The sequence below is a fragment of the Durio zibethinus genome, chromosome 28 (assembly GCF_047325235.1).
Source record: "Durio zibethinus cultivar Kanyao isolate XHJ-2024 chromosome 28, ASM4732523v1, whole genome shotgun sequence".
Taxonomy (NCBI): domain Eukaryota; kingdom Viridiplantae; phylum Streptophyta; class Magnoliopsida; order Malvales; family Malvaceae; genus Durio; species Durio zibethinus.
The window spans coordinates 7950957-8023045 of record NC_143189.1 but is presented as its reverse complement, the minus strand read 5'-3'; the positions used below and the strand labels follow the sequence as shown (position 1 = coordinate 8023045).

Genomic DNA, 72089 nt, shown 5'->3' with positions numbered 1-72089 from the left:
ATGCCCATAATTGATCAGAAACAAAATTTTGATATTTTAAGTGCCGGAATCCTTCAAAACTTACACTTCACACTGTGAAAAATTAAAACCAATGCAAGTTATAATGTTTCTGCATTTGAGCAAGTTTAAAGCATTGGATTCAAGATATTCATTTCCATTTGAAAACTTGCTAAAACAATATTTCATACTTTTAAAGCTTGGCTCCAGCAGAAATGGCTTTCAAAGCAAAACATGAAAGCTTCAAAAACATTGACCTTTGAGTTTGTGCATAATATATAAAAACAAGTTAGCACACAGTTAATCACAACAAGCTCCAACAATGATTTCACAAATGACATCCACATATCAACACCATCCCATGAATTCCCTGGTGCATTCATGAATCCTCCTGAAAATGCATCTAAAGCAAATAAGCATGAAAAATTAAAATCGTACAAATGGTTTTTATATCACAATTTAAAATTGTGCATATGGTTTTGATGCCCATAATTGTTCAGAAATGATATTTTGATATTTTAAGCTCCAGAATCCTTCATAACTTACACTTAACGCTGTGAAAAATTAAAACCAATGCAAGTTATCATGTTTTTATGTTCGAGCAAGTTTAAAGCATTGGATTGAAGATATCAACTTCCATTTGAAAACTTGCTAAAACAATATTTCATATTTTTAAAGTTTGGCTCCAGCAGAAATGGTTTTCAAAGCAAAACATAAAAGCTTCAAAAACATTGAGCTTTTGTTTGTGCATAATATATAAAAACAAGTTAACACATAGTTAATCGCATCAAGCGCCAACAACGATTTCACAAATGACTTCCAAATATCAACAGCATCCTGCGAATTCCCTGTAGCTTTCACGAATCCTGCTGAAAATGCATCTAAGGCAAATAAGAATGAAAAATTAAAATCGTGCAAATGGTTTTTATATCACAATTTGAATTTGTGCAGATGGTCCAAAAACAAAATTTTGATATTTTTAAGCTCCAGAATTGATCATAACTTACACTTAACACTATGAAAAATTAAAACCAATACAAGTTATCATGTCTCTGTGTTTGAGCAAGTTTAAACCATTGGATTCAAGATATTCATTTTTATTTGAAAACTTACTAGAACAATATTTCATACTTTTAAAGTTCAGCTCTAGCAGAAATGGTTTTCAAAGCAAAACATAAAAGTTTCAAAAACATTGAGCTTTGAGTTTGTGCATAATATACAAAAACAAGCTAGCACAAAGTTAATCGTATCAAGGGCCGAAATGATTTCACAAATGACATCCAAATAACAACAACACCCCACGACTTCCCTGGAGCATTCACGAATCCTCCTGAAAATGCATGTAAAGAAAATAAGTATGAGAAAATAAAAATCATGCAAATGGTATTTTATCACAATTTGAAGTTGTGCAGATGGTTTTGATGCCCATAATTGTTCAGAAATGAAATTTTGATATTTTAAGCTCCGGAATCCTTCATAACTTACACTTAATGCTGTGAAAAATTAAAACCAATGCAAGTTATCATGTTTCTGTATTTGAGCAAGTTAAAAAAATTAGATTCAAGATATTCATTTCTATTTGAAAACTTCATAAAACAATATTTCATACTTTTAAAGCTCGGCTCTAGCAAAAATGGTTTTCAAAGCAAAACAAAAAAGCTTCAAAAACATTGTGCTTTGAGGTTGTGCATAATATATAAAAACAAATTAGCATACCGTTAATCACATCAAGCGCTAACAACAATTTGACAAATGACATCCAAATATCAACAGCATCCCGTGAATTCCCTGGAGCATTCATGAGTGCTCCTGAAAATCCATCCAAAGCAAATAAGTATGAAAAAGTAAAACCGTGCAAATGATTTTTATATCACAATTTGAAATTGTGCAGATGGTTTTGATGCCCTTAAATGTTCACAAACAAATTTTTGATATTTTAAGCTGCAAAATCCTTCATAACTTACATTTAACACTACGAAAAGTTAAAACCAATGCAAGTTATCATGTCTATGTGTTTGAGCAAGTTTAAAGCATTAGATTCAAGATATTCATTTCCATTTGAAAACTTGCTAAAGCAATATTGAATTTAAAGCTCGGCTCCAGCAGAAATGGTTTTCAAAGCAAAAATTAAAGCTTACAAAATTTGAGCTTTGAGTTTGTGCATAATATATAAAAACAAGTTAGCACACAGTTAATCGCATCACATGCCAACAACGACTTTGCAAATGGCATTCAAAATATCAACAGCATCCCATGAATTCTCTGAAGCATTCATGAATACTCCTGAAAATGCACCTCAAGAAATTAAGTATGAAAGATTAAAATCGTGCAAATGGTATTTTATCACAATTTGAAATTGTGCAGATGGTTTTGATGCCTATAACTGTTCAGAAACGAAAATTTGATATTTTAAGCTACAGAATCCTTCATAACTTACATTTAACACTGAAAAATTAAAACCAATGCAAGTTATCATGTTTCTGTGTTTAAGCAAGTTTAAAGCATTGGATTCAAGATATTCATTTCCTTTTGAACACTCGCCAAAGCAATATTTCATACTTTTAAAGCTCGGCCCCAGCGGAAATGCTTTTCAAAGCAAAACAGAAAAGCTTCAAAAAGATTGAGTTATGAGTTCGTGCCTAATATGAAAAACCAAGTTAGCCCATAGTTAGTCCCATCAAGCGCCAACAATGACTTCACAAATGACATCCAAATATGAAAAGCATCCCATGAATTCCCTGGAGCATTCGCGAATCCTCCTAAAAGTGCATCTAAAGCAAATAAGTATGAAAAATTAAAATCGTGCAAATGGGTTTTATATTAGGCTGTACAATCCTTCATAACTTTCACTTAACACTGTGAAAAATTAAAACTAATGCAAGTTATCATGTTTATGTGGTTGAGCAAGTTTAAACCATTGGATTCAAGTTATTCATTTCCATTTGAAAACTTGCTAAAACAATAGTTCATAGTTTTAAAGTTTGGCACCAGCAGAAATGGTTTTCAAAGCAAAACATAAAAGCTTCAAAAACATTGAGCTTTTAGTTTGTGCATAGTATATAAAAACAAGTTAACACACAGTTAATCACATCAACCGCCAACAACGATTTCACAAATGACATCCAAATATCAATAGCATCCAACGTATTCCCTGGAGCATTCATGAATCCTCTTGAAAATGCATCTAAAGCAAATAAGTATGAAAATTTAAAATCGTGCAAATGTTTTTATATCTCAATTTGAAATTGTGCAGATGGTTTTGATGCCCATAATTGTTTAGAAACGAAATTTTGATATTTTAAGTTGCAAAATCCTTCATAACTTACACTTAGTACTGTGAAAAATTAAAACAAATGCAAGTTATCATGTTTCTGTGTTTGAGCAAGTTTAAACCATTGGATTCAAGATATTCTTTTTCATTTGAAAACTTGGTGAAATAATATTTCATACTTTTAAAGCTCGGCTCCAGCAGAAATGGTTTTCAAAGCAAAACATGAAAGCTTGAAAAACATTGAGCTTTGAGTTTGTGCATAATATATAATTCACAAATAACTTCCAAATATCAGCAGCGTCCTGCGAATTCCCTGGAGCTTTAACGATTCCTGCCGAAAATGCATCTAAACCAATTAAGTGTGAAAAATTAAAATCGTGCAAATGGTTTTTAGCTCACAATTTGAATTTGAGCAGATGGTTCAAAAACGATAATTTGATATTTTAAGCTCCAGAACTCTTCATAACGTACACTTAATGCTGTGAAAAATTAAAACTAATGCTAGTTTATCATGTTTCTGCGTTTGAACAAGTTTAAAGCATTAGATTCAAGATATTCATTTCTATTTGAAAACTTGCTAAAACATTATTTCATGCTTTTTAAGCTCGACTTCAGTAGAAATGGTTTTCAAAGCAAAACATAAAAGCTTAAAAAACATGGAGCTTTGAGTTTGTGCATTATATATAAAAACAAGTTAGCACACAGTTCATCGCACCAACCGCCAACAAAGATTTCACAAATGACTTCCAAATATCAACAGCATCTCACGAATTCACTGGAGCATTCATGAATCCTCCTAAAAATGCATCTAAAGCAAATAAGTATGAAGAATTTAAATCATGCAAATGGTTTTTATATCACAATTTGAAATTGTGCAGATTGTTTTGATGCCCATAATTGTTCAGAAACGAAATTTTGATATTTTAAGCTGCCAAATCCTTCATAACTTACACTTAGCACTACGAAAAATTAAAACCAATTCAAGTTATCATGTTTCTATGTTTGAGAAAGTTTAAAGCATTGGATTCGAGATATTCATTTCCATTTGAAAACTTGCTAAAACAATATTCCATACTTTTAAATCTCACCTCCAGTAGAAATGGTTTTCAAAGGAAAACATAAAAGCTTCAAAAAGATTGAGCTTCAACTTTGTGCATAATATATAAAAACAAGTTAGCACAAAGTTAATCACATGAAGTACAAACAACAATTTCACAAATGACATCCAAATATCAACAGCATCCCGTAAATTCCAGGACCATGCATTAATCGTCCTAAAAATGCAGCCAAAGAAAAACAGTATGAAAAATTAAAATCATGCAAATGGTTTTTATATCACAATTTGAATTTGTGCAATTGGTTCAAAAACGAAATTTTTATATTTTAAGCTCTAGAATTCTTCATAACTTACACTTAACACTGAAAAATTAAAACCAATGCAAGTTATCATGTTTTTGTTTTTGAGCAAGTTTAAACCATTGGATTCAAGATATTCATTTATATTTGAAATCTTGCTAAAACAATATTTCATACTTTTAAAGCTCGACTCTACTAGAAATGGTTTTCAAAGCAAAACATTAAAGCTTCAAAAACATTGAGTTTTGAGTTTGTGCATAATATATAAAAACAAGTTAGCTCAGAGTTAATCACATCAAGCACCAACAACAATTTCACAAAAGACATCCAAATATCAACAGCATCCCGCAAATTCCCTGGAGCATTCATGAGTCCTTCTGGAAATGCATCTAAAGCAAATAAGTATGAAAAATTAAAATCAAGCAAATGGTTTTTATATCACAATTTGAAATTGTGAAGATGGCTTAGAAACAAAATTTTCATATTTTAAGCTCTAGATTCCTTCATAACTTACACCTAACACTATGAAAAATTAAAGCCAATGCAGGTTATCATGTTTCTGTGTTTGTGTAAGTTTAAAGCATTGGATTCAAGATATTCATTTTCATTTGAAAACTTGCTAAAACAATATTCCATACATTTAAAGCTCGGTCAAGCAGAAATGGTTTTCAAAGCAAACCATAAAATCTTCAAAAATATTGAGCTTTGAGCTTGTGCATAATATATAAAACAAGTTAGCACACAGTTAATTGCATCAAGTATCAAACAACAGTTTCACAAATGACATGAAAATATCAACAGCATCCCGGGAATTCCCTGGAGCATTCATGAATTCTCCTGAAAATGCATCTAAAGCAAATAAGTATGAAAAATTAAAATCGTGCAAATGGTTTTTATATCACAATTTGAAATTGTGCAGATGGCTCAGAAACGAAATTTTAATATTTTAAGTTTCAAATTCCTTTATAACTTACACTTAAAACTGTAAAAAATTAAAACAAATACAAGTTATTTATGTTTCTGGGCTTAAGCAAGTTTAAAGCATTGGATTCAAGATATTTATTTCCATTTGATTTTTTTTAAAACAATGTTTCATACTTTTAAAGCTCGACTCCAGTAGAAAAGGCTTTCAAAGCAAAACATAAATGATTCATAAACATTGAGCTTTCAGTTTGTGCATAATATATAAAAACAACTTAGCACACAGTTAATCGAATCAAGCGCCAGCAACGATTTCACAAATGACAGCCAAATATCAACAGCATCATGTGAATTCCTGGAGCAATCATGAATCCTCCTGAAAATGAATCTAAAGCAAATAAGTATGAAAAATTAAAATCGTGCAAATGGTTTTGATGCCCATAATTGTTCAAAGTCGAAATTTTGATATTTTAAGCTATAGAATCCTCCATAACTTACACGAAACACTGTGTAAAAATAAAATCAATGCAAGTTATCATGTTTCTGCGTTTGAGCAAGTTTAAAGCATTGGATTCAAGATATTCATTTCCATTTGAAAATGTGCTAAAACAATATTTCATACTTTTAAAGCTCGGCTCCAGCAGAAATGGCTTTCAAAGCAAAACATAAAAGCTTCAAAAACATTGAGCTTTCAGTTTGTACATAATATATCACAGTTAATCGCATCAAGTGCCAGCAACGATTTCACAAATGACATCCAAATATCAACAACATCTCGCAAATTCCCTGGAGCATTCACGAATCCTCGTGAAAATGCATCTAAAGCAAATAAGTATGAAAAATTAAAGTCAAGCAAACGGTTTTTGTATCGTAATTTGAACTTGAGCAGATGGTTTTGATGCGCATAATTGGTTAGAAACGAAATTTTTATATTTTATGCTCCAGAATCCTTCATAACTTACACTTAATACTGTGAAAAATTAAAACCAATGCAAGTTATCATGTTTTTGTGTTTGAGCTAGTTTAAAGCATTGGACTGAAGATATTCGTTTCCATTTGAAAACTTGCTAGAACAATATTTCATACTTTTAAAGCGCGGCTCCAGTAAAAATGGTTTACAAAGCAAACCATAATAGCTTTTAAAAACATTGAGCTTTGAGTTTGTGCATAATATATAAAAACAAGTTAGCACACAGTTAATCGTATCAATCACCAACAAAGATTTCACAAAAGACATTGAAATATCAACAGCATTCCGCAAATTTCCTGGAGCATTAATGAATCCTCCTGAAAATGCTTCTAAAGCAAATAAGTATGAAAAATTAAAATCGTGCAAATGGTTTTTATATCATAATTTGAAATTTTGCAAATGGTTTTGATGCCCATAACTGTTCAGAAATGAAAATTTGATATTTTAAGTTGCAGAATCCTTCATAACTTACATTTAACAGTGAAAAATTAAAACCAGTGCAAGTTATCATGTTTCTGTGTTTGAGCAAGTTTAAAGCATTGGATTCAAGATTTCATTTTAATTTGAAAACATGCTAAAACAATATTTCATACTTTTATAGTTCGGCTCCAGCAGAAATGGTTTTTAAAGCAAAACTTAAAAGCTTTAAAAACATTGAGTTTCGAGTTTGTGCATAATATATAAAAACAAGTTAGCACAAAGTTAATAGCATCAAGAGCCAACAATGATTCCACAAATGATATCCAAATATCAATAGCATCCCGCGAATTCCCATGAGCATTCAGGAATCCTCCTGAAAATGCAACTAAAGCAAATAGGTATGAAAAATTAAAAATCGTGCAAATGGTTTTTATATGACAATTTGAATTTGTGCAGATGGTTTTGATGCCCATAACTGACCAGAAACAAAATTTTGATATTTTAAGCTCCAGAATCCTTCATAACTTACACTTAAAGCTATGAAAAATTAAAACCAATGCAGGTTATCAAGTTTTTGTGTTTGAGAAATTTTAAAGTGTTGGATTCAAGATATTCTTTTAAATTTGAAAACTTGCTAAACCAATATTTCATAATATTCTTTTAAATTTGAAAACTTGCTAAACCAATATTTCATAATATTCTTTTAAATTTGAAAACTTGCTAAACCAATATTTCATACTTTTAAAGCTCAGCTCCAGCTGAAATGGTTTTCAAAGCAAAACAGAAAAGCTTCATGAACTTTGAGCTTTGAGAGTGTGCATAATATATAAAAACAAGTTAGCACACAGTTAATTGTATCAAGCACCAACAATGATTCCACAAAAGAAATCCAAATACCAAAAGCATCCTATGAATTCCCTGGCGCATTCATGAATCCTCCCAAAAATGCATCTAAAGCAAATAAGTATGAAAAATTAAAATCGTGCAAATAGTTGATCAGAAAAGAAAATTTGATATTTTAAGCTCAAGAATCCATCATAACTTACACTTAACACTCTGAAAAATTAAAACCAATGCAAATTATAATGTTTCTATGTTTGAGCAAGTTTAAAGCATTGGATTCAAGATATTCATTTCCATTTAAAAACTTCATAAAACAATATTTAATACATTTAAAGCTAGCCTCCTGCAGAAAAGATTTTCAGAGCACAACATAAATGCTTCAAAAACATTGAGCTTTGAGTTTGTGCATAATATATAAAAACAAGTTACAACAATTTCACAAATGCATCAAAATGTCAACAGCATCCCACGAATTCCCTAGAGCATTCATTAATCCTCCTAAAAATGCATCTGAAGCAAATAAGTATGAAAAATTAAAATCATGCAAATGGTTTTTATATTACAATTTGAAATTAGGCAGATGGTTTTGATGCCCATAATTGATCAGAAACGAAATTTTGATATTTTAAGCTCCAGAATCTTTCATAACTTACACTTAACACTGTGAAAAATTAAAACCATTGCAATTGATCATGTTTCTGTGTTTGAGCAAGTTTAAAGCATTGGATTCAAGATATTCATTTCATTTGAAAACTTGCTAAAACAATATTTCATGCTTTTAAAGCTCGGCTCCAGCAGAAATGGTTTTCAAAACAAAACATAAAAGCTTGAAAAACATTGAGCATTGAGTTTGTTCATAATATATAAAAACAAGTTAGCACACAGTTAATCGCATAAGCGTCGGCAAAAATTTCACAAACGACATCCAAATATCAACAACGTCTCAGGAATTCCCTGGAGCATTCATGAATCCTCCTGAAAATGCTTGTAAATCAAATAAGTATGAAAAATTAAAATCATGCAAATGGTTTTTATATCACAATTTGAAATTTTGCAGATGCTTTTAATGCTCATAACTATTTAGAAACGAAATGTTGGAGTTTTACATTGCAGAATCCTTCATAACTTACACTTAACACCATGAAAAATTAAAACCAATGCAAGTTATCATGTTTTTGTGTTTGAGCAAGTTTAAAGCATTGGATTCAAGGTTTCATTTTCAATTGAAAACTTGATAAAATAATATTTAATACTGTTAAAGCTCGGCTCCAGCAGAAATGATTCTCAAAGCAAAACATAAAAGCATTAAAAATGTTGAGCTTTGAGTTTGTGCATAATATATAGAAACAAGTTAGCACATAGTTAATCGCATCAATCGCCAACAACAATTTCACAAATGAAGTCTAAATATCGACAACATCCCGTGAATTCCCTAGAGCATTCATGAATCCTCCTGAATTAAAATCGTGCAAATGGTTTTTATATCACAATTTGAAATTTTGCAGATGGTTTTGATGCATATAACTGTTCAAAAATAAAATTTTGATATTTTAAGTTGCAGAATCCTTCATAACTTACACTTAACACTATCAAAAATCAAAACAAGCGCAAGTTATCATGTTTCTGTGTTTGTGCAATTTTAAAGCATTGATTCAAGATTTCATTTACATTTGAGAACTTGCTAAGACAATATTTCAAACTTCTATAGTTCAGCACCAGTAGAAATGGATTTTAAAGCAAAACATAAAAGCTTTAAAAACATTGAGCTTCGAGTTTGTGCATAATGCTTATAAACAAGTCAGCGCAAAGTTAATCACATCAAGCACCAACAATGATTCCACAAATGACATCCAAATATCAATAGGATCCAGCAAATTCCCTGGAGCATTCAGGAATCCTCCTGAAAATGCATCTAAAGCAAATAGGTATGAAAAATTAAAATCATGCAAATGGTTTTTATTTCACAATTTGAAATTGTGCACATGATTTTGATGCCCATAATTGACCAAAAATGAAATTTCGTTATTTTAAGCTCCAGAATCCTTCATAACTTACGCTTAACATTATGAAAAATTAAAAGCAATGCAAGTTATCATGTTTTCATGTTTGAGAAATTTTAAAGCATTGGATTCAAGATATTCATTTCCATATAAAAACTTTCTAAAACAATATTTCATACTGTTAAGGCATGGCTCCAGCTGAAATGGTTTTCAAAGCAAAACGTTGAAGCTTCAGGAACATTGAGTTTTGAAAGTGTGCATAATATATAAAAACAAGTTAGCACACAGTTAATTGCATCAAGCACCAACAACGATTTCAAAAAAGAAATCCAAATATCAACAGCATCCCGTGAATTCCCTGGAGCATTCATGAATCTTCCTTAAAATGCATCTAAAGCAAATAAGTATGAAAAATTAAAATCATACAAATGTTTTTTATATCACAATTTCTAGAACAATATTTTATACTTTTAAAGCTCGGCTCCAGTAGAAAAGATTTTTAAAGCAAAACATAAAAGCTTAAAAAAAATCAATTTTGTGTTTGTGAATAATATATAAAAACATGTTAGCACACAGTTAATTGCATGAAGTGCCAACAACAATTTCACAAATGACATCCAAATATCAACAGCATTCATGAATCCTCCTGAAAATGCATCTAAAGCAAATAAGTATGAAAAATTAAAATCATGCAAATGGTTTTTATACCACAATTTGAATTTAGGTAGATGGTTTTGAAGCCCATAATCGATCAGAAACGAAAATTTGATATTTTAAGCTCCAGAATCCTTCATAACCTACACTTAACACTGTGAAACATTAAAACCAAATCAAGTTATCATGTTTGAGCAACTTTAAAGCATTGGATTGATGATATTCATTTCCATTTGAAAGCTTGCTAGAACAATATTTCATACTTTTAAAGCTCGGCTCCACCAGAAATGATTTTCAAAGCAAAACATTGAATTCGGAGTTTGTGCAAAATATATGAAAACAAGTTAGCACACAGTTAATTGCATTAAGAGCCAACAACAATTTCGCAAATGATTTTGATGCCCATAATTGATCAGAAAAGAAATTTTGATATTTTAAGCTCAAGAATCCATCATAACTTACACTTAACACTCTGAAAAATTAAAACCAATGCAAGTTATCATGTTTCTATGTTTGAGCAAGTTTAAAGCATTGGATTCAAGATATTCATTTCCATTTAAAAACTTCATAAAACAATATTTAATACATTTAAAGCTCGCCTCCTGCAGAAAAGATTTTCAAAGCACAACATAAAAGCTTCAAAAACATTGAGCTTTGAGTTTGTGCATAATATATAAAAACAAGTTACACACAGTGAATCGCATTAAGCGACAAAAACAAATTTTCAAATGCATCAAAATGTCAACAGCATCCCACGAATTCCCTAGAGCATTCATTAATCCTCCTAAAAATGCATCTGAAGCAAATAAGTATGAAAAATTAAGAATCACGCAAATGGTTTTTATATTACAATTTGAAATTAGGCAGATGGTTTTGATGCCCATAATTGATCAGAAACGAAATTTTGATATTTTAAGCTCCAGAATCTTTCATACTTTTAAAACAGTATTCATACTTTTAAACAGTATTCATACTTTTAAACTCGGCTCCAGCAGAAATGGTTTTCAAAGCAAAACATAAAAGCTTTAGAAACGTGGAGCGTCGAGTTTGTGCATATTATATGAAAACAAGTTAGCACACAGTTAATCACATCAAGCGCCAACAACGATTTCGCAAATGACATCCAAATATCAACAACGTCTTCCCTAGATCATTCATGAATCCTCTTGAAAATGCTTCTAAAGCAAATAAGTATTAAAAATTAAACTCGTGCAAATGGTTTTTATAACACATTTTCAAATTTTACAGATGGTTTTGATGCCCATAACTGTTCTGAAACGAAATTTTGATATTTTAAGTTGCAAAATCCTTTATAACTTACACTTAACACTGTGAAAAATTAAAACCAATTCAATTGATCATGTTTCTGTGTTTGAGCAAGTTTAAAGGATTGGATTCAAGATATTCATTTTCATTTGAAAACTTGCTAAAACAGTATTTCATACTTTTAAAGCTTGGCTCCAGCAGAAATGGTTTTCAAAGCAAAACATAAAAGCTTTACAAACATGGAGCTTCGAGTTTGTGCATATTATATGAAAACAAGTTAGCACACAGTTAATCACATCAAGTGCCAACAACGATTTCGCAAATGACATCCAAATATCAACAACGTCTTCCCTGGATCATTCATGAATCCTTTGAAAATGCTTCTAAAGCAAATAGTATGAAAAATTAAATTCCTGCAAATGGTTTTTATAACACATTTTCAAATTTTGCAGATGGTTTTGATGCCCATAACTGTTCTGAAACGAAATTTTGATATTTTAAGTTGCAAAATCCTTCATAACATACTCTTAACACTGTGAAAAATTAAAACCAATGCAATTTATCATGTTTCTGTGTTTGAGCAAGTTTAAAGCATTGGATTCAAGCATTGGATTCAAAACAAAACATAAAAGCTTAAAAAACATTGAGCATTGAGTTTGTTCATAATATATAAAAACAAGTTAGCACACAGTTAATCGCATCAAAGCATCAGTAAAAATTTCATAAACGATATCCAAATATCAACAACGTCTCGGGAATTCCCTGGAGCATTCATGAATCCTCCTGAAAATGCTTGTTTTAATGCAAATGGTTTTTATATCACAATTTGAAATTTTGCAGATGGTTTTAATGCTCATAACTATTTAGAAACGAAATTTTGGAGTTTTACATTGCAGAATCCTTTATAACGTACACTTAACACCATGAAAAAATAAAACCAATGCAAGTTATCATGTTTCTGTGTTTGAGCAAGTTTAAAGCATTGGATTCAAGATTTCATTTTCAATTGAAAACTTGATAAAACAATATTTCATACTTTTAAAGCTGGGCTCCAGCAGAAATGATTCTCAAAGCAAAACATAAAAGCATTAAAAATGTTGAGCTTTGAGTTTGCGCATAATATATAGAAACAAGTTAGCACATAGTTAATCGCATCAATCGCCAACAACAATTTCGCAAATGAAATCTAAATATCAACAACATCCTGTGAATTCCCTGGAGCATTAATGAATCCTCCTGAAAATTCTTCTAAAGCAAATAAGTATGAAAAATTAAAATCGTGCAAATGGTTTTTATATCACAATTTGAAATTTTGCAGATGGTTTTGATGCATATAACTGTTCAAAAATGAAATTTTGATATTTTAAGTTGCAGAATCCTTCATAACTTACACTTAACACTGTGAAAAATCAAAACAAACGCAAGTTATCATGTTTCTGTGTTTGAGCAATTTTAAAGCATTGATTCAAGATTTCATTTTCATTTGAGAACTTGCTAAGACAATATTTCAAACTTTTATAGTTCAGTACCAGTAGAAATGGATTTTAATGCAAAACATAAAAGCTTTAAAAACAATGAGCTTCGAGTTTGTGCATAATGCATATAAACAAGTTAGCGCAAAGTTAATCGCATCAAGCACCAACAATGATTCCACAAATGACATCCAAATATCAATAGGATCCAGCAAATTCCCTGGAGCATTCAGGAATCCTCCTGAAAATGCATCTAAAGCAAATAGGTATGAAAAATTAAAATCGTGCAAATGGTTTTTATTTCACAATTTGAAATTGTGCAGATGATTTTGATGCCCATAATTAACCAAAAATGAAATTTTGTTATTTTAAGCTCCAGAATCCTTCATAACTTACACTTAACATTATGAAAAATTAAAAGCAATGCAAGTTATCATGTTTTCGTGTTTGAGAAATTTTAAAGCATTGGATTCAAGATATTCATTTCCATTTGAAAACTTGCTAAAACAATATTTCATACTTTTAAAGCATGGCTCCAGCTGAAATGGTTTTCAAAGCAAAACGTTGAAGCTTCAGGAACATTGAGTTTTGAAAGTGTGCATAATATATAAAAACAAGTTAGCACACAGTTAATTGCATCAAGCACCAACAACGATTTCAAAAAAGAGATCCAAATATCAACAGCATCCCGTGAATTCCCTGGAGCATTCGTGAATCTTCCTTAAAAAGCATCTAAAGCAAATAAGTATGAAAAATTAAAATCGTACAAATGGTTTTTATATCACAATTTCAAATTGTGCAGATTGTTTTGCTGACCATAATTGATCAGAAATGAAATTTTGATGTTTTAAGCTCAACAATCCTTCATAACTTACACTTAACACTATGAAAAATTAAAACCAATGCAAGTTTTCATGTTTTTGTGTTTCAGCAAGTTTAAAGCATTGGATTGATGATATTCAATTCCATTTGAAAACCGGCTATAACAATATTTCATAATTTTAAAGCTCGGCTACAGCAGAAATGATTTTCAAAGCATAACATAATAGCTTCAAAAAAAATTAAAATTTGAGTTTGTGCATAATATATAAAAACAAGTTAGCACACTGTTAATCGCATCAAGCGCCAGCAACGATTTCACAAATGACATCCAAATATCAACAGCATCCCCATGAACTCCTTGGAGCATTCATGAATTCTCCAGAAAATGCATCTAAAGCAAATAAGTATGAAAAATGAAAATCATGCAAATGGATTTTGTATCACAATTTGAAATTGTGCCGACGGTCCAGAAATGAAAATTTCATATTTTAAGCTCCAGAATCCTTCATAACTTACACTTAACACTGTGAAAAATTAAAACCAATACAAGTTACCATGTTTTTTGTGTTTGATCAACTTTAAAGCATTGGATTGATGATATTATTTCCATTTTAAAATTTGCTAGAACAATATTTCATACTTTTAAAGCTTGGCTCCAACAGAAATGATTTTCAAAGCAAAACAGAAAAGCTTCGAAAACATTGAATTTTGAGTTTGTGCATAATATATAAAAACAAGTTAGCACACAGTTAATCACATCAAGTGCCGATAACAATTTCACAAATGACATCCAAATATCAACAGCATCCCGCGAATTCCTTGAAGCATTCATGAATCCCCCTGAAAAGGCATCTGAAGCAAATACGTATGAAAAATTAAAATCATGCAAATGGTTTTAATATCAAAATTTGAAATTGTGCAGATGGTTTTCATGCCCATAATTAACCAGAAACGAAAATTTGATTTTTTAAGCTCCAGAATCCTTCATAACTTACACTTAACACTGTGAAAAATTAAAACTAATGCAAGTTATCATGTTTTCTAGGTTTCAGCAAGTTTAAAGTATGAAATCAATATTTCATACTTTTAAAGCTCGCCTCTAGCAGAAATGGTTTTCAAAGCACAACATAAAAGCTTCAAAAACGTTGAGCTTTGAGTTTGTGCATAATATATAAAAAAAAGTTAGTTCATAGTGAATTGCATTAAGTGCCAACAACAATTTCACAAATAACTTCAAAATATCAACAGCATCAAAATGTTCAAACGGTTTTATATTGCAATTTGAAATTAGGCAGATGGTTTTGATGCCAATAATTGATCAGAAAGGAAATTTTGATATTTTAAGCTTAGAATCCTTCATAACTTACACTTAACACTGTGAAAAATTAAAACGAATGCAAGTTATCACATTTCTGTGTTTGAGCAAGTTTAAAGCGTTGGATTGATCATATTCAATTCAATTTGAAAACCTGCTAGAACAATATTTCATACTTTTAAAGCACAGCTCCAGCATAAATGATTTTCAAATGAAAACATAAAAGCTTCAAAAAAATTGAATTTTGAGTTCAATTATGCACACAGTTAATCGCACACAGTTAATCGCATCAAGTACCAACTACAATTTAACAAATGACATCCAAATATCAACAACATCACTCGAATTTCCTGGAGCATTGATGAATCCGGCTGAAAATGCATCTAAAGCAAATAAGTATGAAAAATTCAAATCATGCAAATGGTTTTCATATCACAATTTGAAATTGTGCAGATGGTTTTTATACCCATAATTGATCAAAAACGAAAATTTCATATTTTAAGCTCCATAATCTTTCATATCTTACACTTAACACTGAAAAATTAAAACCAATACAAGTTATCATGTTTCTGTGTTTAAGCAAGTATAAAGCATTGGATTCAAGATTTCATTTTCGTTTAAATACTTGCTAAAACAATATTTCATACTTTTAAAGCTCGGCTCAAGCAGAAATGATTTTCAAAGCAAAACATAAAAGCTTTAAAAACATTGAGCTTTGAGTTTGTGCATAATATACAAAAACAAGTTAGCACACAGTTAATCCCATCAAGTGCCAACAACGATTTCACAAATAACATCCAAATATCAACAACGTCCCACGACTTCCCTAGAGCATTCACGAATCCTCATAAAATGGCATCTAAAGCAAATAAGTATGAAAAATTAAAATCGCGCAAATTGTTTTTATATCACAACTTGAAAATTGTGAAGATTGTTTGGAAATGAAATATTGATATTTTAAGCTACAGAATCTTTCATAACTTGCAATTAACACCATGAAAAATTAAAACCAATGCAAGTTATCATGTTTCTGTGTTTGAGCAAGTTTAAAGCATTCGATTCAAGATATTCATTTTTATTTGAAAACTTGCTAAAGCAATATTTTATACTTTTAAAGATCGGGTCCAGCAGAAATGATTTTCAAAGGAAATCACAAAAGCTTCAAGCAAATTGAATTTTGAGTTTGTGCATAATATATAAAAACAAGTTCGCACACAGTTAATCGCATCAAGTGCCAACAACAATTTAACAAATGACATCCAAATATCAACATCACTCGAATTCCCTGGAGCATTAATGAATCCGGCTGAACATGGATCGTGCAAATGGTTTTTATATCACAATTTGAAATTGTTCCGATGGTTTTTATACCCATAATTGATCAAAAACGAAAATTTCATATTTTAAGCTCCATAATCCTTCATATCTTACACTTAACACTATGAAAAATTAAAACCAATACAAGTTATCATGTTTCTGTGTTTAAGCAAGTTTAAAGCATTGGATTCAAGATTTCATTTTCGTTTAAAAACTTGCTAAAACAACATTTCATACTTTTAAAAGCTCGGCTCAACTAGAAATGGTTTTCAAAGCAAAACATAAAAGCTTCAAAAACATTGAGCTTTGAGTTTGTGCATAATATATAAAAACAAGTTAACACACAACTAATCGCATCAAGTGCCAACAATGATTTCACAAATGACATCCAAGTATCAACAGCATCCCGCGAATTCTTTGGAACATTCATGAATTCTCCAAAAAATGCACCTAAAGCAAATAAGTATGAAAATAGTTTTTATATCACAATTTGCAATTGTGCAGAAGGTTCAGAAACGAAATTTTGATATTTTAAGCTGCATAATCTTTCATAACTTACACTTAACACTGTGAAAAATTAAAACCAATGCAAGTTATCATGTTTCTTTATTTGAACAAGTTTAAAGCATTGGATTCAAGATATTCATTTCCATTTGAAAACTTGCTCAAACAATATTTATTACATTCAATGCTCGCCTCCAGCAGAAATGGTTTTCAAAGCACAAGATAAAAGCTTCAAAAACATTTAGCTTTGAGTTTGCACATAATATATAAAACAAGTTAGCACACAGTGAATCGCAATAAGTGCCAACAACAATTTCACAAATGACATCAACATATCAACAGCAACTAGTGAATTCCCTGGAGCATTCATGAATCCTCCTGAAAATGCATATGAAGCAAATAGTATGAAAAATTAAAATCGTCCAAATGGTTTTTGTATCATAATTTGAAATTAGGAGATAGTTTTGATGCCCATAATTGATCAGAAATGAAATTCTAATATTTTAAGCTCTAGAATCCTTCGTAATTTACACTTAACACTGTGAAAAATTAAAACCAATTCAAGTTATCATGTTTTCATGTTTGATCAACTTTAAAGCATTGGATTGATGATATTCATTCACATTTCAAAAGTTTCTAAAACAATATTTTATACTTTTAAAGCTCGGCTCCAGCAGAAAAGATTTTTAAAGCAAAGCATAAAAGCTTAAAAAACATTGAATTTTGAGTTTGTGAATAATATATAAAAGCATGTTAGCACACAGTTAATTGCATGAAGTCCCAACAACAATTTCACAAATGACATCCAATTATCAACAGCATCCCGCAAATTCCTTGGAGCATTCATGAATCCTCCTGAAAATGCATCTAAAGCAAATAAGTATGAAAAATTAAAATCATGCAAATGGTTTTTATACCACAATTTGAATTTAGGCAGATGGTTTTAAAGCCCATAATCGATCAGAAACGAAAATTTGATATTTTAAGCTCCAGAATTCTTCATAACTTACACTTAACACTGTGAAACATTAAAATCAATTCAAGTTATCATGTTTTCGTATTTGAGCAACTTTAAAGCATTGGATTGAGGATATTCACTTCCATTTGAAAGCTTGCTAGAACAATATTTCATACTCTTAAAGCTCGGCTCCAGCAGAAATGATTTTCAAAGCAAAACATAAAAGGTTCAAAAACATTGAATTCGGAGTTTGTGCATAATATATGAAAACAAGTTAGCACACAGTTAATTGCATTAAGAGCCAACAACAATTTCGCAGATGACATCCAAATATCAACAGCATCCCGTGAATTCCCTGGAGCATTCATGAATCCTCCTGATAATGCATCTGAAAGAAATAAATATGAAAAATTAAAATCGTGCAAATAGTTTTTTTTTTTATTTTTAAGCTCCATAATCCTTCATAACTTACAGTTAACACCATGAAAAATTAAAACCAATGCAAGTTATCATGTTTCTGTGTTTGAGCAAGTTTAAAACCTTGGATTCAAGATATTCATTTCTATTTGAAAACTTGCTAAAACAATATTTATTACATTTAAAGGTCCCCTCCAGCAGAAATAGTTTTCAAAGCACAACATAGAAGCTTCAAAAACATTGAGCTTTCAGTTTGTGCATAATATATAAAAACAACTTAGCACACAGTGAATTGCATTAAGCGTCAACAACAATTTCACAAATGACATCAAAATATGAACAGCATCCCACGAATTCTTTGTAGAATTCATGAATCCACCCGAAAATGCACCTGAAGCAAATAAGTGTGAAAAATTAAAATCGTGCAAATGGTTTTTATATCATAATTTGAAATTAGGCAGATGGTTTTGATGCCCATAATTCATCACATACAAAATTTTTATATTTTAAGCTCCAGAATCCTTCATAACATACACTTAACATTGTGAAAAATTAAAACCAATGGAAGTTATCATGTTTTTGTGTTTGATCAACTTTAAAGCATTGGACTGATGATATTCGTTTCCATTTGAAATTTTGCTAGAACAATATTTCATACTGTTAAAGCTCAGCTCCAGTAGAAATTATTTTCAAAGCAAAACACAAAAGCTTCAAAAACATTGAATTTTAAGTTTGTGCATAATATATAAAAATAAGTTAGCACACAGTTAATCGCATCAAGTGCCAACAACAATTTCGCAAATGACATCCAAATATCAACAGTATCCCACGAATTCCTTCGAGCATTCATGAATCCTCCTGAAAATGCATCTGAAGCAAATAAGTCTCAAAAATTAAAATCGTGCAAATGGTTTTATATCACAATTTGAAATTGTGCACATGGTTTTCATGCCCATAATTAACCAGAAAAGAAATTTTGATATTTTAAGCTCTAAAATCCTTCATAACTTACACATAATGCTATGAAAAATTAAATGCAATGCAAGTTATCATGTTTTTGTGTTTGAGAAATTTTAAAGCATTGGATTCAAGATATTCATTTCCATTTGAAAACTTGGTAAAACAGTATTTCATACTTTTAAAGCTCTCCTTTAGCTGAAATGGTTTTCAAAGCAAAACATAAAGGCTTCATGAACATTGAGTTTTGAGTATGTGCATAATATAGAAAAACAAGTTAGCACATAGTTAATTGCATCAAGTACCAACAACGATTTCACAAAAGAAATCCAAATATCAACAACATCCCGTGAATTCCCTGGAGCGTTAATGAATCCTCCTAAAAATGCATCTGAAGCAAATAAGTATGAAAAATTAAAACCGTGCAAATGGTTTTTGTATCACAATTTGAAATTGTGCAGATGGTTTTTATACCTATAATTGATTAGAAACGAAAATTTGATATTTTACGCTCTAGAATCCTTCATATCTTACACTTAACACTGAAAAATTAAAACCAATGCAAGTTATCATGTTTATGTGTTTGAGCAAGTTTAAAGCATTGGATTCAAGATTTCATTTTCATTTGAAAACTTGCTAAAACAATATTTCATACTTTTAAAGCTCGGCTCCGGCAGAAATGATTTTCAAAGCAAAACATAAAAGCTTTAAAAACATTGAGCTTTGAGTTTGTGCATAATATATAAAAACAAGTTAGCACAAAGTTAATCGCATCAAGCCCCAACAACGATTTCACAAATGACATCCAAATATCAACAACGTCCCGCAAATTCCCTGGAGCATTCACGAATCCTCCTAAAAATGCATCTAAAGCAAATAAGTATGAAAAATTAAAATAGTGCAAATTGTTTTTATATCACAATTTGAAAATTGTGCAGATTGTTCAGAAATGAAATATTGATATTTTAAGCTCCAGAATCTTTCATAACTTACAATTAACACCATGAAAAATTAAAACCAATGCAAGTTATCATGTTTCTGTGTTTAAGCAAGTTTAAAGCATTGGATTCAAGATATTAATTTCCATCTGACAGCTTGCTAAAACAATATTTGATACTTTTAAAGATCGGGTCCAGCAGATATGGTTTTCAAAACAAAACATAAAAGCTTCAAAAAGATTGACCTTTGAGTTTGTGCATAATATATAAAAACAAGTTAACACACAGCTAATTGCACCAAGTGCCAACAACGATTTCACAAATGACATCCAAATATCAACAGCATCCTGCGAATTCCTTGGAGCATTCATGAATTCTCTAGAAAAAGCATCTAAAGCAAATAAGTATGAAAAATTAGAATCATGCAAATGGTTTTTATATCACAATTTGAAATTGTGCAGATGGTTCAGAACCAAAATTTTGATATTTTAAGCTCTAGAATCCTCCATAACTTATACTTAACACTATGAAAAAATAAAAACAAATGCAAGTTATCATGTTTCTGTGTTTCAGCAAGTTTAAAGCATTGGGTACAAGATATTCATTTCCATTTGAAAACTTGCTAAAACGATATTTATTACATTTAAAGCTCGCCCCCAGCAGAAATGGTTCTGAAAACACAACATAAAAGCTTCAAAAACATTGAGCTTTGAGTTTGTGCATAATATATAATAACAAGTTAGCACACAGTGAATTGCATTAAAGCGCCAACAACAATTTCACAAATGACATCAAAATATCAACAGCATCCCACGAATTCCCGGCAGCATCCATGAAGCCTCCCGAAAATGCATCTAAAGCAAATAAGTGTGAAAAATTAAAATCATGCAAATGGTTTTTATATCATAATTTCAAATTCGACAGATGGTTTTGGTGCCCATAATTGATCAGAAACGAAATTTTGATATTTTAAGCTCCAGAATCTTTCATAACTTACACTTTGATCAACTTTAAAGCATTGGATTGATGGTATTCATTTTCATGTGAAAACTTACTAAAACAATATTTCATACTTTTAAAGCTCGGCTCCAGCACAAATGGTTTTCAAAGCAAAACATAAAAGCTTTAAAAACATTGAGCTTTGAGTTTGTGCATAATATATAAAAACAAGTTAGCACACAGTTAATCGCATCAAGCGCCAACAACGATTTCACAAATGACATCCAAATATCAACAACATCCCGCGAATTCCCTGGAGCATTCAATCCTCCTAAAAATGCATCTAAAGCAAATAAGTATGGAGAATTAAAATCGCGTAAATTGTTTTTATATCACAATTTGAAATTGTGCAGATGGTTTTCATGCCCATAATTAACTAGAAACGAAATTTGATATTTTAAGCTCTAGAATCCTTCATAACTTACACTTAATGTTATGAAAAATTAAAACAAATGCAGGTTATCATGTTTTTGTGCCCGAGAAATTTTAAAGCATTGGATTCAAGATATTCATTTCCATTTGAAAACTTGCTAAAAACAATATTTCATACTTTTAAAGCTCGGCTCCAACTGAAATGGTTTTCAAAGCAAAACATAAAAGCTTCATGAACATTGAGTTTTGAGTGTGTGCATAATATATAAAAACAAGTTAGCACACAGTTAATGGCATCAAGCACCAACAATGATTTTCCAAAAGAAATCCAAATATCAACAACATCCTGCGAATTCCTAGAGCATTCATGAATCCTCTTGAAAATGCATCTGAAGCAAATAAGTATGAAAAATTAAAACCGTGCAAATGGTTTTGATATCACAATTTGAAATTGTGCAGATGGTTTTTATACCCATATAATTGATCAGAAACGAAATTTTGATATTTTAAGCTCCAGAATCCTTCATATCTTACACTTAACACTGTGAAAAATTAAACTAATACAAGTTATCATGTTTCTGTGTTTAAGCAAGTTTAAAGCATTGGATTCAAGATTTCATTTTCATTTGAAAACTTGCTAAAACAATATTTAATACTTTTAAAGCTTAGCTCCAGCACAAATGGTTTTCAAAGCAAAACATAAAAGCTTTAAAAACATTGAGCTTTGAGTTTGTGCATAATATATAAAAACAAGTTAGCACACAGTTAATCGCATCAAGCGTCAACAATGATTTCACAAATGACATCCAAATATTAACAACGTTCCGCGAATTCCCTAAAGCATTCACGAATCCTCTTAAAAATGCATCTAAAGCAAATAAGTATGGTGAATTAAAATCGCGCAAATTATTTTTATATCACAATTTGAAAATAGGCAGATGGTTTTGACGCCCATAATTGATCAGAAACGAAATTTTGATACTTTAAGCTCTAGAATCCTTCATAACTTACACTTAAAACTGTGAAAAATTAAAACCAATACAAGTTATCATGTTTTTATGTTTGATCAACTTTAAAGCATTGGATTGATGATATTATCTCCATTTTAAAATTTGCTAGAACAATATTTCATACTTTTAAAGCTCGGCTCCAACAGAAATGATTTTAAAAGCAAAACATAAAAGCTTCGAAAACATTGAATTTTGAGTTTGTGCATAATATATAAAAACAAGTTAGCACATAGTTAATCGCATCAAGTGCCGACAACAATTTCACAAATGACATCCAAATATAACAGCATCCCGCGAATTCCTTGAAGCATTCATGAATCCTCCTGAAAATGCATCTGAAGCAAATACGTATGAAAAATTAAAATCATGCAAATGGTTTTTATATCACAATTTGAAATTGTGCAGATGGTTTTCATGCCCATAAGAAAACGAAAATTTGATTTTTTTTAAACTCTAGAATCCTTCATAACTTACTCTTAACACTGTGAAAAATTAAAAATAATGCAAGTAATCATGTTTCTGTGTTTAAGCAAGTTTAAAGCATTGGATTCAAGATTTCATTTTCATTTGAAAACTTACTAAAACAATATTTCATACTTTTAAAGCTCGTCTCCAACAAAAATGGCTTTTGAAGCAAAACATAAAAGCTTTAAAAATATTGAGGTTTGAGTTTGTGCATAATATATAAAAACAAGTTAGCAAACAGTTAATCGCATCAAGTGCCAACAATGATTTCACAAATGACATGCAAATATCAATCGCAAGCTGAGAATTCCATTGAGCTTTCTAGAATCCTCCTGAAAATGCTTCTAAAGCAAATAAGTATGAAAAATTAAAATCGTGCAAATGGTTTTGATGGTTTTGATGCCCAAAATTGTTTAGAAACGAAATTTTGATATTTTGAGTTGCAGAATCCTTCATAACTTACACTTAACACTGTGAAAAATTAAAAAAAAGCAAGTTATCATGTTTCTGTGTTTGAGCAAGTTTAAAGCATTAGATTCAAGATATTCATTTTCATTTGAAAACTTGCAAAACAATATTTCAAGCTTTTAAAGTTCGACTCCAGCAGAAATGGTTTTCAACGCAAAACATAAAACTTGAAAAACATTGAGCCTTGAGTTTGTGCTTAATATATAAAAAACAAGTTAGCACATAGTGAATCACATCAAGCACCAACCACGATTTCACAAATGGCATCCAAATATCAACAGCTTGCTACGAATTGCTTGGAGCTTTCTTGAATCCTCCTGAAAAGTGTATCTAAAGCAAATAAATATGAAAACTCAAAATCATGCAAATGGTTTTTATATCACAATTTAAAATTGTGCAAATAGTTTTGATGCCCAAAATTTGTCAGAAACGAAATTTTGATATTTCAAGTTCAGAATCCTTCATAACTTACACTTAACACTGTGAAAAATTAAAACCAACGCAAGTTATCATGTTTCTATGTTTGAGCAAGTTTAAAGCATTGGATTCAAGATATTCATTTTCATTTGAAACTTGCTAAAATAATATTTCATACTTTTAAAGCTCGATTCTTGTGGAAATGATTTTCAAAGCAAAACATAAAATCTTCAAAAATATTGAGCTTTGAGTTTGTACATAATATATAAAAACAAGTTAGCACACAGTTAATCACATCAAGCGTCAACAATGATTTCACAAATGACATCCAAATATCAACAGCATGCTGCAAATTCACTGGAGCTCCCATGAATCCTCCTAAAAATGCATCTAAAGCAAATAAGTATGAAAAATTAAAATCATACAAATAGTTTTTATATCACAATTTGAAAGTTTAGATGGTTTTAGTGCCCATAATTATTCAAAAATGAATTTTTGATATTTTAAGCTCCAGAATCCTTCATAACTTACAGTTTACACTGTAAAAAATAAAAACAAATGCAACTTATCATGTTTATGTGTTTGAGCAATTTTAAAGCGTTGGATTCATGATATTCTTTTGCATTTAAAAACTTGCTAAAACAATAATTCATTCTTTTAAAGCTCAGCTCCAACATAAATTGTTTTTAAAGCAAAACATTAAGCTTCAAAAACATTGAGGTTTGAGTTTGTCAATAATATATAAAAATTAGTTTGCACACAGTTAATCGCATCAAGCACCAACAACAATTTCACAAATGACATCCAAACATCAACAACATCCCGCGAATTCCCTGGAGCATTTGTGAATCCTCATGAAAATGCATCTAAAGCAAATTAGTATGAAAAATTAAAATCATGCAAATGGCTTTTATATCATAATTTGAAATTGGGCTAATGGTTTTAATGCCCGTAATTGTTCAGAAACGAATTTTTGATATTTTAAGTTGCAGAATCCTTCATAACTTACACTTAAGATTGTGAAAAATTAAAACTAATGCAAGTTATTATGTTTCTGTGTTTGAGCAAGTCTAAAGGATTGGATTCAAGATATCTATTTTCATTTGAAAACTTGCTAAAACAATATTTCATACTTTTAAAGCTCAGCTCCAACAGAAATGTTTTTCAATGCAAAACATAAAAGCTTCAAAAACATTGGGCTTTGAGATTGTGCATAATATATAAAAATAAGTTAGCACACAGTTAATCGCATCAAGCACCAACAATGATTTCACAAATGACATCCAAACATCAACAACATCCTGCGAATTCCCTGGAGCATTTATGAATCCTCGTGAAAATGCATCTAAAGCAAATTAGTATGAAAAATTAAAATCATGCAAATGGCTTTTATATCACAATTTGAAATTGGGCTAATGGTTTTGATGCCCGTAATTGTTCAGAAACGAAATTTTGATATTTTAAGTTGCAAAATCCTTCATAACTTACACTTAAGATTGTGAAAAATTAAAACTAATGCAAGTTATTATGTTTTTTTGTTTGAGCAAGTTTAAACGATTGGATTCAAGATATCTATTTTCATTTGAAAACTTGCTAAAACAATATTTCATACTTTTAAAGCTCGGCTTCAACAGAAATGATTTTCAAAGCAAAACATAAAAGCTTCAAAAACATTAGGCTTTGAGATTGTGCATAATATATAAAAATAAGTTAGCACACAGTTAATCGCATCAAGCACCAAAGAATAACAGCAAATAAATAGACTAGAAATATGCCTTATAGCATGGAAACTTCTAGATTGAATTGCAAGAATCATGCCTAAAATCAAGGGATTTGCAAGTGAACACAATATACTACAATGTGAATGCAATCTTCTGCCCATTTACTCCTGTAGATTACATGATAATGAATCTGACCACAATTTCATCTACGTTCATGCCCTTCTTTTCTAGCTAATGTAAACACAATCTTCCTACTCCGGCCAACCTTATTTATGCATTTATTTAGTGAATTTGAACCAAGGATAGAGGCCCATCTTATTTTTGGATAAGTCCTCCTTAGTTTCAGCCCAAAGTTATATGATATGCAAACACTTCAATATCAAAGTAAAAAAAGCATAAGTGTATCCAATTAAAACATTATAGCACAAAATCATTCATTCAGCCTAACCACATGAAATTTATGACCAAAAAGATAATAATGATATGCAACCTACTCATAAATCATGTTATCATAAGATGTGCTTAAAACTTAAAACATCAATAGCAATTAAGCATAAATTCAAGCACATGCATACAAGCTTATACCAATTCTTAAGGATACCAATTGTAAAGATATGTTATCACAAAGTATACCAATTGTTATCAGAAAACAAATCAATCAAAATTATATTCTAAGATTTTACTTCCTTTTCAAAATAAGGATTAATCAATTTAAGGCGCACACAATTTTGCATGAAAGGTACAAGCTATATCATAGATAGGTACATAAACAAATGTCCATGAAAGTTAAAAAATTCTTTAGCAATTTTGATACCAATTGTTAGCTATTTTGTTCACAAACTTTTAAGGATCATAATATATTTCAACCATATGAAATTTTCAATCAACACATGCATAATAACATTCTTTCATAAGCCTGTCCTAATCAAAACAACTATTCAATGATCATGTTATAACAAAGAATTATACAATTATGATTTTTCAAGCATGATGAACATATATGCTATAGCAAAAAAATAATGACAGCATAATTATTCAAATATAATCCAAATTATTTCAATGCAAATCAATATTCTTAATCCAAACATATACAAGCACGTAAATACAATTCAAACATATTTTTCAATCAAAATCATACAAAACACATGCAAAAATATTTTGAATCACATATAGTAATATACCAATAAAGATACAAACATTTAGACATAATGTGGTACATGCTATCTCAATTATCTCAATCAATGAACATGTTCAAAGAAATCAATTTATTTAACTCATATCCATGTCCAAAGACTCAAATGAATTTCATGCAATAAAACTATTTAATCAAAGGAATCAAGAAATAGGCTTGAATATTAATCAATCCAAGCATTTAACAAAGTTAAGACAAATTCTATCAAATAGCTTGGTGATTAATTTGTGCAAAGTATTCATAAATTCAAACATAATATTTCATTTTTGCACATATCAAAGTAATAATTTATCAAACCATGTATTAAACATTATAAATCATAAGCACATAACATAGATTTAGTACAATTACCTCCATCTTTATCAAGCTATGTTATTGTGCTTATTGTAGTTGAGTGAGGCTTTGAATCCTCCATTTTACATCATTTGAGCTAATCTTTGATGTACTTGGACTTGATTGATGAAGATGACTTGCTTTACTTGTTCCATTTAAAATCCCAAAAATGTAAGTTCATTCATGCTCATTTCAAGTTCTCCTAGCATAGACTTAAAAAAATTTCTTGACAAAAGATTTTCATTAGAAGCATTAAGAAAATCAATTGATAAAAATTACCAATTGTTCAAAATGAATTTCACATTCTAAGTCATTATTGACAAAAGAAATTTTGTTCACTAAGCTCAATTTTTCATTTAGAAAGGAGAGATATATATATATATATATTTTTATATATAAACTTAAGTTAAAGGTCATGTATCAACTTAAGTATCAAATATCAAACCTTTTAGATCATTTATGAACACAAAATAGACATATATATATTTAATAAATCACGAAAGAATATGTCAAAACTAATTTAAAGCCCCATAAAATTCAAAAAAACTTAAAATAGACATTTATCATAAAAAACGTAATCAAAAAAATTTCATCATAAAATCATAAATATGTCTACACGAATTATAAGCCATAATCAACAATGACTTAAGACAAACATAAACATTATAAGAGAATCACTTAATCAATGTTGCAAGCATGTCAAAAAAAGCTCAATCATATTCATATAAACACACATGACATGAACAATAGATGAGCCAATAATATATATTTTTTAAGATCAATTAGCTCATTATGCATCAAATTAAAATCATAAATCAAGAAATAAATTAATTAAACACAAGAGCAAACATATTTAAAAAATATTTCATCACAATTCAAAATCATAGACAATCCAATAAATTGTGACATAACAATCAAGCACAAAATATATTTCAAAATTTTCACAAAGAATCAAGAGATAATCGATTTAGCATTTTTCGATAATCAAGTATTTTGACCACATATGCATTGCATCAAGAGATAATTTTCATTCATATGTGCACATGAGATTTATAAACATAATGAAATTGAATGAAAAATAGTAGTTTTAAGCATTGAAAATAAATTCTTAATTTTAACATAAATATTTATTCCAAGATTAAAAATATAATCAAATAAATATCCATAATGCATACCATTTTTAATTAAAAAAATAATTATATTATTATTATTTTTTAAATTATTAAAAAATTTAAAATCAACATCAAAATCAAAGGTCAAGGGTACAACATAAGCTTGGCACATTGTGATTCCAACCCATTCAAATAGCCAAAATAAATTTGGTGACATTTTGCGTGAATGGATCAATTGACTCCATGAGAGGATCGATCTTGTCATTAAGGTGATTGATCCCTCATGTAGGGTGATCAATCCCTTCTTGCTTAGTGAAACCAAATTTGCTTTTTGACCAAAAAATCAATTGATCCCTTAAAGAAAGGATCGATCCTGTAACCTAGAGAATCAATCTAGTTAAGCTAGGCAGTTGTATTTTGCTTTGCACTCTACTCGCTAATTTGATCATCTTTTGAGTTATACAATTCTAAATCAAAAATCATTTGAAGATTTAGAAACTAAACTTAAAAGACTTTCTATCCATATAATATTCTTCACCTAATTTATTGTATATGAATTATAGTGAATTTTCGAAACTACTCTTTATGCAATTTTTAGACAACTACAAAGTGTCTAATAAAAAATCAAAATTTTTTCTTATAAAATTTGGATTTTGATTTTATTTGATTCATTAGAAAGTAAACTCAAAGAACTTTCCAACCATATAAAATTTAAATATTAAAGCTTTGTGAATTAATATAAAAAATAAAATAAGTTTAATGTTGAAAAACTTTATTCTTGTAAAACAACTTTTTTAAGTTAATCTATTTTTCAAAGCCAATATTATCAAATTTGTGTAATCAAGTGTAATCAAACCAATAATATTAAGAATATTTTGAATGTATGTAATCAAGTGTAATATGTAAAATAAAATTCACATACACGTATTCAAGTACAAAAGTATAAGTGTATCTAATTAAAATGTTATAATATAAACTTTAAGCCTTTACTATTCAAGGATCAATATATCCATATAAAATGTACTAAAGCCATAAAAATCATATTTATGTCAACAAACTCATGTAAAAAAATTCATTTATGCCAAACAAAATAAAATGAATCATTCAAAGCTTAATATGTCCAAAATTTTAATTTTTAAAAATTTTCTAGCTCATTTTTGTTTGAAAAAAAACCTTAAAAGATCTCATAATTAGTCAAACTCATTTTTAACCAACTTGAGCCACTCCAACAAATTTCAAATGACAAAACAAAGTTGCTCAAGTAGTCATTTAACCTTTGAAACAAGAAAATAAAAAACTTGAGCCATTTGATCTTTACTTAAGGTGATTAAACCTATAAAAAGAGTCAAAACTCTGATATCAATTGTTAGCTTTTTAAGTGAGATAATAATCCAAGAAAGTGATGAATTGGATCTCTTCAAATTCTTTCTCAAAACTATATTTCAATATAATTGAATAGAAATTAAAACCAATATAAATATATAATACAAATAATAATAAATTGATGAACTAGAAGCAAATATAAACTATAATCAAAATAAAAAGATAGGGATATAGATATAAAAAACAATGATTTATAAAGGTTAAGTCCTTTTCCATAAAGCACATACGTCCTCTCTATTAGTTGTCCACACCAAGGCTTCAATCCACTAATCTTGAATTAAGAACACAACCTTATCTTTTTTTTCAAAAGGCGTTAGATAAAAACCTCCACCCTTACACAATCAAAAGGATACCTCACATTTTGCTTACAAGATAACCCAAATGATTTTTGCAAACTAAAATACCTTTCAATGTTAAATGTTTGCCTAATGAAGTACCAAAAAAATGATGAATGAAACACAAAAATATTTTAGATACAAAAAATACAAAGGATATTGAATTTAAGCTCTAAAACTCTTGATTTCTTTAAAAGAATGAAAATATAACTTGTGTGATCTTACTCTCTTGATTCATTAACCTTTTTGGTGTGTTAAAATGCCCAATTTATAAAAAAATTGAAAAACTTTGGAATGGTGTGGAGTAAAAAAAAAAAAACATTAAAGCTTGAAAAATTAGTCATTAGAGCTTTTCTGGGCATAAAAGATCGATTGATTTTGATAAGGGATCAATCCTTTACCTTGATCGATCTTTTCTTGTAAAGGATCAATCTTTTTTGGTATTTTTCAAGTCTATTTTGTTTTTATAAGAAAAAACAATTGATCCATTACAAAAAGGGATCGATATGTTTAGTTAGGAGATTGATCTTGTAACCTAAGAGATCAATCCTATAACCTAACGAACCTAACGATCAATTTGGTCAAGCTAAGTGATTATATCATGTTTTACACTTTACTCACTAATTTGATCATAACTTAAGTTATACAATTCCAAATAAAAAACCGTTTAAAGATTTAAAAACTAAACTTAAAAATACTTTCTATCCATATAAAATTTATCATCTAATTTATTGTATATGAATTATAATAAATTTTTAAAATTACTCTTTATGTAATTTTTAGACAATTACAAAGTATCTAATAAAAAATTAAAATCTTTTCTTAAAAAATTTGAATGTTGATTTTGTTTGATCCATTGAAAAGTAAACTCAAAGAGCTTTCCAACTATATAAAATTCAAATATTAAAAGTTTATAAATTAATACAAAAAAATAAAACAAATTCAATATTAGAAAACTTTGTTGTTGTAAAATTTTTGTTTAAACTTTAAAAATAATATTATTTGTTTAGTACCAAAATAATAAAATTTAAGAACATGTATTAAATAAATCTTTTTCAAAATCTTGATCAAGCTTATGTAGCTTAATGTTTTGTTATTTCAAAATAAAGATCAATTAAAGGCTAACAATCTCTTTTTTTTTTTATATGACAAATTTTAAAAATAAATTTGCTTGATAAAAAAATTTTCTTTAAAACATTTAAAATTTTGTTTAAAGATTTTTTTAAGACAGTTTTTTTTAAGACTTTGCATGAAAAAACTCCCCTTTAATTAACATATCCTAATCCAACATAACTCAACAAATATATATTTATTAAATATATTAAATAAACACAATCAAACATATGCATGTCAAGCACAAGCAAATTTATCCATATGATATTTTTCTCCATTTTATCGTAACAAAAAGATAAGCAAATAAACACAAAAAAAAGATTATGTTAAGACTCCTATACCAAATGCTGTATACATACAAGAAGAAATATTTATAAACTTTCTTTTTTTGTCATTGTAAAAAAAAAAAAAAAGAGATCAATTTAATACATGAGACAAAATGCTTGATACCAATAATATTAAGAGTATTTTGAATGCATGTAATCAAGTGTAATATGCACAATAAAGTTCACATACATATATTCACGTACAAAAACATAAGTGTATCCAATTAAAATGTTATAGCACAAAATCATTCATTCAACCTAACCACATGAAATTTATAAACAAAAAAATAATAAATGATATGTAAGCTACTCATAAATAATATTATCATAAGATGTACTTAGAACCTAAAACATCAATAACAATTAAGTACAAATTTAAGCACATGCATACAAGCTTATATCAATTGTTAAAAATATATTATCACAAAGCATACCAATTGTTATCAGAAAACAAATCAAGCAAAATTATATTTTAAAATTTTTTCTCTTTTTTAAAATAAAGATTAATCAATTTAAGACACAATTTTGTATGAGAAGTACAAGCTATATCAATGATAGATACATAAACAAGTCTCAATAAAAGTTAAAAAATTTTTTAGCAATTTTGATACCAATTGTTATCAATTGTTAGCTATTTTATTCACAAACTTTTAAGGATCACAATATATTTCAACCATACGAAATGTCAATCAATACATGCAGAATAACATTATTTCATAAGCATATCCTATCTAAAACAAATATTTAATCATCATATTATAATAAAGAATTATACAATCATGATTTTTTAAGTATGATGAACACATGCTATAGCAAAGAAATAATGAAAGCATAATTATTTAAATTTAATCCAAATTATTTCAATATAAAGCAATATTTTTAATCCAAACATATGCAAGTGCATAAATACAATTAAACATATTTTTCAATCAAAATCATACAAACACATGCAAAAACATTTCAAATCACATATAGCAATATACCAATAAAGATACAAATATTTAGATATAATATGATACATGCTATCTCAATAATCTCAATCAGTGAACATATTCAAAAAAATCAATCTATTTAACTCATGTCCGTCCAAGACTCGAACAAATATTTATGCAATAAAAACTATTAATCAAAGCAATTAAAAAATAGACATACATATTATAATCAATTCAAGCATTTAACAAAATTAAGACTAATTCTATCATGTAACTTGGTGATTAATTTGTGCAAACTGTTCACAAATTCAAACATAATATCTCATTTTTGCATATATCAAATAAGCATTTATCAAACTATATATTAAACATTATAAATCATAAACACAGCATAAATTCAATACAATTACCTCCATCCTCATCAAGTTATGTTGTTATGTTCATTGTAGTTGAATGAAGCTTTGAATCCTCCATTTCATATTTTTAAGCTAATCTTTGATGCATTTGAGCTTGACTGATAAAGATGATTTGCTTTGCTTGTTCCACTTAAAATCTCAAAAATGTCATTTCATGCTTATTTCAAGTTCTCCTAATATAAACTTAAAAAAATTTCTTGACAAAAAATTTTCATTAGAAACATCAAGAAAATCAATTGATAAAAATTATATCAATTGTTCAAAATAAATTCCATAGTCTAAATCATTATAAACAAATGAACTTTATTCACTAAACCCAAATTTTCATTTAGAAAGGAGATATATGTGTGTGTATATAAACTTACTAAAAACCATGTATCAAGTTAAACATTATATATCACAATATTGTTACTAAAGTTAAAATTCTCATGTAATATGCAAAAATCAAACTTTTTTTATTATTCATAAACACAAAATGGACATATTCAATATTCATATATATTCAATAAATCATCAAGAAATATGTCAAAACTAAGTAAGGCCTTATAAAATTAAAAAAACTAAAAAAAAAACATAATCAAGAAAATCTCACCACAAAAGCATAAATATATCTATACAAATTATAGGCCATAATCAACAATGATTTAAGACAAACATAAGAATTATAAGAAAATCACTTACTTAATCCATGTTGCAATCATGTCAAGTAAAGCTCAATCATATTCATATAAGCACACGACATGAACAATAGATGAGCCAATAATATATTTTAGTTAAGATAAATTAGCTAATCATACATCAAATTAAAATCACAAATCAAAAAATAAGTCAAGTAAACACAAGAGCAAGCATATTTCAAAAATATTTCATCACAATCAAATAAATTGTGACATATTGTGACATAACAATCAAGCACAAAATATATTTCAAAATCTTCACAAGAAATTAAGAAATAATCAATTTAGCATTTTTCAATAATCAAGCTCAATCCATTTATTAACAATGACCATTTGCAGTTGATAATCAAATCCGACAACATCTTCGACAGGAAGGCAAAATGTAGGCATTCCACTCACCTATAGCATACACAATTAGCATAACGAAGATAAAAAATATTGACATTTTCCCAAAAAGAATTGCTCATCTCGATTACATTCCTCTAAGTATTATCCTTTATTGGTTTTACTGACTATTTTATTGATTATTATGACAGAAAACAATTTAAGATGGTGGAAGTCTACCTTCAACTATTTTTTATTTTCCTCTTCAATGTTCATAGAACTTATAGAATGTTATTTTTGCAAATAATATATGAAAATCTGCAACTAAATCACTCCAATATAAACATTTTATCAATTAAATGTTCTTTACTATGCTAATATTTCTAAAGTGTAAAACATAAATTACCTTTTGTTGTGCTAATAGCTTTTTTGGTGACTTATTTGCACAAAAGATGAAATACATGAAAAGCAAGGATATTTTAAGATTTCTAGAGATTCTTGGTTGTTCACTTCAAGTGTTTTTGGAATTTTCATTTTTGGCATCTTTAGTTGTTATGTTTCCATAACTCTTGGTGTACAATAAAAATTAGTTCAATTTACAACAAGCATTTTTAACAATTTTTTAGTTCATTCTACAATACCAAAACACTTAACTACTAGCACAGTAACCTACTTATTCATGGCATAGGGATTCAATTGATGCATGACGAGAAGTGATGAAGCAGTAGAGAATTAGAAAAACATGTACAATACACAAATGTTTGGTAGGATTACGCAAACATAAGTACATGTGTGCAAACTTTTTCAAAACCATTTCTACACTTAACATCCTCATGGATCACGTAAAAAAGTATTGAAACCCCATCCCATTTATGCAACCCAGTGCAACAAATGTTGTTGTAGAAGAGACAGGGAACTTAAAGCACACATCATAATTCTGGGATAGATAAATGATTATAAGTCGAAGGATACTCAATGTGACTCAAAAAAAGAGTTATAAAACATACATCTTCACTAATGGTGACAGCCTCAGGATAAACTCCATGAATCATATAATTAACCAGCATCTACATCAGTTGCATAACCAAAGTACTCATTGTAGTTTCCAATAAATGCTACCTACAGCAAGTTCAAGAAAACAAAAGTTAAGCTGGGATAATACATTATAAAGATGCAATGACACTAAAAACCTTTAGTCCTCAAGAGAATTTAGTTAAGAAACAAACATAGAGAAATAATGCTTCACCACTTACAAAAACCAAATGTTACATCAGTTCTACTTCTCTATATAACATAAAGCCAAAACTTTGATAATTAACATCTGAACATGCAAGTAACTTATTATATAACACCAAGCAAAATAGAAAATCTGCAAACTCATTCTAATATTACCTGCAACCCATGATAGGGGTACATCATTGAAGTCACAACATCAAATTTGAACCCATCAAACTTGTATTCTTCTAGCCACCATCTTGCATTTGAAAGAAGAACCCTTTGTACCTAAAGCAACAAGTAAATATTAATATTTACACATAATAGGATGGAAGGAAGCCAAAATCTTTAAACAAGCTATTGTTTAAGAGAAGTTTCAGTAGAAGTACATAATTCCCAGCTTCCATAAATAAAATGGTGAGAATCCCACATCCAGTGGTGACCTCTTGACCCCGAGTGGAAGTAATGAGCATCAGTTCCATCATACATGTTCAATCCATCTAACACATTATTAGATGCATGGCTGTATTTGTGAAACATCAATCGATACAAAGATGGATGAAAAAATTAATTAATAACTTAAATTAACTAAAGAATAAAAATTAACTGAGACTTATAGCAAAAGATTACTTACTCAAAGCAACAGAGCAAATACTTGAATAAAAATTTGCTACAGCTTAGAAAAGAATTTAACATTAACGACATGCAAAAGATAAAAACTCTCATTGTAAACAATACAGTAACATTCCATTTGGTAGTTGTTTTTGCTACTAGCTTTTTGCTTCCAAAAGCAGAAAGTACATTTGGGTAGAAAAGACAATAATACTTTAAAAGAATTAAAAATAAAAAATATAATCTCTTGTAAAACAAAATACTATGATTCCTCTTTTAATAGAACAATTATACAACAAATTCTACTCATTTAATCATATACATTCTCAAACAAGTATGACTTTGCTTTTTCACTTTTAGGAAGCCAAAAGCAACTAGAAAAACCATAGCAAGAGTAAGGACCAATAACAGCCTAAATTCACATGACCATTTTTGCATCAAGTCTACTGGAAGAATGAGACGCAGGAAAAGAAGAAGAAAAAGAGTATATTTTCATTTTTGGTACGAAAAAGCTAGGAAAAACCGTTTGCACAAAAACTGTAACAGCAAATAAAGCTGAAGGGTGTGTTTTTAGAAATGATATTCTCCTGCAAGTTCAATTATTACCTGTGCACAATATCCTTAAGAACAAGTAGACTCAACTCGTCCTATCTATCAGTGACTTAAGATCATCAAGGGTTCCAAAACGACTGCTTGGTGCAAAGAAGTTTGTCACATGATACCTACAACATATTAAATGCAACTTGTTAAAAGTAGAAGAGGTTAGTTTCCATAACCAAAACTAAATTTTGAAGAAATATTTCTATTTACATCCAAAACATAACATTTTCGTACAAGTTAACAAACATAAACAGCAACAAATAAAGATGAGCTGATATTTTGATGGAGATAGTACCCAAATCAAGCATAATATGAGTGCTCTTGAACAGCCATGATTTGAACAGCATTATATCCAAGTCTTTTAATGTGGGGAAGCACATCATCTCTAAAGTTGGCATATGTGTTAATTATTGGCTCCTGCATCTCAGAATTGATAATATTAAGAAAACTAGGAAATGGATTAACCATACCAATGTGTACCATGGAAGATAAAGACTGAAGGAGTTTGTGGGACAAATTTTCTTTGAATGATAGTATGACGAAAACTAGAGATAAGTTTTGGTTTAATTGCAAATTTAGGCTTCTTAATGGGTTTTAGAAATGGGAAAAGAATCATAATGAAATGCAATCAAACCAACTTTTATGTTATTGATTTGAAATTGTTATTTAAGATATTTCTATACACAAAGCAGTTAACAAAGATCTAAGTCACTAGCTGTTTGGCATTTGCATTATCATTAACTAAAGTAACACTCATTATTTAGTATAATCCAAATGGACGGACTTCCATTAACCAAAGAACACGAAAAGTAGGCCGTATGCACCTATTTGGCTTTTTGCTAGCTTAATTTGATAGATTTTCTCTTTAAGAGAGGCCACCCTGCCTATGAGATGCAGGAAAGTTTCGTTTCAAAATTTACAGGCCTTTCCAGCCAGATATACTGTTTGATGCTCTTAAAGATGTTCAATGCAAGTCAAAATGTTTCTCTATCTTCCTTTTGTTCTTTTTTTTTTTTTTTTTTTGTGAGGGGGAGGGGAGGTAAAATTGATAGCTTAAATACAGATACTAAGATAAATTTTCCTGTAAAATGTATTATCTTATAAAACCTCCTGCTTCACTTTTCGGTCTCAAAACCTTGCAGGAACACTTCAAAGGAAGGGTTGAAAGAAGTAGCATAAAAAATATGATCACACACATGATAGCATTTAATGAAGCTTTTTATCAAACTTAAGGTTTCTTCTTTTAAGATTAAATAAATCAAGGAAATGCAATTCAACATAGAGACAGAAGAGTTGAAAAACAATTTGCTACATGCAAGGAAAAGGAAGATGCATACCATGCTACCCATTCCAACATGTGATTCATAGACTTAGGTGATTTTGGTCCTTTTGGCTGGGGGTGTTTGTATACAAACTTTTCCTGTTATAGTATAAAAATCATTAGTCAGGATAAAGAGTATAAAAATTTGAGATAAGACACATATTATAGACTAAACTAAGTTGACTGCGCTGTGTAGTGATTAAACTTGAACAAAAGAAAACACAATTTAGAAACTGACTTCATATATGAAAAAGAACCAATCAAAATTGTTTTCTTAAAAACCTTTAAGGGCATTGATGTTAATATTAATGTTATAAAGGAAGACGTTCATCAAAACAACCTACTCTAAGAAGAATAAAAAATTCATTTTTCGTTTATATATCAATTAATCATATTTGTGTGTAGGCATGCATGCATGCTTTTTTTTATGTATCCTCACACACATTTAAAATTATCATAAACATTAGTTGGTATTTCTAATTTTCCCCAAGCTCCAAATATTTCAGCTGCTTATAGTTTGAAAAGAATAAGTTATCTAATCTTTCCAACAAAACCAAAAGATCAAACAGCCACTAATTATACCTCTTCTGGTAGATCATAGTATATTCCATTGTATGGGATTTCACCTGGTGCTTGAACAGAGAACTTGATCCAAGCAAGAATGGAGTCCTTAATCCCAGATGGAGTTTCCATATGAATCTACAATTATATGATCAAAAAGTTAAAAAGGACACATGGACAAAAGAGGTTTCGATGAATGATAATTGACATGATCATAACAGTCCACCAAAAAAAATTTTTTTTTCCATCTTCATCCTCTCTTTCTTTCTTTCTTCCTTCCTTTTAGGACAGGAGTTAGTTGGATTTGAACTCAGCTACCTTGAATAATTTTGCTTGACTTAGAAACCGGCCACTAAATACTTCAATACCTTTATGTCATGAATTCTAGTAATTAATTATCGTGAACGTTGTACTACAAGCAATGATTTATTCAAACCATATACACATGCAATAGGATCAGTGTTAAAAAAAAGCATCATACTTAAAGGTTCCTGGTCCACAGATTATGATCAAAAGGTTAAATACCTTGCTGATCTACAGGGAAAGAGTTGCAAGTTTTAATAGTTTCTTTTTACTCTTACTTAAAAAGTGGAAAAAGAAAATAATAAACAAGTAGCATTCGAATGTAAGCACAATAAGTTTCAAAAGCCAATCTTATCTTAATCTACAGGTAATTTACCTTCACTTGAGAACCATGGGGAATTGGTGGTGAACCATAAGCATTATTAGCCAAAATATCTCCCAGACACCAAACTCATTCTATTAAAAAAACAATTAATATTTGTAGAATTAAACACTAGATGTTATTTAAATATAGAAATAGACAATAGATCACTGCCAGTGTAAATCAACACAGCTTTCTAAGCACTTAGAACACAATCACCTTCCCTTTTATACTTGAGACTGCATGGCATTAAATATATGAATTAGCTGATATAATTAATTGTTACACAAACAAGGTGGCTTTTGCACTTAATTATAAAAACTTTGACAACGTTTATCTTCTTAACTTTTCTATTTGGAGCTTTTAAGAATATCAACTGCACCAAACTATACACTCAATCTTTGGTCCACTAAGAAGAATATTCATGCTCACATACATATAAAAAGATCCATGTTTACATTCAGATTTAACATTAAGCTAAGTGTTTTGACAAACCAAACTTAAATAACTTTCAACTTCTTTCCGCATGTGCATTTAGAGAAGATATAAGCATTGATTTACGAACAGCTGGTATTGCAAATACTACAGTTTCTTAAGGCATACATCTTAGAGCACATGGTTTGAGTCAAAGAGAAAAGCAGGGAAGAATTGATTATTATGACAGATGACAATTTAAAATGGTGGAAGTCTACCTTCAACTATTGTTTCTTTTCCTCTTCAATATTAATAGAACTTAAAGAATGTTATTTTTGCGAATAATATATGAAAATCTGCAACTAAATCACTCCAATATAAACATTTTATCGATTAAATGTTCCTTACTATGCTAATATTTCTAAAGGGTAAAACATGAATTACCTTTTATTGTGCTAGTAGCTCTTTAGGTGAATCATTTGCACAAAAGATGAAATATGTGAAAAGCAAAGATACTTTAAGATTTCTAGATATTCTTGTTTATTCCCTTCAAGTGTTTTTGGAATTTTCATTTTTGGCATCTTTAGTTGTTATGTTTCCATAACTCTTGGTCTACAATAAAAATTAGTTCAATTTACAACAAGCATTTTTAACAATTCTTTAGTTCATTCTACAGTATCAAAACACTTAACAACTAGCAGGGTAATCTACTTATTCATGGCATATGGATTCAATTGATGCCTGAAGAGAAGTGATGAAGCAGTAGAGAGTTAGAAAAACATGTACAATATACAAATGTTTGGTATGCTTACACGCACACAAGTATATGTGTGCATACTTTTTCAAAACCATTTCTACACTTAGCATCCTCATGGATCACGTAAAAAAGTATTGAAACCCCAACCCATTTACGCAACCCAATGCAATAAATGTTGCTATAGAAGAGACAGGGGACTTAAAGCGGACATCTTAATTCTAGAATGGATAAATGATTATAAGTCGAAGGAAGCTCAAAGTAGAGTTATAGAACATACATCTTCACCAATGGTGACAACCTCAGGATATAGCCCATGAATCATATGATTAACCAGCATTAGAGAGACAACAACATCAACATCAGTTGCATATCTGAAGTACTCATTGTAGTTTCCAGTAAATGCTCCCCACAGCAAGTTCAAGAAAACAAAGGTTAAGCCGGGATAATACATTATAAGGATGCAATGACACTAAAAACCTTTAGTTAAAAAATGAACATAGAGAAATGATGCTTCACCACTTACAAGAACCAAATGTTACATCAGTTCTACTTCTCTATATAACATAAAATCAAAACTTTGATAATTAACATCTAAACATGCAAGTAACTTATTTTATAACACCAAGCAAAATAGAAAATCTGCAAACTCACTCAGACATTACCTGCAACCCATGATGGGTGTACATCATTGAAGTCACAACATCAAATCTGAACCTATCAAACTTGTATTCTTCCAGCCACCATCTTGCATTTGAAAGAAGAAACCTTTGTACCTAAAGCAACAAGTAAAAATTAATATTTACACACAATAGGATGGAAGGAAGCCAAAATCTTTCAACAAGCTATTGTTTAAGAGAAGTTTCAGTAGAAGTACATACTTCCCAGCTTCCATAATTAAAAAGGTGAGAATCCCACATCCAATGGTGACCCTTTGACCCTAAGTGGAAGTAATGAGCATTAGTTCCATCAAACATGTTCAATCCATCTAATGGTTGTATTCGTCAAACATTAGTTAAAAACAAAGATGGATGACAAAATTAATTAATAACTTAATTTAACTAAAGAATAAAAATTAACTGAAACTTATAGCAAAAGATTACTTACTTAAAGCAACAAAGAAAATACTTGAATAAAAATTTGCTACAGCTTAGAAAGGAATTTAACATTAACAACATGCAAAAGATAAAAACTTTCATTGTAAACAATACAATAAGATTCCATTTGGTAGTTGTTTTTGCTACTAGCTTTTTGTTTCCAGAAGCAGAAAGTACATTTAGGTAGAAAAGACAATAATACTTTAAAAGAATTAAAAATAAAAAATATAATTTCTTGTAGAACAAAATACTATGATTCCTCTTTTAATAGAACAATTATACTACAAATTCTATTGCATTTAATCATATATATTTTCAAACAACTATGACTTTGCTTTCTCTTTTTTATGTTTGTTCTTTAGAAACCTTTTAGGAAGCCAAAAGCAACTAGAAAAAACATAGTAAGAGTAAGTACCAGTAACAGCCTAAATTCTCATGGCCATATTTGCATCAAGTCTACTAGAAGAATGACCATACAGTCTAAATAGGAAAAGAAGAAGAAAAAGAGTTTTTATTTTCATTTTTGGTACGAAAAAGCTGGGAAAAACCATTTGCATAAAAACTGTAACAACAAATAAAGCTGAAGGATGTGTTTCTAGAAATGATATTCTCCTACAAGTTCAATTATTACCTGTGCACAATATCCATAATAACAAGTAGACCCAACTTATGAGCCCTATTTATCAGTGATTTAAGATCATCAAGGGTTCCAAAACGACTGCTTGGTGCAAAGAAGTTTGTCACATGATACCTACAACATATTAAATGCAACTTGTTAAAAGTAGAAGAGGTTAGTTTCCATAACCAAAACTAAATTTTGAAGAAATATTTCTATTTACATCCAAAACATAACATTTTCGTACAAGTTAACAAACATAAACAGCAACAAATAAAGATGAGCTGATATTTTGATGGAGATAATGCCCAAATCTAACATAATATGAGTGCTCTTGAACAGCCATGATTTGAACAGCATTATATCCAAGTCTTTTAATGTGGGGAAGCACATCATCTCTAAAGTTGGCATATGTGTTAATTATTGGCTCCTGCATCTTAGAGTTGATAATATTAAGAAAACTAGGAAATGGATTAACCATACCAAAGTGTACCATGGAAGATAAAGACTAAAGGTGTTTGTGGGACAAATTTTCTTTAAATGACAGTATGATGAAAACTAGAGATAAATTTCGGTTTAATTGCAAATTTAGGCTTCTTAATGGGTTTTAGAAATGGGTGAAGAATCATAATGAAATGCAATCAAACCAATTTCTATGTTATTGATTTGAAATTGCTATTTAAGATATTTCTATACACAAAGCGGTTAACAGAGATCCAAGTCACTAGCTGTTTGGCATTTGCATTATCATTAACTAAAGTAATACTCATTATTTAGTATAATCCAAATGGAAGGACTTCCTCTAACCCAAAAACATGAAAGTAGGCCGTATACACCTACGTGGCTTTTTGCTAGTTTAATTTGACAGATTTTCTCTTTAAGAGAGGCCACCCTGCCTACGGGATGTAAGAAAGTTCCGTTTCAAAATTTACAGGCCTTTCCAGACAGCTATACTGTTTGATGATCTTAAAGATGTTCAACGCAAGTCAAAATGTCTCTCTATCTTCCTTTTTTTTGGGGGGGGGGAGGGGGGGGGGGGTAAAATTGATAGTTTAAATACGGATACTAAGATAAGTTTTCTTGTAAAATGTATTGTCTTATAAAACCTCCTTCTTTACTTTTCAGTCTCAAAACCTTGCAAGAACACTTCATAGGAAGGGTTGAAAGAAATAGCACAAAAAATATGATCCCACACATGATAGCATTAGTGAAGCTTTTTATCAAACTTAAGGTTTCCTCTTTTAAGATTAAATAAATCAAGGAAATGCAATTCAGTGCAGAGACAGAAGAGTTGAATAACAATTTGCTACATGCAAGGGAAAGGAAGATGCATACCATGCTACTCATTCCAACATGTGATTCATAGACTTAAGTGATTTTGGTCTTTTTGGCTAGCGGTTTTTGAATACATACTTTTCCTATTACAGTATAAAAATCATTAGTCAGGTTAGAGAGTACAAAAATTTGAGATAAGACACATATTACCGACTAAACTAAGTTGACCGTGCTGTGCAGTGATTAAATTTGAACAAGCAAGAACACAATTTAGAAACTGACTTCATATATGAAAAAGAACCAATCAAAATTGTTTTCTTAAAAACCTTTAAGGGCATTGATCTTAATATAAACGTCATAAAGGAAGACGTTCATCAAAACAACCTACTCTAAGATGAAAAAGAAATTCATTATTTGGTTATATAATCAATTAATCATATTTGTGTGCAGGCATACATGCATGCATGCTTTTGTCTATGTATCTTCACACACATGCAGTCATTTTAAAATTATCATAAACATTAGTTGGTATTTCTGATTTTCCCCAAGCTCCAAATATTTCAACTGTTTATAATTTGAAAAGAATAAGTTATCTAATCTTTCCAACAAAACCAAAAGAGCAAATAGCCACCAACTATACCTCTTTTGGCGGATCATAGTATATTCCGTTGTATGGGATTTCACCTAGTGCTTGAACAGAGAACTTGATCCAAGCAGGAATGGAGTCCTTAATCCCAAATGGAGTTTCCATACAAATCTACAATTATATGGTCAAAAACTTAAAATGTACACATGGAAAAAGAGGTTTGGATGAATGATAATTGACATGATCATAACAGTCCACTAGAAAAATGGTTTTTTTTTCATCTTCATCTTTTCTTTCTTTCTCCCTTCCTTTTAGGATGGGAGTTAGTTGGATTTGAACTCAGCTACCTTGAATAATTTTGCTTGACTTGGAGACCACCCCACTAAATACTTCAATGCCTTTATGTCATGAATTCTAGTAATTAATTATTGTGAAGGTTGTAGTACAACCAATGATTTAGTCAAACCATATAAACATGCAATAGGATCAGTGTTAAAAAAAAAGCATCATACTTAAAGGTTCCTAGTCCACAGATCATGATCAAAAGGTTAAATACCTTGTTGATCTACAGGGAAAGAGTTGCAAGTTTTTATAGTTTCTTTTTACTCTAACTTAAAAAGTGGAAAAAGGAAATAATAAACAAGTAGCATTTGAATGCAAGCACAATAAGTTTCAAGAGCCAAACTTATGTTCATCTACAGGTAATTTACCTTCACTTGAGAACCATGGGGAATTGGTGGTGAACCGTTAGCATTATTAGGCCAAAAGATCTCCCAGACACCAAACTCATTCTGTTAAAAAACAATTAATATTTGTAGAATTAAACACTAGATGTTATTTAAATATAGAAATAGACAATAGACCACTACCAATGTAAATCAACACAGCTTTCTAAGCACTTAGAACACAATCACCTTCCCTTTTATACTTGAGACTACATGGCATTAAATATATGAATTAGCTGATACAATTAATTGTTACACAAACAAGGTGGCTTTTGCACTTAATTATAAAAACTTTGACAACGTTTATCTTCTTAACTTTTCTATTTGGAGCTTTTAAGAATATCAACTGCACCAGACTATACACCTAATCTTTGGTCCATTAAGAAGAATATTCATGCCCACATACATATAAAAAGATCCATGTTTACATTCAGATTTAACATTAAGCTAAGTGTTTTGACAAACCAAACTTAAATAACTTTTAACTTCTTCCAACATGTGCATTTAGAGAAGATAAGCATTGACTTATGAACAGCTGGTATTGCAAATACTACAGTTTCTTAAGGCATACATCTCGGAGCACATGCAAAGAGTCAAAAAGAAAAGCAATGGAGAATTGATTATTATGACAGATGACATTTTAAAATGGTGGAAGTCTACCTTCAACTATTGTTTCTTTTCCTTTTCAATATTCATAGAACTTAAAGAATGTTATTTTTGCAAATCATATATGAAAATCTGCAACTAAATCACTCCAGTAGAAACATTTTATCTATTAAATGTTCCTTACTATGCTAATATTTCTAAAGGGTAAAACATAAATTACCTTTTATTGTGCTAGTAGCTCTTTAGGTGAATTATTTGCACAAAAGATGAAATATGTGAAAAGCAAGGATATTTTAAGATTTCTAGAGATGCTTGTTTGTTCCCTTCAATTGTTTTTGGAATTTTCATTTTTTGCATCTTTAGTTGCTATGTTTCCAGAACTCTTGGTCTACAATAAAAATTAGTTCAATTTACAACAAGCATTCTTAACAATTCTTTAGTTCATTCTACAATATCAAAACACTTAACTACTAGCAAGGTAACCTACTTATTCATGGCATATGGATTCAATTGATGCATGAAGAGAAGTGATGAAGCAGTAGAGAATTAGAAAAACATGTACAATACAAAAATGTTTGGTAGGCTTCGCACACACAAGTACGTGTGCAAACTTTTTCAAAACCATTTCTACACTTAGCATCCTTATGGATCACATAAAAAAGGTATTGAAACCCCATTCCATTTACGCAACCCAGTTCAACAAATATTGCCGTAGAAGAGACAAGGGACTTAAAGCAGACATCATAATTTTGGAACAGATAAACGATTATAAGTCGAAGTATGCTCAATGTGACTCAAAGAGGAGTTATAGAACATACATCTTCACCAATGGTGACAGCCTCAGGATATAGCCCATTAATCATATGATTAACTAGCATCATATAGACAACAGCATCTACATCAGTTGCATTTCCGAAGTACTCATTGTAGTTTCTAGTAAATGCTACCTACAGCAAGTTCAAGAAAACAAAGGTTAAGCCGGGATAATAATACATTATAAAGATGCATTGACACTAAAAACCTTTAGTCCTAAAGAGAATTTAGTTAAAAAACAAACATAGAGAAATGATGCTTCACCACTTACAAGAACCAAATGTTACATCAGTTTTACTTCTCTATATAACATAAAGTCTAAACTTTGGTAATTAACATCTAAACATGCGAGTAACTTATTATATAACACCAAGCAGAATAGAAAATCTGCAAACTCACTCAGATATTAATTGCAACCCATGATAGGTGTACGTCATTGAAGTCACAACATCAAATCAGAACCCATCAAACTTGTATTCTTCCAGCCACCATCTTGCATTTGAAAGAAGAAACCTTGTACCTAAAGCAACAAGTAAAAATTAATATTTACACACAATAGGATGGAAGGAAGCCAAAATCTTTCAACAAGCTATTGTTTAAGAGAAGTTTCAATAGAAGTGCATACTTCCCAGCTTCCATAATTAAAAAGGCAAGAATCCCACATCCAATGGTGACCCTTTGACCCTGAGTGGAAGTAATGAGCATTGGTTCCATCAAACATGTTCAATCCATCTAACACATTATTAGATGCATGGCTGTATTCGTCAAACATCAATCAGATACAAAGATGGATGAGAAAATTAATTAATAACTTAATTTAACTAAAGAATTGACTGACACTTATAGCAAAAGATTACTTACTCAAAGCAATAGAGCAAATACTTGAATAAAAATTTGCTACAGCTTAGAAAAGAATTTAACAGTAACGACATGCAAAAGATAAAAACTTTCATTGTAAACAATACAGTAAGATTCCATTTGGTAGTTGTTTTGCTACTAGCTTTTTGCTTTCAGAAGTAGAAAGTACATTTGGGTAGAAAAGACAATAATACTTTAAAAGAATTAAAAATAAAAAATAAAATCTCTTTTAAAACAAAATACTATGATTCCTCTTTTAATAGAACAATTATACTACAAATCCTATTGCATTTAATCATATATATTTTCAAACAATTATGACTTTGCTTTCTCCCTTTTAGGTTTGTTCTTTAGAAACCTTTTAGGAAGCCAAAAACAACTAAAAAAAACATAGTAAGAGTAAGGACCAATAACAGCCTAAATTCTTATGGCCATATTTGCATCAAGTTTACTGGAAGAATGACCATACAGTCTAAGCAAGAAAAGAAGAAGAAAAAGAGTTTATATTTTCATTTTTTGTACGAAAAAGCTGGGAAAAACCGTTTGCACAAAAACTGTAACAGCTAATAAAGCTGAAGGGTGTGTTTCTAGAAATGATATTCTCCTGCAAGTCCAATTATTACCTGTGCACAATATCCATAAGAACAAGTAGACCCAATTGGTGAGCCCTATCTATCAGTGACTTAAGATCATCAGGGGTTCCAAAACAGCTACTTGGTGTAAAGAAGTTTGTCACATGATACCTGCAACATATTAAATGCAACTTGTTAAAAGTAGAAGAGGTTAGTTTCTATAACCAAAACTAAATTCTGAAGAAATATTTCCGTTTACATCCAAAACATAACATTTTAGTACAAGTTAACAAACATAAATAGCAACAAATAAAGATGAGCTGATATTTCGATGGAGATAATACTCAAATCTAGCATAATACGAGTGCTCTTGAATAGCCATGATTTGAACAGCATTATATCCAAGTCTTTTAATGTGGGGAAGCACATCATCTCTAAAGTTGGCATATGTGCTAATTATTGGCTCCTGCATCTCAGAGTTGATAATATTAAGAAAACTAGGAAATGGATTAACCATATCAAAATGTGGCATGGAAGATAAAGACTGAAGGTGTTTGTGGGACAAATTTTCTTTAAATGACAGTATGATGAAAACTAGAGATAAATTTTGGTTTAATTGCAAATTTAGGCTTCTTAATGGGTGAAGAATCATAATAAAATGCAAACAAACCAACTTCCATGTTATTGATTTGAAACTGCTATTTAAGATATTTCTATATACAAAGCAGTTAACAGAGATCCAAGTCACTAGCTATCGGGCATTTGCATTATCATTAACTAAAGTAATACTCATTATTTAGTAATACCAGAGAAATGTTTTTTTTTTTTTTCCATCTTCATCTTTTCTTTCTTTCTCCCTTCTTTTTAGGGCGGGAGTTAGTTGGATTTGAACTCAGCTACCTTGAATAATTTTGCTTGACTCGGAGACCACCCCATTAAATACTTCAATGCCTTTATGTCATGAATTCTAATAATTAATTATTGTGAAGGTTGTAGTACAAACCAATGATTTATTCAAACCATATACACATGCAATAGGATCAATGTAAAAAAAAAAAAAAAGCATCATACTTAAAGATTCTTGGTCCACAGGTCATGATCAAAAGGTTAAATACATTGTTGATCCACAAGGAAAGAGTTGCAAGTTTTTATAGTTTCTTTTTACTGACTTAAAAAGTGGAAAAAGGAAATAATAAACAAGTAGCATTTGAATGTAAGCACAATAAGTTTCAAGAGCCAAACTTATGTTCATCTACAGGTAATTTACCTTCACTTGAGAACCATGGGGAATTGGTGGTGAACCGTTAGCATTATTAGGCCAAAAGATCTCCCAGACACCAAACTCATTCTGTTAAAAAACAATTAATATTTGTAGAATTAAACACTAGATGTTATTTAAATATAGAAATAGACAATAGCTCACTGCCAATGTAAATCAACACACATGTTTACATTCAGATTCAACATTAAGCTAAGTGTTTTGACAAACCAAAGTTACATAAATTTTAACTTTTTTCAGCATGTAATAAGCATTACTTATGAACGGCTAGCATTGCAAATAATACAGTTTCTTAAGGCATACATCGTAGAGCACATTGGTCAGAGTCAAAGAGAAAAGCAGGGGAGACAGTAGCCCATTAAAAGCAACACAAATGATGTGTAGTTCATCAATAGATATAAAATTGCAAAAAAGCTGCCTCAAAAACAAAGTGTGGAGTTACTGATATTTTGATAGCACCAACTCCATCTTGTGACTGCATTATTTATGTCATGTATAGAAGGAGAAGATTCAGAAAGCAATCAAAGAAAATCACTTGTAGGTGCACCTACTAAAGTATTGCTAAATTATTATGAACTTCACTTAATGTCAAGTAACCCATCAATGGCAGGTCAGTTCTTACAGACATGGAAAATATCAATTCAATGCACACGTGGCATTTATTCTTGCACAAGAAAGCATAACATACCCAGCTCATAATATCTGCATTACGGTTCCAATTGTTAAAATTTCCAATCAATGCTGCTAACTGAAAAAGAAAATGCTATAAAATAATCACAAAAATTGAAGAGAAAACAAAACACCTAGAAGTTAATAAGACTTTTTTTATTGCATAGAAGTTAGTAAGATTAATGGTTAAAATCTCAAAATGTTAAAATGATGCATAAAAAACCTAACTCTTGGTGCCCTCTCCCTGTAAGTTATTCTTGTCTCACTGAAAGCCAGATGAGATTATATCAAAAAAGAGCAATATCAGCTTATCATAAAACAACTTCTAAGACAAAAAAAAAAATGAATGGAGAATAACATTTTTACTAAAAATTAAAGTTAACAAGATAGCTATTAAGCAATGTAATACAAAGAAATGATAAAAGGAAACAAGGAGAAGACATTCACAAATAAATAAATAAACATATAAAAGTGAAATAATAGAGAAAGGACTAATTCTAAGGGCTTTAATAAAATTCTCAATTTTTTCTTGCACTAAAGAACCAAATACTTGCTCCACACTTTGTTGAGCATCAACTGATTTCTTTCTTAGATTGATCTGCCTAAATTTTAAACATATAAAAATAAAAGATCTAGAAAATCATGTACACTATTCCCACACAAATCAATCACAAGAATATTCCAACACTAATTTTATTTAACTGAAAATTGCTCATTTGAACTGGAAAGAGTAATAAATCAAAATAAATTACATTTAGTGTAAAAAGCAATAACATGCAACCATGGGAGCTAAAATTAATATGGAACATTACAGTTATGAAAAATAAGCCCATGCTAACAATTAGATAGTTAGAAAAATGGTAACCTACATGTGAAGCTAAGCTTCTTATAGCCAAGAGAAAATGCCTCCAAACCACCTTCATACTTACCAATTTCCTCTAATATTCTCTTGCACTATGCATACATGTAATTAGATAAAATATACAAGGTAATAAAAATGTCATTGGCACATACCTTATCTACAACATCATTAGACAATTCCATATTCATTGATCACTTTGCTAAATACAAACATTGTAAGAGGGTCGGGTCAGGAGCATCAAACCTGAGTTTTTCGTTTTTTGTATCAAATACAACATTTTCTCTCCACAAAAGACACACCCGGCCAACCCAGATCCCGGCGACGGTAGCCGACCCGGCTGCCGTTCGGCGTCAGTTGACTCCAAAATTTCAGCCGTGGACTCCTCTCTTCCTTCTTGTCTCAGATTCAGCCTCTGTTTTTCGCAAATCACCTCATAATAGCTTAGATCTGAAACTTTAACCCGTTAAACCGCCGTTCACCCTCTTCTCGCCGTCCGGTCGTCCTGAAACCAAAGTATGTTGTTTCTCCCCTTCCATCCTTCCTTTCTACCGGTTCAGATCATCCAAAAGTCTCCTCGCCCCCGCTGACCTCCATACGCTGCCGTCGCTGCCACCGCCCAAAAAAATAGCTCTTTTCTCTCCTTTCCCAAAATCTTAAAAATACTCTCCCAAATAACTCATAAAAAAAAAATCCCATGACCGAAAGCCCTTTTCTGTTTCTTTTTTTTTTTTCCGATGGATTCCTCAATAGAGGACTGTGGTTGTTTGCAATTTTTTTTTTTTTTTGGCTTTGTTGGCTTGGTTTTTTGATTTTTTGTTTTTGGCTGTGACAGTTGCTATTTATTTGTTGGCAGTTTCGATGGCTATCTCAGTAGGGCTGTGGGTGGCGGGTAGGTGGGAGATGGGAGCTGTTCCTGGGGGGGGTGTAGTTGGGAGATCGGTGGGGTTGAGTTGGTGACCGGCTGGCAAAGGAAAGGGAATGGGATGGTGGTGACGGTTTAAGGCGGGAAGGTATGGTGGTACACATGGTTGCCGGTGGAGGCAATGGCTTGTTGGAATTTTGGCATTGCCTTCTTCCTCCAAAAATTGGCCTCCAGAAAAAAAAATGCCTTTCAAAAGTTTTTTCAGAAAAGATTGGCCTCCTCTCTTGCCTCAATTTTTTGCCAGATCCAGTTCAAATCCCCAATTTTTTTAGATTTGAGAAACACTTTAATTCAAATTTTTTATTTTATGAGATTTGAGAAAGACTTTACAATTTTTGTGCTGGCAAGTTAGACAACAATACAGTGGGCAATCGGCTTGAATTCAACAGTGGAATTATTTGAATTTTGACTGTTTAGAGTTTTCAAGCTTTCTGTTTTTTTTATTATTATTATTTTGATTTTTTAAAAAAAGATTAAAATTAAAAAAATAGAAAAATAACCATAGTGTTTTATTGAGCTTTCTCATAATACTTTGGATCAAATAATTTTAAATCCAAATTAATTAAAATGAGATTTAATTTGTTTAATTTATTTGATGGTTTAATAAATTTGAAATATTTATTGAGATAAGAATTAATGATAATATTTTTTAAATTGAGTAGATTCAAATAAAATAAAATTTGTTTAACAAATTATTTTAATTCAATTTTAAAATTAATCCGAACAAAATATGATAAATACACATTTTTTGTGCCATATGAAATGAATTATTGTGTTTTGAAATTGGTCGGTTTATGGTTTATGTTTGGCAACAAAATAAATGTTGATTTCAATAATTTCGATTAGTTATGTAGCTAAGGATAATGTTGAGGCAAATGTAGTAGAAATTTTTTTTTTGCAAAATGAGATAGCCCTGTTTTGTTGGGCCAGCCTCAAATATTTTATATTTAGAAGATTAGCATTTTGTTTCCATGTTTTGTGCCTTTAAGCAACTTTCATCCAAAGAAACAAGAACAAAACTTTAAATATTAAACTGCACATGGCTTAAAAAGTCATGAAGCTATCACCTTTAGAAACTTTAAAAATTTGTTTTTCTTTCTAAGTTTGTCCATAACTTTCCAATGTCTTTTTCCTTCATGCAATTTTTTGTAATATTATGCTTTGGTCAAGTCACAAACTTGGACCCTTTGAAATAGTCCATGTTAGCCAATTATATTGAATTTGTTACCTGGAATGATTTTCTACCTATGTATATTTTATTTCCACTTAGTAAAAGTTAAAGCAAAAACTATATTTCAATCTATGAAGAGGCAGGCCAGTGATATTTGGACTGAATGTTGTATAGAGCCAGATTGTAAAACGGAATATACTTTTTTTTTTTTTATAATGTAGTTAGGGAATCAAAGTAATATTAACAATTCTAGATATGATCATTCAATGGATCAAAAATTCAACCAATATGTCAAGTTAGGCAAAGTTTTTTCCCTCAAACATTTTCTATATCAAAATCCAATACTACTTTTAAAGGTAACTCCCCAAGAAAACACAACTGTGAAATTTGGACACAAGATTATTATTAGTGAGATTTATGGCAAGTGTGGATCATTTTTGATAAAGTAGAATTTAGATGGAGATACACCTCTACATATTATTGCAAGGGTAGGTTAGAGAGAAACTGATGAAGCTGAAATCATTAGCAAGTTTGAGATTCTGAGAATGGTTAACAAGGAAAACAACATAGTTTTGCATGAAGCTCTCAAGAATGTTCATCTTAGAGTGGTTCAACTCTTGCTAAATGTCGATCCTAAGTTGGTTTTTTTAGAAAATTTTTTGGTAAATTGCTTTTGTATCTTGCTTCCAGAGAAGGAAAGCTAGAGATAGTGAATGAAATTATCAACAAATAAGTTCGTAGTTTATGGGGGTTCAGGTGGCCAAACAGCTTTGCATGCTCTGTCATTGCAAGCCATTGTGGAAATTTTCATATTTTGTTCATTTATTTTCACAAATTTCTCTTACACAACATTTATTCGGAATAAGATAATATTGATTTATTGACATTCAAGGAATTAATAAGCATGAGAGTTGAAAAAATAAATCTATTTACTGAACAAGTTCAAATAATTATGACTATTTCAACAATTATCTATTTAAAATCATTTTGACCATTTGTTTTGTCATATAACAATTATTTTAGTTCATAAAAGCTTATCCAAAATACAATAATATTATTTTATTAATATTTCAAAAATTAATAAATAAGAGATTTAAAAAATAAAACCAATTTACTGAATTAGTTCAAATAATCATGGCCATTTAAACAACTATCTATTTTAAATCATTATTACCTTTTGTTTTGTTATAAAACAATTGTTTTTCAACAGACAAGCTTTTTCAAAATAAAAGAATACTAATTTATTAATATTTCAAGAATTAATAAGAGATTTAACTATTTGAATAGTTATCAATTTCAAATTGTTATAACATTTTATTCTACCATAAAACAATTATTTTTGTTCATACAAACTTATTCAAAATAAAATATTTTGAAAATTAAAGAGTAAGAGAATTAAAAAAAAGAATCTATTTACCAAACAAGTTCAAATAATTATGACTATCTAAACACTTATCTATTTCAAAACATTATAACATTTTGTTTTATCAAAAAACAATTGGTTCTGTTCATGCAAATTTATTTCAAATAAGGTAATATAAATTTATTAATATTCTAAAAATTAATAAGTAAAAGATTTTAAAAAATAAATCTGTTTACCAAGTAAGCTCAAATAGTTATGACTGTTTGAATAATTATTTATTTGAAATAGTTATGATATTTTATTTTATCATAAAACAATTATTTCTATTTATACAAGTTTATTCAGAATAAAATAATACTAATTTATTAATATTCTAAAAATTAATGAGTAAAATTTAAATATAATTATATCAAATAATTTTAATTATAATATTAATAGTTAATAGTTATTATTAATATTTTATTAACTATTATTGTCAAACAATTATCGTTATGTTATTTTATTATTAATATATATGTCCAATTAAATTATATAATAAATAATTATTATATAATATATAATATACAATTATAATTACATATTATAATAATTAATATGATTCATAAAATATTATTAATAATATTTAATTATAATAATTTATTAAATTATTCATGATACTATATAAATTAATTATTATAATTAATAGTAATAATATTATAAATATTAACTAATATATGACTATTAGTTTAAAATTGATATTATATTAATATATTAAATTATAATAGCCAAATTGATAATTGTACTATATAATTACTAAATAAAGATTAAAAATAATATTGTAATTTATAAGCGAAGTTATTTTAATTGTTTTCATTATCATTTTTGGATTTTGATATTATATCCATCCATGTACCTATACCAAAAGGATATTTTAAATTTATCTTATCTTTGCAAGTATTTAATTGGTGTGAGTAATTTTCATACCCATAATGTTTAAAAGAAATAATAAATAAAATTTATTTTTTAATTTTTTTAATTTTTATCTTGTATAGTTAGATAATTTTTTATAAATATACATTTTTCAATAACAATAGATTAATTCTAATTAATTTAAAATAATAATTTATATTATTTAATAAAAAATCTGTATACTAAATATGTATACAAATATATACGTAGGGTATGAGTATGGATACGAGGTGGGTACATTATTATCTATCTCCATTTAATTTATTATTAATCAAATTATAATTATATTATATATAATATAACAATTAAATTAATAATATTTATTAAATTATATATGAATAATATCTTTAATAAACCAATTCAAATTGTTAAGGCTATAGGAACAATTCTTTATTTTAAATTATTATGACATTTTGTTTTATCGTAAAATAATTTTTTCATTTAAAATTAAAAATAATTTAAAGTAAATTAATTTTAAATAATTGTTTGTTATATTTAATAATAGTATTAAATAATTATTTTAATTAATTATTTTTATTTTTGATAAACTTTAAATATTAATTAATAATCTATATATTAATATTTAAACTAATATAAAAGTAATATTTAAACTATTGCAATATTTAATAGATATAATTAATTATAACATAATAAAGTAGTAATTTAAATAATTACAATTAATATCTATATTTTAATTGTTAATTTATTTAATAATTAGATTAAATAATTAGATTTATTTGTATTAATTATTAAGCAATTGCAATATTTATTACTTAAAATAAATTTTAATATTTATTTTTAATTTAAACAAATTAATATATTAAAACAATATATATTAGTTTTAATATTTAAATTTTAAATATTTATATTATATTTTAATTAATTATATATTATAATTAAATTAGATAATTATTTATTATAACAATTATTTTAATTTTAAATTAATAAGTAAAAATTTTAATTAATTTTAATTTATATTTAAAATTAATATATATTATAGTATTAAATATAACTAGTAAAAATATATTTAATAATAATTATTAAAATATTTGTTAAATATTTTGAAATTAATAAATATAATTATTTATTTATTAGTTATATTAAATTAAAATCAATAATTCATATTAATATTTTTATTTTATTATCATGCAAGGTTAATCATAATATAATTTATCTAATAATTATGGTTTAATTAATAAAATATATAATTATTATTCAATAATTGGGTTTAATAAAAAAGCATATTGAACAAATAGTTTTCTTAATAAAATTATAATCTATTAAATAATAATGATTGGTTTTAATAATTTAATTAATTTAAATATTAATTAGAACAATTAATTATTACTATATTAATAACTATATTATATAAGAATAATAATTTTAATAAAAATATTATAATTATGAAAATTATCAATAATAATTTATTAATTATTTTAAAATTATCATTTTAAATTAATATAGCAAAATAGCTTTATTTTCTAAAATTATACTTATTAATTTTTGGAATATTAATAAATTTATATTATTTTATTCAAAATATGCTTGCATGAACAGAACCAATTGTTTTATAACAAAACAAAATGTCATAATGTTTTAAAATAGATAATTGTTTAGATAGTCATAGCTATTTCAACTTGATTGATAAGAAACAATTGTTTTACAACAAAATAAAATGTCATAATAATTTGAAATAGATAGTAGTTCAAATGGACATGACTATTTGAACTAGTTCAGTAAACTAATTAATTTTTTAAATCTTCAATTTATTAATTTTTAGAATGTTAAAATATTAGTATTATTTTATGCCAAATAAACTTGTGTGAATAGAAACAATTGTTTTATAACGAAACAAAAAATCATAACTATTTGAACTTACTAAGTAAATAAATTTATTTTTTAAATCTTTTACTTATTAATTTTAGAATATTAATTAATTAGAATTATTTTATTCCAAATAAGCTTGTTTGAAGAGAAATAATTGGTTTATGACAAAACAAATGGTCATAATGATTTGAAATAGATAATTGTTCAAATAGTCATAACTATTTGAATATGTTCAGAAAATAGCTTTTATTTTCTAAAATTATACTTATTAATTTTTGAAATATTAATAAATTTATATTATTTTATTCAAAATACGCTTGTATGAACAGAACCAATTGTTTTATGACAAAACAAAATGTCATAATGTTTTGAAATAGATAATTGTTTAGAAAGTCATAACTATTTCAACTTGATCGATAAGAAAATTCATTTTTTTCTAATTCTGTTACTCTTTAATTTTTGGAGTATTACTTTAAATTTATAATTTATTTGAGATAATTTATTATTTAAATAAATAATTTTAATTATATTATGATAATATAATAATAGTAGTTTATTAGTTAAATATTACTGATTAATTTTATTTGATAAAATAATAATTAAATAATTTAACTTATTTAATTTTTGAATATAATATAAGTTATTTTAATATAAGTTATTTTATAATTTTATATTTATATTAGTTAAATATAATTATTAAATTAGTACCTCTTTTGTCATTTATTATTGTTAGTTATTAATAATATAATTATTAAATAAATTATTATTAATTATTTTTAAATATTGATAATATTTATTAATTAATAAAATAAAATAGTATTACTTTATTAATATTTCAAAAATTAATAAGCAAGAAATTTAAAAAATAAATCAGTTTATCAAATTAGTTCAGATAATTATAGCCATTTGAACAATTATATATTTCAAATTGTTATTACCTTTCATTTTGTTATAAAACAATTGTTTCTCAACATACAAGCTTATTGAAATAAAATAATACTAATTTATTAATATTTAAAGAATTAGTAAGATTTGAAGAAATAAATCTATTTATTTTTATCAAAATTTAAATTTCAATTATTAATAATGATTTTTGATATATCAATCTCAAAATTAAATAATAAATAAGAATTTATTTAATATATTGTTAAAGATATATTATTTTCTTTAAATAATTAATACTAAATTAGTACAATTATTTGAAATTGCGAATTTCAGTAATAATATTTAAATTATAAATATTAATACAAATAATTATATTTGTATAATTATCAAATTTTCCTATGACTATTAATAATTTTTGGAGCATTTAGGATATTTAATATTTAATAATTTAATTTAATTATATAATTAATACTAAACAAGATTTAGTATTAAAATATTTTTAGTTCTAGAATTTTAATTAAATTTATTAATACATTTCCACAGCTAATAATGTAAAACAGCAAAATTCACACCTAATAACTTTGGTCCAATTGCCAGTGATATAATAAGAGTTTTACAAGCCCTCATAAAAATCCTAACCCACTATCAAGCATATAAGTTAAGCAAAAATTTATTATTAAAATAATATATTTATTTAATATATATACATTAATATAATTATTTGATAAAATACTAAATTATATAATAATACTATATAATAAAATTTTTAAATATATTTAAAAGTAATTTTAAAATAGAGATTATTATAAATTAATAATATTATTATTAACTAGTAGTTGAATTAAATAGTTTAATTAATATTCTAAAAAATAATTAATAACTTTAATTGTTATTATTAAGATAATAATAATAATGTTATAATTAATAATAATTAAGATAATAATATAGTTTATCATTATTATATCTATTAAACTATTATAACATTATTAATATGTAAAATATAAAATAATTATTATTTTAAATTTGTTTTAATATATATAATAATTATAATAAATATTTATCATTATCGTATTAATAATATTATCAAAACTAATACATTATAATAATTTAAATTACAATAATTAATTATTTTTATTTTGGATAATTAATACAAATAAATCTAATTATTTATTCATACCTATTAATAATTTTATTAATTATCTATAACCCCTTAGATTTAATATTATTTTATAATATTATTATTATAATTATAATTATTCAATATTATAATAATTATTAAATAATAATTTAAAATACGAATCTATTTGATATAAAAATAAATATTTTGAATAATTAATTAAATTATAATTAATAATTAATATTTAACAATTTATATATATAATTAAATTAAATTCTTTTATATTATTTAATATATATTGAATATAATATTTATTTTAAATTGATTATTAAAATTAAATAAAATAATATTTAAAATAAATACAATTAGATTTCTAACTAAGAATCATTTAAATTCTTAGTTATAGTCTATACAGTTAATAATTATAACTAAGAATCGATTATTACTAATATACAAATAATTTAATTAGATAAATCTTATATGAATTAATTAATTCAATATCATAAATTAATATACAATTGTTAATAATATATATAGTATGCTAATACTATTTAAATAATTAATAATATTAAATAGCATAAATTTAATTTAAATGATTCAAATTCAAATGGTTAAGACTGTTAGATTTATTATATAAGCAATAACTAATAATCTTATAATTTATATTCGATAAATTGTATAATAAATCTATTTATATATTTAATAAATATAATTATTTATAATTATAACTAATTATATAATTTATTAATTTATATTATAAATATAATATATAATATTTATAATTATTTAATAATAATTATTATTAATAATATAACCAATTGAAATTATATTATTTAATTATAATGTATTAAATTAATATATTAAATTTATTAATATACAATTAATTATTACTAATATTGGATAAATTATATAATATTAATATGTTAAGATTTGAAATAAATAATTGCTCAAATAGTCATAACTATTTGAACAAGTTTGATAAATATAATTATTTTTTAAATCACTTTATAATTTAACAATTAATAGATTAATTAAATAATTTATTAATATTTAATAATGATAATTATCATTATATTTGAAGCCTAGTTAAGACCTTTTCAAATCCTAATTGCTAAATTAGTAAAATAAATTATTGTAGTAATTTATTAAATTATCTATTACTTTAAATTTATAAATAAATTTATAATTTTAATTATAATATTATAAGTATTATAATATTTTATAATTAATTAATATTTTAAAATTAATGATAAATTAACAAGTGACATGTTATATTAATTAGTATTCAATTTTAATAGTAGTAGTAATATTTCAACAATTATTAATTAATCAAATAGTAAAACAATATTATATTATTCAAATATATAAATATATAATATATATTATTTGTAAAATAATATTAAATATTTATTGTTTTATATTATTATGAATGAATATATTTTTATATAAAAATAAACAAGTATAAATATTTATTAACTAAATTGATAATAAAAATATCCATTAAGATATTATTAAAAATCTAATGATAACTATTAGATATAATAATATTCTATTAATTTAATATGTAATAAATCTTTTACTTAATATAAAATATTTAATATATGAATAACAATATTTTTATAAAACAAGCGATAGACTAATCTTGCTTATAATGTTTGTTATAGACTATAAATTTAATTGTTATTAAATTAATAACAATAATATAATTTTAGTTAAAATATATAATCAAATCTTTATTAATTTTTTGAATATTATTAGATTCGTGTTGTTTTATTTTGAATAAGCTTATATGAATAGAAATAATTATTTTATGACAAAACAAAATGTTATAATGATATGAAGTATAAAATTGTTCAAATAATCATAACTATTTAAAATAATTCGGTGAACAGATTCATTTTTTAAACTCTTACTTATTAATTTTTGAAATTGTTAATTGTTTAATATTTATATAACTATTTGAATATTATTTTAATTTAAGTTTAAATTTATTCCAAATAGTTATGACTATTTGAAAAATTATCTATTTCAAATCATTATGATAATTTGTTTTGTTATAAACCAATTTTAACTTATAATTAGATAAAATAATAAACTTATTAAAATAAAATAAGTTGAACAAACAACTATTTGAATATTATTCTAATTTAAGTTTAAATAGTTAAGACTATAAGGAATATAATTATCTTTTAAATTAATAATTAATAATTAAATAATTTAATTAAACTAAATATTATATTAATTTATATTAATATATTAATCAATTATTTGATTAATTATATTTAATTAATAGTTTAAATATAGTTAACAATTTAAAACTTATTATTAAATATTATATAAAGTAGTTATGATAGCTAATTAATAGTATAAGAAATTTAATTATGTTAAATTAAATGATATATAATCAAATATACAAATTATTAAACAGAAGTTAATAATAATATTATTACTATATTTAATTGTAATTATTATTTTTTTAATTACCATCAAATTAGAATGAATAATATGATATTATTACTATAATTATCAATTATAACTAATATAATAACAATTATATAATCTTATATAATAATATTATATTAATATTTAAAAAAATTAATCAGTAAGAGATTTAAAAAGTAAATCTATTTACCAAACCATTTCAAATAGTTTTGACTATTATTTAATATAAATGATAATATAATTATACATTAACTAATAAATTACTTAATATTTATATAATACATATAAAATTATTTTTATTAAGATAAATATATTATAATTATAATATTAATAATTATAGTATATAAATAATTAATTTATTAGTATATCTTTATAATTTATCATATGATTTATCATATATAGTATCCAATTATATATTATATTTATTAATTATATTATCGAATATAAAATTATTTAATATATAATAATATTACTTTATTACTATTTCAAAAATTGAGAAGTTGGAGATTTAAAAAATAAATCAGTTTATTGAATTAGTTCAAATAATTATTTATTTCAAATCGTTATGACCTTTTATTTTATTATAAAATAATTGTTTTTTGATCGTACAAGCTTATTCAAAATAAAATAATACTAATTTATTAATATTTCAAAAATTAATAACTAAGAGATTTAAAAAATAAATATATTTATCAAACCAGTTTAAATAATTATGACTAGTTTAAATAATTATTACTATTTGAACAATTAGCTATTTCAAATTATTATAACCTTTTTATTCTATAGTAAAACAATTATTTTTGTTCATACAAATTTATTTTAAAAAATAATACTAATTTAATAATAGTCTAAAAATTCATAATTAAGAGATTTAAAAAATAAATCCATTTGCTAAATTAGTTCAAATAGTTAAGACTATATGAACAATTATCTATTTCAAATCGTTATGACCGTTTGTTTCGTCATAAAATAGTTATTTCAGCTCATACAAGTTTATTTGGAATAAAATAAAAATAATTTGTTAATATTTCAAAATTTTATAAGGAAGATATTTTTTTAAAAAAATTCTATTTATCGAATTAATTTAAATAATTATAACTATTTGAACAATTATCTACTTGAAAGTGTTATTATTTTTCGTTTTGTCATCTATTTTATAATTCAAATATTTTGATTAATTATTAAAATTTAAATAATTAATTTAAATAAAATTCATAATTATTTTAAAATAATTTAAGATATCTTTAATCTATTAACAATTACTTTAAATATTTATTTTATTAATCTATTAACAATTACTTTAACTATTGATTTTACTTTATTAATGTTATATTATATATTAATAAAAATTAATAATAAATTTATAATTATATAATAAATATTAATTATTTAAATATTAAAATAAATATTTATAATATATATTGTATTAATAATATTATCAAAACTAATACATTATAATAATTTAAATTATGATAATTAATTATTTTTATTTTGGATAATTAACACAAATAAATATAATTATTTATTCATACCTATTAATAATTTTATTAATTATCTATAACCCCTTAGATTTAATATTATTTTATAATTTATCTAATAATTATTATATTATTTAATAATTAATAATAAATATATATTTTTAAAATATTAATAAATATAATTAATATTAATATATATTATCATTATTATAACAATTACTAATAAATACTAAGTCCTTATTAATTTAGTATATTAATTAAATACAAATATTTATTAATATAATAAATTAATTATTAGTAATTAATTTAATATTCATTAATTAAATAATTAATTAGCATTACTTTATTCCTAATTATTTAATTAATATTATTATAAATATTAATATTTGAACTTATTAATATTTCAAAATAAAATTATAATATAATCCAAATATTATTATTAAATTTATTTATTTAGTTAAAATAAATTAAAAGTAGTTATAATAATTAAATAATTAGAACACAACTCTAAGTCCTTATTAATTTTTGAAATAATTCAAATTTAAATAGTTCAAATATCTATTTGAACTGTTTTATTTCTATTGGTTTTATTTGATAATATTATTGAATGATAATACTCATCTTCAAAGGGAATTTTTGGCATATTAATAAATATTATATTTATATTTAATATTTTAGTTATTAAATATTCATTAATTAATAATTAATTAAATAATGAATATTTTATTAATCATTATTAAATAAATATTTCATTATTAATATTTCTATTAATTGGGCATTATATCATAGAAATATTAATTAACAAATTAATAATATGAAATATTATTATTTAATATTATTTATTTAATTAAAATAATTAAATATTAATTATTTAAATTAATATTTTAATAATATTATTATATTCTAATAATAATATTGAATTATTAATATTAATAATAATGGCTGAATAAAAAGTGTTCTTGCAACATTAATGAGAAAAACACACAGTTATATTAAAAATTAAAAGATTAATTAATTCAGTCTTTATTTAATATTAATATTAATATTGATTAATTATTAATATTAAAATAAATATTGACAATATAGTTCCTTATTTTAATTAAATATAAATAATTGTTATTAATTTAAAATGCTATTTCTATTACATTTAAAATGAATTAGATTAATATTTAAGGATTAATCGTGAAATTTAATCTATTAACAATTATTTGAATTAATTAAAATATAAATATTTAATTAAATTATTATTTTAAATACTTATAATTTATTACTAATTATCTGAATATTGATTTTAATTTAAATATTTTAATTATTGATTTTTATTAATTAATAGATATTTAAAAAGATTTATTTTTTAGATCTATTATTAATTTTTAAAATATTAATACAATAGTGTTAATTTATTTTGAACAAACTTATATGGACAAAAAATTTTGTTTTATGACAAAACAAAAGGCCATAATTATTTGAAATAAAAAATTGTTCAAATAATCATAATTATTTGTTAAATCTCTTATTAATTTTTGAAATATTAATAAATTCATTTTATTTTATTTTGAATAAGCTAGTATGAACTGAAAAAATTGTTTTATGACAAAACAAAAGGTCGTAATGATTTAAAATAGATAATTGTTCATATAGTCTTAACTATTTAATCTGGTTCAGTAAATAAATTTATTTTTTAAATCTCTTAGTTATTAATTTTTAGAGTATTATTGGATTAATATTATTTTATTTCGAATAAGCTTGTATGAACATGAATAATTTTTTAATGACAGAACAAAAAAGGTTTTATTTTTTAAATAACTGATTTAAACTATACATTTGTTCAAATAGTCATAACTATTTAAACGGGTTCGGTAAATAAATTTATTTTTTAAATTTCTTACTTATTAACTTTTGAAAGATTAATAAATTAGTATTATTTTATTCTGAAGCTTGTATGATAAAAAACAATTATTATATGACCAAACAAAAGGTAATATTGATTTCAAATAGAGAATTATTGAAATAGCTATAATTATTTGAACTAATTCGGTAAACAAAATCAGTTTTTAAATCACTTACTTATTAATTTTTGGAATATTAATAAATTACTATTATTTTATTTTAAATAAACTTGTATGAACTGAAACAATTGTTTTATGACAAAACAAAATGTCATAATGATTTAAATAGATAATTGTTCAAATAAATATTTATATTTATATTAAATTATATAATAATTACTTAATATTTATATAATACATATAAAATTATTTTTATTAAGATAAATATATTATAATTTTTTATATGTACAATATATAATATTTAATTAAATAATATTAAATTTAGCTAATTTAAAAATTTATTAATATTAATAAATAATTATTATTTTAATTTTTAACTAGGCTTCAAATATAATGATAATTTATAATTTAAATATTAATATATTATAAATATTTATAATAATTATTCATAATTATAGTATATTAATTATTAATAACTATTTATAATATTTAGTAAATAGTATAATTATAAATTTTTAACTCTAATAATTTACAATTATAATATTAAGCTTGTTTGATAATCTATTAATTATCAATTATTAATAGTACATTAGACTATTAGTTATTATTAATATTTTATTAATTATAATTATATAGAATTTATTATTTTACTAAGTACTAAATCTATTTACTTTATACATAATTGTTTAATAAATCATTATGATTTCAATTATAATTAATCTATTAATTGTTAAATTTAGTAAATTAGTTACTAAATTAATAAATATAATAAATAGTCAGATAATATTAAATATATTAATTATTTATAATATATTTCAATTAATTAGATATTAATATTAGTTTATATTTTAAAAAAATATTATAATTATTCTAAAGATTTTAGTTATAATAATTTAAAACAAATATTTTTGTTTATATTATTAATCTCTTATAAAATTATAAACATATAAGTACTTATAATATATTATAAATTGTTTATATTATTATAGATTATATCTAACAGTTATTTATATTTTATTATAATTTTTATATTTATATATAACAAATACACAATTAGTTTTGACTAATTAATTAGCTTATTTAAAAAATAATAAATCTTTTACTTATTAATTTTTAAAATATTAATAAACTAATGTTATTTTAATCCGAATGGGCTTTAATGAAGAAAAACAATGGAGTCGTGAGAAAACAAAAAGTCATAACAATTTGAAATAAGTAATTGTTCAAATAGTCATAATTATTTAAACTTATTCGATAAATAAATTTATTTTTTAAATCTTTTACTTATTAGTTGTCTGAATATTAATAAATTTGTATAATTTTATTTGAAATAAGCTTGTATGAATAGAAAATTTTGTTTTAGGACAAAATAAAAGGTTATAGCGACTAGAAATAGATAATTATTCAAATAGTCATAATTATTTGTACTTGTTTGATAAACAAATTCATTTTTTAAATCTCTTATTAATTTTTAGAATATTAATAAAATAGAATTATAGTATTTCAAATAAGCTAGTATAGATACAAACAATTTTTTTATGGTAAAACAAAAGGTCATAATGATTTGAAATAGATAATTATTCAAATAGTCATAACTATTTGCACTGGTCAGGCCAATTGATTCATTTTTTAAATCTATTACTTATTAATTTTAAAATATTAATAAATTAGTATTACTTTATTCTGAATAAGACTGTATGAACAAAAATAATTATTTTATGACAATACAAATGGTCATAATGATTTGAAATAAATAATTGTTCAAATAATTATAACTAATTGAACTGGTTTAGTAGACAGTTTTACTTTTTAAATTTCTTACTTCTTAAGTTTTAAAATATTAATAAATTCATTGTTTGTTCAAATAGACATTATAATATTATAATGAATTATGAAAATAATTAATAACTATTAATCTAAAGTATTAATCTAATTTATAATAGTCATATATTTAATTAATATTTAATTATTTTAATTAAATTTAAAAAATAAATTTGATTAGTACTATTATTTGAATAGTTTATTAAATTTATATAATATAATTAATTTAATATTAAACAATTGTTATAAATAATTACTTATTTGATTTCTAATTAGTATGCATTTGTTAGGATTTGAAAAGGTCTTAACTAGGCTTTAAAGTGAATACAAAAATGTTTTAGGACTAAAATAGTTTTTAAGATACAAAGAAGGTGTACGCTTCATAGCTAGATTTCCTTGGCTCTATGAAGGCCACCTAAGGTTCTATAGGCTTCAAATCTAGGTTATGGCACTTCTTCATACAATCCAAAAGGACACTATAATAACATGGGGGAAACTTCATGGACCTATTATGTATTAATTGACAGGCCTAACGGGTAATATATATAGACTTGGCAATCCTAATCTTACAAGAACTTGATGTTAAGGGTAGGGAACCATAAAGGTTAGTTTTAAAGAATTTCTACATGATAGAAAAGGTCCCAATAAGAGAAAAGACTCAAAATAACACTAAAGGGATTCATTTTTCACAAAATACGAGTGCTTTATCTTTTATTAAAAAAAAAGGGCTTGTAAAAAATTCTTATGCCCCATAAGCATGAAGATCTTGGTTTCATAACATAGGCTTCTAAACTGAAAGGAATAAGATGAGGCTTTAGGAAAAAAAAAAGGCAAATGATATCAATGTGTTCATTAGAAAATTTTATTTCAAATTGGTGGTTTTTTTATTTCTTATAGATACCTTCTTAATTTAACTAAGGTGCTATGCTTTATCAAGATTTTTTGACTGATGGTCTTGAGGTAGCGATATGATGTCTCATTGAGGATTTTAACTATTCATCAAGATTGTTTTTAACTATATTGCATTTGTTTTCAATGTAAGTAGCTTTTTTGGTTGATATGTAATTGCTTTAAAAAAAAAAATCTTGTGTACACCATTTATGCATGTCATTTTACCTTTAAATTCTTTTCTGTTACTTATGGGCCTAAGATCTTTTTTTTTTTTTCAATCTTGGCAGTTACTGTTGTATCAAATGGTCAACAAGCTTGGAAGATAAAATAAGGTTTTATTTAATTTTATTCTAAATAAGATTTTGATTTTCAGTGCAAATACAAACCATGAAAGCATGGCCTATCAATCCTTTAGTCTTTCGAAATTTAAAGCTAGAGGTGTCAAAAAAGTTACCACAGGGATAACTGGCTTGTGGCAGCCAAAGTGTTCATAGCGATGTTGCTTTTTGATCCTTCAATGTCGGCTCTTCCTATCATTGTGAAGTAGAATTCATCAAGTGTTGGATTTTTAACTCACCAATAGGGAACATGAGTTGGGTTTAGACCATCGTGAGATAGGTTAGTTTTACCCTACTGATGGCAGCATCGTGATAGTAATTCAACCTAGTTGAATCATTAACAAAAAGTCATAATGTTTTAAAATAGATAATTGTTTAGATAGTCATAACTATTTGAACATAGTTGGCAAATAGATTCATTTTTTAATTCTCTTACTCATTAATTTTCATAATATTAATAAATTAGTATTTTTTTTATTTCAAATAAGCTTATTTGAACTGAAACAATTGTTTTATTACAAAACAAAATGACATAATGATTTGAAATAGTTCATTATTCAAATTGTCATGGCTATTTCAACTTGTTCGGTAAACATATTTATTTTTTAAATCTTCTACTTATTAATTGTCAAAAATTAATAAATTAATATTATTTTAATCTAAATAACCTTGTATGAAAAAAACAATTATTTTATGGCAAAACAAAAAGTCATAACAATTTGAAATAAATAATTATTCAAATAGTCATAGCGATTTGAATTTATTTGATAAACAATTTTATTTTTAAAATCTTTTACTTATTAATTGTCTTAATATTAATAAATTTATATTATTTTATTCGAGACAAGCTTGTATGAACAAAAAAAATTTATTTTATGATAAAACAAAAGGTTATACTGATTTCAAATAAATAATTGTTCAAATTGTCATAATCATAATTATTTAAACTTGTTCAGTAAACAAATTCATTTTTTTAAATCTCTTAATTATTAATTTTCAAAATATTGATAAATTGGTATTAAAATAATTAAAATAAATTAAAGTTTAAATTAAACAAATTTAAACTTAAATTAGAATAATATTCAAATAGTTATGAATATTTGAATTATAAGATTTGAATTATTGAATTTAATAATTATTTAAAATTGATAATTAAAACTATAAAATAGATTTATTAAATAGATCATATTGATATAATTTATTAAAATTATATATAATATTTTAATAAATTAAAATTATAGATAATTATTATTAAAATCTTAATATTGGATATTAAATAATTAATTAATTACTTGAAAAGTTTACTTGAATATCAATGATAAAATATTAAATTAATAAAATATTAATTAATTAATATTATTAATTATCTAATATTTCATAAATGGTTATTAAATCTATATTAAATCTATAGATAATTGTTGAAATGACCATAATTATCTGATTATTAAGCTTATGGCTTAATTCTTTTATATTATTTAAAAAGAATTAAAGATAAGTTTACTTATTAATTTATTAAATATAAATTCTTATTATATATATTTTTACTTAATTATAAATAATTTTAAATAGTTAAATAAATAATAATTCTTATGATTTAAATATATAATTTATTAAATTATTAATTATAAATATTATTAAGTTATAATTTATACAGTTAAAATTTAAACAAAAATTTTAAATAATTTTAATTTCAATTAATTTTAATTATATAAATAAATTAGATTTAATATTTAAAATTAATATATAGTATAGTATTAAATATAACTAGTAAAAATATATTTAATAGTAATTATTAAAAATATTTAATTAAATAAAATTTAAATATTTATTATATTTATGAATTAATTTAAGTATAATAATACTAATAAAATTTATCCTTAATAATTTAGCAATTATTATTTAAGTTACTATATAATTACTAAATAAATATTAAAAGTAAAAAATAATTAATATTTGTACATTTAAATGTTCAAATAGTTATAATTATTTAAATATTATTATAAACAATTAATAAAATATTAATTAAACTAATCGATAATTAAATAAGTTATCACTAAACAATAGTACTATTTTAATACATAATAGTTAATTGGATATTAGTTTAATAATAAAATAATTATTGTTCTTAATAATTATAACAATACTTTTGTTATTAATTAATTATTATAATTATTAATTAAATTAATTAATTATTTTCAAAACAATTGTTAAATTAAATTATGACTAAGAATTATTGATATTATAATTCATTAATATTGAGTTACATATTTTAATATTATTCCATAATAATTTAATTTTAATAATATTAATAATTTTAGTATTATAATAAAATTTATTATTAATAATATTTATAAGATAGTAAAATTAATATTATTATATATTGTTATATAATTAATTATATAATACTAATTTATTAATCTTTCAAAAATTAATAATTAAGAGACTTAAAAAAAATCTGTTTACAAAACCAATTTAAATAGTTATGACTATTAAAGCAGTTGTATACTTAAATTGTTATATCCTTTTGTTTTGTCATAAAACAATTATTTCTGTTCATACAAGCTTATTTAAAATAAAATAAAACTAATCTAATAATATTATGAAAATTAATAACTAAGAGATTTAAAATATAAAATTGTTTACCGAACTAGTTTAAATAGTTAAAACTATATGAATAATTATCTATTTCAAATCATTATAACCTTTTGTTTTGTCATAAAACAATAATTTCAATTCATACTAGCTTATTTAGAATAAAATAAAATAAATTTATTAAAATCTCAAAAATTAACAAGTAAAAGAATTAAAAAATAATTCTGTTTACCTAACCAGTTCAAATAATTATGACCTTTTGTTTTGTCATAAAACTAATGTTTTTGTTCATATAAGTTTATTTGAAATAAAATAATACTAATCTATTAATATTTCAAGAATTAATAAATTTTTTTTAAAAAAAATCTGCTTATCAAATTGGTTCAAATTAAGACTATTTAAGTAATTATTTATTTCAAATCATTACAACTTTTGTTCTATTATAAGATAATAGTTTCTATTTATTCAAGCTTATTTGGATTAAAATAATACAAATTTGTTAATATTTTGACAATTAATAAGCAAAAAATGTAAAAAATTAAATATATTTACTAAACTAGATCAAACAGTTATACCTATTTGAATAATTATCTATTTCAAATTGTTATAACCTTTTCTTCTATCATAAAAAAATTATTTCAATTCATATAAGCTTATTCGAAATAAAATAATATTAAGTTATTAATATTTTAAAAATTAATAATTAAGAGATTTAAAAAATGAATTTGCTTGCTGAACAAGTTTAAATAATTATAATTATTTGAACAATTATTTATTAGAAATCACTATAACCTTTTGCTTTATCATAAAATGATTTTTTCTATTCATACAAGCTTATTTTGAATAAAATAGATTAGTTATAAGTTATAAAACTCTAATTATTATTCATTTGAATAATTTATATATTATAAAGTAGTATTATTATATTAAATAATAGAATATTAATTGAAAATTGTTAATATATACTATTGTTTAAATTATTATTAATATAAATTATAACTAATATAATAATTTATTGGAATATAATTCTATTTAATTAATATAATTAATTTTATATTAAAAAATTATATTTTTTAATGTAATTTTATATACTAGTTTTATTATTATTTTAAACTGATTATTTAGTATAATTTATAATATAATAAAATAATTATTTTAAACTAATAAACATAATTATTATATTAGTAATAATTTATAATTATTATAATATTAATTATTTAAATTTATAGTATATAAAATTATTATTATAATATTTTAAATTATAATTATAAACCTTTTGTTACAAAATAAATGTATTTTTAGAATAAGTTATATCTAATTATAAGAATAGGTAATAAGTCTACAATTATTGATTTGAATAAACATATTTAATTAATATTAAAGTTATGAATATTGATTTTTATTAATTAATAGATATCTAAAAAGATATATTTTTTTAGATATATTATTAAATTTTCAAATTTTAATACAGTAGTATTAATTTATTTTGAACAAACTTATATGGACAAAAACATTTGTTTATGACAAAACAAAAGGTCATAATTATTTGAAATAAATAATTGTTCAAATAATCATAATTATTTGAACTAGTTAGGTAAGCAGAATTATTTGTTAAATCTCTTATTAAAATTTGAAATATTAATAAATTCATTTTATTTTATTCTGAATAAGCTAGTACGAATTGAAAAAGTTGTTTTATAACAAAATAAAAGGTCATAACGATTTAAAATAGATAATTATTCATATAATCTTAACTATTTAAACTGGTTCAGCAAACAAATTTATTTTTTAAATCACTTAGTTACTAATTTTCAGAGTGTTATTAGATTAGTATTATTGTATTTTGAATAAGCTTGTTTGAACATGAATAATTGTTTTATGACAGAACAAAAAAGATTTTTTTTTTTAAATAACTGATTTAAACTATACATTTGTTCAAATAGTCATAACTATTTAAACGGGTTCGGTAAATAAATTTATTTTTTAAATTTCTTACTTATTAACTTTTGAAAGATTAATAAATTAGTATTATTTTATTCTGAAGCTTGTATGATAAAAAACAATTTTTATATGACTAAACAAAAGGTAATATTGATTTCAAATAGATAATTGTTGAAATAGCCATAATTATTTGAACTAATTCAGTAAACAGAATCATTATTTAAATCACTTATTAATTTTTGAAATATTAAT

At 25.8% G+C, this 72089-nt stretch overlaps 1 protein-coding gene and 1 pseudogene across 2 annotated transcripts; both read right to left on the bottom strand.

Moving 5' to 3' along the window:
• Positions 1-29191: 29191 nt before the first annotated feature.
• Positions 29192-46047, bottom strand: LOC111291600 (1,4-alpha-glucan-branching enzyme 1, chloroplastic/amyloplastic-like; annotated as a pseudogene). Its single transcript, XR_016335048.1, has 20 exons — positions 46033-46047; positions 45858-45986; positions 44419-44499; positions 43763-43879; positions 43261-43265; positions 41863-41982; positions 41598-41656; positions 41016-41122; positions 40800-40910; positions 40661-40691; positions 40415-40539; positions 38982-39061; positions 38324-38440; positions 37758-37840; positions 36716-36837; positions 36427-36542; positions 35604-35731; positions 35386-35498; positions 35001-35112; positions 29192-34068 (listed from the first exon to the last, which is right to left on the bottom strand). The product of XR_016335048.1 is annotated as a 1,4-alpha-glucan-branching enzyme 1, chloroplastic/amyloplastic-like (transcript).
• Positions 40622-51323, bottom strand: LOC149510707 (1,4-alpha-glucan-branching enzyme 2-2, chloroplastic/amyloplastic-like). Its single transcript, XM_089757503.1, has 14 exons — positions 50336-51323; positions 49250-49263; positions 48550-48630; positions 47627-47748; positions 47334-47453; positions 46478-46607; positions 46252-46372; positions 45858-45986; positions 44419-44499; positions 43763-43879; positions 43183-43265; positions 41863-41982; positions 41016-41074; positions 40622-40910 (listed from the first exon to the last, which is right to left on the bottom strand). The coding sequence occupies exons 1-7, from the start codon at positions 50367-50369 to the stop codon at positions 46295-46297; spliced, it is 579 nt and encodes a 192-aa protein (XP_089613629.1). The 5' UTR covers positions 50370-51323; the 3' UTR covers positions 40622-40910; positions 41016-41074; positions 41863-41982; positions 43183-43265; positions 43763-43879; positions 44419-44499; positions 45858-45986; positions 46252-46294.
• Positions 51324-72089: the final 20766 nt, after the last annotated feature.

Excerpts from the sequence above, each read along its gene's own strand:
- LOC149510707 (XM_089757503.1), bottom strand. The coding sequence starts at position 50,369 with ATGTTGTATTTGATACAAAAAACGAAAAACTCAG. Across the intron at positions 47,749-48,549 it reads CCCATGGTTCTCAAGTGAAG|GAGCCAATAATTAGCACATA; the intron begins GTAAATTACCTG and ends TCTGAGATGCAG. Across the intron at positions 47,454-47,626 it reads TCGTATTATGCTAGATTTGA|GTATCATGTGACAAACTTCT; the intron begins GTATTATCTCCA and ends AATATGTTGCAG.